Source organism: Clarias gariepinus, chromosome 2, assembly GCF_024256425.1.
Source record: "Clarias gariepinus isolate MV-2021 ecotype Netherlands chromosome 2, CGAR_prim_01v2, whole genome shotgun sequence".
In the NCBI taxonomy this organism is placed as follows: Eukaryota; Metazoa; Chordata; class Actinopteri; order Siluriformes; family Clariidae; genus Clarias; species Clarias gariepinus.
This window is the reverse complement of record NC_071101.1, coordinates 51018765-51090853: the sequence shown is the minus strand read 5'-3', so window position 1 is coordinate 51090853 and position 72089 is coordinate 51018765. Positions and strand designations below refer to the sequence as shown.

Here is a 72089-nt window from a genome sequence, read left to right as displayed (position 1 = left end):
TTCTCCAGGACGCCCGTGTCTTCACTAAGTTGGATCTGAGAAACGCCTACCACCTTGTCAGGATACGGGAGGGTGATGAGTGGAAGACTGCCTTCAACACACCCACCGGCCATTATGAGTATCTAGTGGTTCCTTTTGGCTTAACCAATGCGCCGGCAGTGTTTCAGACTCTCATAAATGATGTTCTCAGGGATTTTCTCAATGTCTTTGTCTTTGCCTACCTGGACGATATTTTAATTTTCTCACGCTCAGTCAAGGAACACAGATCCCACGTTCGCCAGGTCCTGCAACGGCTACTTGAAAATAAACTTTACGTCAAGGCAGAGAAATGCGAGTTTCATTGCTCGTCCACATCCTTTTTGGGATATTGCATCTCCCCTGAGGGCATCCAGATGGACCCCACCAAGGTGAGGGCAGTCACCGACTGGCCAGTACCGTCATCAAGACGCGAACTCCAACGCTTCTTAGGGTTCGCCAATTTTTATCGCCGTTTCATCCGGAGCTACAGCATGGTCGCGGCCCCACTTACGACCCTCACGTCGTCCAAGATCTCATTTAAATGGAACCACCAGGCAGACTTAGCTTTCAGGGATCTTAAACAGCGCTTCACCACTGCACCTATCCTCATCTTTCCCGACCCCTCTCTCCAGTTTGTCGTGGAAGTAGACGCGTCCGAAACTGGGGTGGGGGCCATCCTGTCCCAGAGGTCCACAGAGGACAACAAACTTCACCCATGCTCCTTCTTCTCCCGCAGACTCACACCCCCTGAACGCAACTACAACATTGGGGACCGTGAACTGTTGGCGGTCAAATTGGCCCTAGAAGAATGGAGGCATTGGCTGGAAGGGGCCGACCACCCCTTTCTTGTGTGGACTGACCATAAAAACCTAGAATACCTAAGAACGGCAAAAAGACTCAACTCACGCCAGGCACGGTGGTCGTTATTCTTTTCTCGTTTCCGCTTCACGCTGTCTTATCGCCCTGGTTCCAAGAACGCTAAACCTGACGCCCTCTCTCGCCAATTCTCCACTTCTCAGGACGCTTCCACAACGGAGACTATCCTTCCTCCCCAATGTCTTGTGGCAATAACCCGGCTTACTGTGGAGCAGCTTGTCCAGCAGACCCTCGAACGGGAACCAGGCCCAAGCACCGTCCCACCTGACAAGCTCTTTGTTCCAGTCTCTGTACGACCACAGGTGTTGGACTGGGCTCACAGTTCCAGACTGGCATGCCATCCTGGGGCAGCACGCACTCTCTTCCTCCTTCAACAGCGCTTCTGGTGGTCCACGATGAAGGAGGATGTCAAGAACTTTGTGGCGTCCTGTGACACCTGTGTCAGGAACAAGGTAACCAACCGCCCTCCAGAGGGCTTCCTTAGACCGCTCCCCATTCCCCACCGCCCTTGGTCCCACATCTCCATCGACTTCGTCACCGGCCTACCACCATCCCAAAACAATACCTGCATCCTGACCATTGTGGATCGCTTCTCTAAGTCTGCCCATTTCATACCACTACCGAAACTCCCGTCTGCGAAGGAAACGGCTGAACTGCTAATCAACCATGTCTTCCGACTTCACGGACTCCCAGTCGACATCGTCTCGGACAGAGGCCCCCAGTTTTCTGCCCAATTCTGGAAAGCCTTTTGCAACCTCGTCGGTGCTAACCCCAGCCTTTCTTCCGGTTTCCATCCCCAAACTAACGGCCAAACGGAACGAGTCAACCAGGAGCTGGAGAAATCTTTAAGATGCATGGCCACCCGGGATCCATCCTCCTGGAGCTGCTTTTTACCCTGGGTCGAGTACGCCCACAACTCGCTTCCTACCTCCTCCACAGGCATGTCCCCCTTCCACTGTTGCCTGGGCTATCAACCACCCCTCTTTCCGACCCAGGAAGAGGAGGTAGCCGTCCCCTCAGCCCAAACCTTTATCCGGCGCTGCAAGAGAACATGGCAGCGTGCCCGCAACCAACTACGGCGCACCGTAAGTGCCTTCCAAAGCCAGGCTAATCGTCATCGGTCACCAGCCCCTAGATATCTTGTCGGCCAAAGGGTCATGCTGTCTGCACGTGACCTCCCTCTCAAGACCACATCCAAGAAAATTTCACCAAGGTTCATCGGACCTTTCACCATCACCCGGATCATAAATCCATGCTCCGTCCGACTAGCTCTACCACTCTCTATGCGCAGAATCAATCCTACATTTCACGTTTCCCAGATCCGCCGACTGGTCCCCTGTCCACTATCTCCACCCATCCAACCCCCTCCCCCCCCTCGTCTCATAGACGGAGGTGAAGCCTTCACAGTCCGTAGACTCCTCAGGTCTCGCCGCCGCGGTCGTGGTCTCCAGTACCTGGTGGACTGGGAGGGCTATGGCCCTGAGGAGCGGAGTTGGGTACCAGCCAAATTCATCCTGGACCGCTCCCTAATCGCTGACTTTCATAGACTTCACCCTGAGGCGCCTACTAGAACGCCAGGTGGCGTTCTTAGGGGGGGGGGTACTGTCACAACCCGTCAAGCTACAGCTCTGCCATGATCATATAAGCACTCCTGCTCCACGTTCCCAACCACTCCTTGCTTCTTGCCACCTCACCTTCCGCTCTCAACACACCTGTGCATTATCTGCAATCATCCTCCTTACCTATTTAAACCACGCTCTGCCACAGTCACGTTGCCAGATTATTGTGTGCCTTTCTTAGCCCAATTTTCCAGCGTTAGTTTCATGTCTCGATTGCCTGTTACCGACCACGCTTCGTTTCTTCTCGACCACGCCACTGTCTCACGTTTGGATTTCACGCTCACGGAGTTTTGTTATCGACCCTTGGATTTGCCTCAACGACCACGAATTCGGATCACGGACCTTCTCTTGTCTCTCTGGCTCTGAACCTTGCTCACCTTCGACCACGATAAAGCTTTGCAAAACCAGCCACCAACCTGTGCGGCGTCTCCATTCGCCCGCCGGTTCTCCACGTCTCTGCTACACTGCGCGAAGCGCGCTGCACACCAAGTTCCTCACCGGCTCTTTGCACTTCCGCATTCCTGCACAGGACACACAAGGCGCTCTCGCCGACTCGCGGCGCTTTAGCATTCCTCACAGGTCCACGCTGCACACAGAGCGCTCACACGCGCTTCCGCATTCCAGCGAGACTCTGCTCACGCCACAGCACAGAGCTAAACCGGCACTTTCTCTTTCATCCACTCGGCCGGCTCAGTCTGCTACACAAGCACTCCCACAAATCAGGTCTAACTCTGCGCTTGGATCCATCACGCCCTCTAGCGCCCCGTGACACTTTGAATAAAAACGCTGCCTTTTGAAAAGTGAAAGTACTTTACAAAAGACGAATAGCTTTATTTCAGTCATGAATTCACAATCACATCACATTTAGAGTCACCAGCCTCAGAAATCACCAATTAACAAACAGCACCTCAGATTAGAGCCATTATAAAGCTTTACAGAGCAGAAGTAGCAGATATACATCTCAATATCAACTGTTCAGAGGAGAGTGTATTTTGGATAAACACCTTCAGTATTGTTTTTACAGTGAAGAAAGAAATAACAATCAGGACAGACAATGGAGTTAGAGAGGGGTGTACAAACATTTGACTTGTAGTGTGTAGGCCTACATGATTTGGATGATGTTCACCTATTTTCCTGTATCACCTGTCACCCAACGTTCTTGGCACAGTTTGAGTTACTGTCCACTTCCACATTTATCAAAGAACTCAAAGTATATACTTTATATTTAAATAATTTAAAAAATATTTAATAAAAAGTGTAAATTTATTAAAGGAAATGTTTGATTATTGAATGGATTCTGAATATATTGAAGTAAAAACTTAAAATATATGGAATGATGTCATCAAAGGGCACACTGCACAAAACATATCCATAAGCATTAAATTACAGTATTTATGAATATATAGGCTAATCTGTTTATAATAATTTAAATGCATACTCCTTAACATTCAAAGTTATAACTCATAATTGAACTGTAACACTTTTAAAATTATTATTATTATTATTATTATTATATACACAGTATGTCAAAAGTTTAGACACCTACTAATTTAATGGTTTCTCCTGATTTTTATTACTTTCTACATTGTAAAACATTGAAGGCATCTAAGCTACGCAACTGTGAACAGTTGTTATTGCGATTTGTCTGCTACTTATGTTTCTGTAAAGCATTCATAACAACAGGAGCTAATTTCTGAGACTCTAAATGAACGTCTCCTCTGCAGCAAATGTCAGTTTTGGTCTTGCTTTCCTGGGAAGGTCTTCATGAGAGACAGTTTCATCATGGAGCTTGATGGGGTTTAAAAATACACTTGACACAATACTGTTCTTACACGAAGATAAAATCATAAAATGACCACTGACTGTTAATTACCTAATGCCATATGGTTTTTTTTTACATAAAAAAATCTAGTATTTCTGAAAACCTCTGTAAAACCTGTTACTAAAAAATGGGACCTTTACCTATATTTTCAAAACAAACACAATTATTAAGAGACTACGCTTCATTGACTATTGTTGTTTAAAATACATTACCTTGTTTCAAGTCGTTGTTATAAGAGTACTGTATATAGTGTATAATAGCACATTCCAAAGACTGTATTATAGTACGAGGTTTGTTCTTCTTTGCATTTGAACATTATGTTATTAACTGTAAAGTTTCTACTAAAAATTGAATCTTGTAACTATAGTTAATATCTATTACTATCTTATATCTTGTAAAAATGGGAAGTTCATGAACATCAGAATTTCCCCCTTTTGCTTTAATGAGATTCTGTACTAATGGTGCCAGAGACTCCATGTTCTCCGTGAGTTTCTCTAAAACCTGATTATACATCTTAGATCAAATTGATTAAATTTTTTTTTTCTGAACAAAGGCTTAAATAAAATGGATCAGATTTAAGATGTAATGAAAACTGAACCTTGCATATTTAACATAATTAAGATCACAAATGTGTTTTAATTTAAATAGGTAACTGAAACTAGTGCAGAATCGTGACTACTGAACATTTAAAACATTACACTTGTCTTATTTTTGTTCAAAAATTTTCATTATTTCATTAATTCCAGATCTTTAGATCACACACTGAATGTCAATGTTACATAATGTACATAGACCACAAAAGCTCATTTATGACAGAATATTTATTAATGCAGAGTCTGCTTGGAATATTTGGAAAGTTATAATTAATTTAATGCTCTTTCTAAACCACGGATAAAACAGAGCATAAATAACTGGATTAATGGTGGAATTAAAATAAGCCACAATGAAGACTTTAAGAAATGTTTCTGTCTGTAGCTTAATAACATCACCTAATAAACTGTAAATAAAATATGGAAGTAAACACACCAGAAACACAGACACTAAAATGCCGAGGACTTTAGCTGCTTTTCTCTCAGATTTCATTGAGTGTGAGGTGATTTTCTGTGTTTTAAGCCGTGTGTGATTATTAAGCTCTCTGATAGCAGTGGCATGTTTCTTAGCAATCACAAAAACCAGAGTATAGAATATGATTATAACAGAAAGTGGAAATATAAATGTTATTACAAGATCAACTACAGACGAAACTTCATTAAGAAAAAGATGACACTCTCCAGGACACATTACAGAACTTGTGAGGCTTCCATTAAAATAAAAAAGTGCTGCATTATAAACCAGACAAGCACACCAGTCAGAAGAAACCACAATGCTCATAGTCCTGGTAGAGATTGTGTTTGTGTAGAGAAACGGGTTTGAGAGAGCCAAATACCGATCCACAGCGATCAGAGCAATATGATATATAGACAGGCTTGTGAGAATATAATTAATTACAAAAAAACTGATGCAGTAACAATTATCAAAAATCCAGCATGACTCAGTGGTCCAGATCAACACCGGTGGCATCACCAACGCCCCAATGAGGAAATCTGACACAGCCAGAGAGAGCACGAGCATGTTAGTCGGTGTGTGAAGCTGCTTGAAGTGAAAAACAGAAATGATGACCAGCAGATTTCCACACACTGTTAGCAGAACCACAGCAGCTGAACACACGTACAGTAAGATATAAACTGCAGGAGATACAGATCTCTCTGGACAGGAGAAATGCTCACAGCGATCAGACTGGTTAAACTCTGACAGGTTCATCAATATATGCATTTAAAACATAAAAAGTCTCTGTTACATCATGAACAAATAAATTAGAGATCAGTCTGGTCAGATGTTTTTATAGTTTAAAAAGTAAGCACATCCCCCAAGTTTGATTGACAGCTAAATTAACATGACGTCATGCACTGGGGAAACTAAAGACCACAGAAGGCATTAAGCGCACAAAATACCTAGTGTTTGTACGTGCAAGTTCTTTAATTTACAATTTCAAAAAAACATTAAGAGAAAGTAAATATTTTTTTAAAATTAAATTCACAAAACTACATGTTCTTAATTATGTTACAGTGTGAATAAAGAGAAAATGTGATACATTTTATAAACGAAACATTTATTAGGAATAGGTAATCTCAAATAGCATAAAAAGAATCAAATTCAAATTCAAATTTTTATTTGTCACATACACAAACATACACAGTACGAAATGTAGTGAAATGCATTATACGACTGCCATTGACCCTAGAAGAGAATTAAAGTTTACAAATAAGAAATAAATATGAATAAAAGAAATACGATAGAAATTAAATAAAAAATTAAATTAAACTAGGAAAAATAGAACTAAAAATAAAAATAGAAATATGATGTGCAAAAATAGAAATGTACTGTACAAATTGAAATATACTGTGCTGTGTGTGCAAATATGCATAGAACAAAGTGACTTTGTGCAGAGGTTATTAAAGTGTCTTTGTGCACTGGTCCAGGATGTAAACGTAAAACTGTAAAATGTAGTGTAGTTGTGAAGGTAGGTGTGCAAAGTTATTAAAGTGTCTTTGTGCAATGGTCCAGGATGTAAACGTACGACATGTAGTGTATATATGAAGGAAGGTGAGCGTGTAATTGTCCATAGTGTGAATCAGTATTTAATACCCTGGTTTTGTTCTTATGACAATCATGATAAACGAACTTTATATATAATTATGCCTTGACATATGGAGTCACAGCAAGGCTGGACTACTGTTTGTTGGCTTAAAAATGTTTGAAACACTTCATTACTCATCCCATTAGCTTCTTTAGTTGCTGCCACCTTGTGGACAGAAGTGTCTCCAAATAGTCTTAAAACCTCTTTTAGCATCTGTTGGTCGAGTTTAAATACTTGATTAAAGCACTGATCAAAGTGCTGAAATTTACAAATGTTGTGTGTGTGTGTGTGTGTGCATATGTTTCTGTCAGAGCTGTTATAATGTTTTGACATAAACATTACAGTCTGTTAGCAAATAATTCAATTGAGTGTTTTGTACTTTGTATAAACTCTTGTTTAGTTCTGTGTATTAGATGTAATAATAAACATGGCAATATGTGATTAAAGAACAACCGTTTCTCATGAAGACCTTCCCGGGAAAGCAAGACTAAAACTGAGCTCTGCTGCAGAGGAGAAGTTTATTTAGAGTCACCAATTAACAACCAGCACCTCAGATTAGAGCCGTTATGAAGCTTTACAGAGCAGAAGTAGCAGATAAACATCTCAATATCAACTGTTCAAAGGAGATTATTGTGTATTTTGGATAATAAACGCCTTCAGTATTGTTTTACAGTGTGGAGGGAAATAACAATCAGGACAGACAATAGAGTTAGAAGGGGTGTACAAACTTTTGACTTGTAGCGCTTATGCTTACATGTTTTGGTATGATGTTCACCTATTTTCCTGTATCACCTGTCACCCAACGTTCTTGGCACAGTTTGAGTTACTGTCCACTTCCACATTTATCAAAGAACTTAAAGTATATAGTATGTTTACTAAATGTGTAAATTCTGTTTGCATGGTCGTATTGACATCAAAGTTGACTTTGACTTTACAACTTGCCTGGACGGCAAGTCCGCTACCACATTCATATGCTCTGGAATGTAAATCGCCCTGAGTGCGCTAGCTTGTTCAAGTGGCGCAAGCACAGTCCACCCTTGCGATTTATGTACGAGACTACCGTAGTGTTGTCCACCTGCACTGGGACATGGTAGCCTCTCAACTGCTGGAGGAAGTTCTTCAGGGCCAGAAATAGAGCCATCATTTTGAGGCAATTGATGGGCTGGACGGCCAACTAAGACCGCACCCTGGCCCGTGAGGGAAGCATCTGTTGTTAACATCTTGTGATGACAAGATGGACCTAAAGTGGGACCCAAAGTCAGAAACCTGGGTCTGAACCACATAGAAAGGGTATAAAGCCCCTGGCGCGTAACCCTTATTTGCCTCTGGGGATTGGCCCTTAAGTGAAATCCCCTGGCTCTTAGCCACAACTGAAACGCTCCCATGTGCAGAAGGCTCAAAGGTATTACCGTGGATGCAGCTGCCATGAGACCTAAAGATCTCTGAAAGTAATGAACAGTCACTTTCTGGCCTAGCTTGCGTTCCTTTAGGGTGTTGAGAAGCTGTGCCCGCATAGTGATCAAATCCCATGTGACACCCAAATATGTTGCCCTCAGAACAGGAAAGAGAACGCTTTCTGTGGCGTTGAGTCTTAGTCCTAAAGAATGGAGATGAGCTAAGACGACATCCTAATGTTGAAGTGCTAGCTTCTGAGACTGAGCCAAAATCAGCCAATCGTCTATGTAACTCAAAATACGGATGCCCTGGAGTCGTAAAGGAGCCAGGACTGCATCCATGCATTTGGTATATGTGTGAGGTGACAAAGCTAGGCCATATGAAAGGACCCAATACTGGTAAGCTTCACCCCCCAAAAGCAAACCTCAGGAACTTCCTGTGTTGTGGCAATATTCCTATATGAAAATATGCATCCTTCAGATTGATTGTCACAAACCAATCCCCTGGTTGGATTTAAGAAATAAACATGTTGACAGTCAAAATTTTAAACCTGTACTTTTTGAGATAGCGATTCAACCCGCAAAGATCTAAAATTGGATCGGTTGTAGCTTTTGAAAGGAAACCTGTTACTCAAAAATAGGACCTATACCTACATTTTCAAAACAATTCAATTCAATTCAATTTTATTTGTATAGCGCTTTTAACAATTGCCACTTTCCCAAAGCAGCTTTACACAATCAAAAGAATTATTTAGGTTTGTATGGAATTTGAATTGTTATGAATAAAAAATGGTCAGATAGTCCCTGGTGAGCAAGCCGAGGGCGACAGTGGCAAGTAAAAACTTCCTGAGATGGTAGTAGGAAGAAACCTTGGGAGGAACCAGACTCAACAGGGAACCCATCCTCAATTGGGTGAAACAGAGAGCAGGAATCGATCTGCATTCATACTGTGTGTTAGTTGGCAGGCAGTTCAGCATAACAGTTGATGTTAATTGATGTTAATATGGAGTCCAGTTAGTTATTGAAAACTGAGGTGGACTGTATGAAGTTCCAGTCCTGAACTATCGAGCTGCCAACACCAGTCGAGGCCGGAACCATCATCTAGGTAGAGAGAACCATGCCCAGACATGAGACGCATCCCAAAGAGACACACGGGGCATCCATGTGAAGAGATCTCCAACCAGAAGCGGAGCACCAGGATGGGTCAGACAGGTCCGGAGGGCAGAGGGAGTCTAGATCACTGGCAGCTCAGGAACGACATGTTTAGTTAGACAAAGAGAGGGAAGGAGAGAGAGGGGAAGAGAGGGAAGAGAAAGAGCAGGAAAGAGAGAGCAGAAGTGGAGAGATAACAGTTAGGTCTGGTCACAGTCATATAACGTATAATGTAAATGTATATTTACTGTAGAGTGCAAGCAGAGACTCCGGCAGGACTAACTATGACAGCATAACTAAAAGGGAGAGCCAGAAGAAAACATAGACATGAGGGCTCCCTCAGATGTAAAGCAACCAATCACCTCACCGTCAACAAACCTGAGTGATCAATGAGAGTGGGGAGGACAGCATCTAAACATACCAGTTCCATATAATACTCTACGTCCATGAGTTCCCCAGATCTGCTCCTTACCTAAGACAAATTTATTTATAAAAATGCTTGATTAAATAAATAGGTTTTTAGCCTGGACTTAAACACTGAGACTGTGTCTGAGTCCCGAACACTATTTGAAAGACTATTCCATAATTTTGGGGCTTTGTAGTTTTCATAATACGCGGTACTGATAAGCTGACTGACTGCATCCTTTGATCTAAGTAAGCATGGCGGATCGTAAGACACTAGCAATTTGCTTAGATACTGCGGTGCGAGACCATTTAATGCTTTATATGTCAAGAGTAGTATTTTAAAATCAATGCGAAATTTCACAGGAAGCCAATGAAGTGAAGATAAGATAGGTGTGATGTCCTTGTATCTTCTGGTTCTAGTGAGGACTCTTGCTGCGGCATTCTGGACTAGCTGAAGCTTGTTTATGCACCTAGTTGAACAACGAGACTGTAGGGCATTACAATAGTCCAACCTAGAGGTGATAAAAGCATGAACTAGTTTTTCTGCATCATTTAGGGACAATACATTTCTTATCTTGGCAATATATTTCTAAGGTGAAATAATGCTATCCTGGTAATATTATCTACATAAGCTTCAAATGCAAGGCTAGAATCTATAATTACACCGAGGTCTTTTACTGTTGCACTTGATGGAACAGAAAGGCCATCTAAAGTTACAGAGTGATCTAGAATCTTACTTCTAGCTGTATGCGGTCCTATGACTAGATCCAGTCTTATCTGGATTAAACAGAGGGATGTTAATTAGCATCCAATTTCTTATGTCCTACACACATTGCTCAACTTTAGAAAGCTGGTTTTTCTCATCAGGTTTTGCTGAGACATATAACTGTGTGTCGTCAGCATAACAGTGAAAACTAATACCATGCTTACGGATTATGTTGCCCAGAGAAAGCATGTAAAGGGTAAAAAACAGTGGGCCTAAAACTGATCCCTGTGGAACACCAAACTCCACCACAGAACATGCAGAATAATCACCATTTAAGTCTATATACTGATAACGATCGGTTAAATAGGGTCTAAACCAGGAGAGGGCTGTACCCTTAGTTCCTACTACATTTTCTAATCTGTGAAGAAGAATAGCATGATCAATGGTGTCAAAAGCTGCACTGAGGTCGAGTAATACAAGCATGGTTACACAACCCTGATCAGAGGCTAATAGGATGTCATTTACACCTTTAACGAGTGCTGTCTCTGTGTTGTGATGAGGCCTAAATTCTGACTGATACAGTTCATGTATGCCATTTCTATGTAGATATGAGCATAGCTGCTCCGCTACTATCTTTTCCAGAATCTAAGAGATAAAGGGGATTGGGGTTTGATATTGGCCTGTAATTGGACAGCTGACAGGGGTCAGGGTCAGGTTGCTTAATAATCGGTTTAATAACTGCTAATTTAAAAGATTTTGGAACATACCCAATACTGAGTGAAGAATTAATTATTCTCAACAGGGGTTCTGTTATTGCTGGTACTATCTGTTTAACAAAATGTGTCGGTACAGGATCTAATATACAGGTTGATGGTCTTCAAGGGGAGTAAAGTATTCTAGGTTCCAATCTGACATGGCTAGTTTAACATCTGCATAACTTACATTGTTTGGTTTCAAAGCCTCAATTTTACGCCTAATATTTACAATTTTATTATTTAAAAAGTTCATGAAGTCCTCACTATTACACAATGTTGTTGTGGAAATTTCTGCAATGGTCTTATTTCTAGTTAATTTGGCTATGGTATTAAATAAAAATCTAGGATTATTTTTGTTATTTTCTATAAGAGTGGAGAGATACGTTGATCTAACTACACTAAGAGCTTTTCTATAGTTCAGGATGCTCTCCTTCCATGCTATTTGAAATACTAACAAGTTAGTTTGACGCTATTTACGTTCTAATTTCCGAGTGGTCTGTTTTAAAGAGCGTGTATGACCGTTGTACCAGGAAGCGAGTTTCTTATCTCTAAACATTATATAAGGTGTAACGAAATGTCGACTCCAAATATTCAGTCGCCTGATCGAGTTCTGTGAGATCAGATGGTGATCTAATCAAAGTTGGTACTGTACCTCTGGGAGATAAAACTCTGGGAGATAAAACTTATAAAACTCTGTGTGGTAGTTGATGTGAATTAACGTTTAATATGGTAGCGCAGGGCTTTGCGTACGTTATTACTATGACACACTTGAATTGAGACAAGATAGTGATCTGATATAACTTCAGACAATGAAATTGTAAACAAATTTCTTATACTTAATCCGAATAATATTATTAAATCTAAAGTGTGACCTGCTTTATGAGTGGGTCCTACTACACACTGATTTACTCCTACTGAGTCCAGTATGGACATAAATGCTTTACGCACAGGGTTTTCTGGATTCTCAAAATGAATATTTAAATCTCCAGCAATTAATGTCTTGTCTACAGAAATGACTAGGTTTGAGAGGAAATCTGCAAATTCACTAAGAAATTCAGAGTACGGCCCTGGAGGTCTGTAAATGACAATTAGTGGAATCGACTGGGCTGACTTAATATTTGTAGCTACACTTGTTATGTTACTATAGGATTTTAAATGAATTAAACTTGTGTCCGTGTTTTTGTATAATAGTCAAATTATCATTGTGAATAACTGTGAATCTCCTCCTCTACCAGTTAACCGAGGCTGGTGTATGTAGCTGTATCCAGGAGGACTAGCTTCATTTAGAGCTTCATACTCGTCCTGTTTAATCCAGGTTTCTGTTAAACAGAGTACATAAAATTCCTAATCCTCGAATATTTCATTAAATATAACTGCTTTAGATGCGAGAGATCGACTTTTTAACACTCCTAGTTTCAGATAAGAGCTGCCGGCTGCGCATTTAGTGTGATCCGAGTTTGTGGTATCTATATTAATTAAATTACTAAAACAGACTTTATGGGTCTTTCTACATTTTTGCTTAACTCAGGGAACAGACACAGTCTCAATACAGTGAACCCTGAGTGACGACTCTATGCAGCTAGCAGACGGTTGGTTTAGCCTGTCTGTCTGCTTCCTGGCCTGGCCTCTGGATTGTCACCGATTAACTGGGCCTCTTCTGAGAGTATGAGCTATACTACAAGAAATGAGAGCAGCACCTTCCCGAGTGGGATGGACACCGTCCCGCCCTAACAGGCCAACTTTGCCCTCAAAGGTCCAATTATCTATGAAGCTCACATTATTTTTGGAGCACCACCTGGACATCCAGCGGTTCAGTGACCATAACCTGCTGTAAGCTATGTTGCCACGTCTCATTGGAATGGGACCAGAGCATATTACGTCATCGGACATCGCCTTTGCTAATTTGAACACCTCTGAAAAGTTATTCTTGCTAACCTCTGAGGTGTATATCATTAGCTCCAGCATGTACTACTATCTTTGAGAACGGCTCCTGGGATATAGCTAACCACTGCTGCTGGCCGCCCCTAAAGGACTAGCTAATTTCACATGTCTCAGTATAGAGTCTCCTATAAACAGAGCTCTTTCAGGTTTCTCAGCGGATGCATCACTGAGGAGAGCAAACCTGTTGGACACGTGAAGCGCAGAACAGTTGTGCTGCAGTGGGCTAGCCTTAGCGTTAGCTTTGGCTGAACGAGTATGCTGGAGTCGGGGGCTGGTTATCTCCACCTGTGGCACCCAGAATTTCCGCTAAGAGAATAACGCTGCTCTCACACTCTCTAACCCTCTCTTAAGTCTGAATGCGCTCCTCTATTGCTGATATCTTCTCCGTCAGAGTGCTAACTAACACACACCTATCACAAGTGAAATTATCACTAACGACGGAGGAAGAATGTCTAAACATCCTGCACTTTACACACTGAACAAGCTGAATATTAGCTTTTGAATATTAAATTATTTTTCACAGTCCACCTGAGCCTCCAGGAACAAACAGGACTTTAATCTTACACATCTCCTCTTATACTGAACTTCCAGTCTCGCATATTATTATGTACATCAATCCCTGCTATCTGTTTTCACCCAGATGAGGATGGGTTTCCTGTTGAGTCTGGTTTCTCTCAAAGGGGTTTTCCTATTACCATCTCAGGGAGTTTTTCCTTGCCACTGTCGCCGTCGTCCTAGGCTTGCTCATCAGGGACAATCATATAATTTTGATTCATACACATTCACATTTTATACAAACTTAATTCTTTTGATTGTGTAAAGCTGCTTTGTGATGATGTAAATCGTTAAAAGCGCTATACAAATAAAATTGAATTGAATATTATCTATTATATTGTACCTGAGTCAGAGTTTAGTTGTTTTTAGCTAAATTCCGATTGTTGTTCTTAGAAGAAGAAACTCGCGTGTTTTTCAAAAAGAGCAAAAAAAAATGGAAAAAAGGCGAAGCCAAATAGTATGAAGATGTAAAAACTAGTTGCTATTAATAATATTACATATTATATAATAATATTACATAATATTGTACGCTGATACAAACGCAAAACGTAACAATACGAAAACAGTAAGTTACATCACCAACAGGAAGCAGCCGTGCTTGGACACAGGGAGACGATTCAAACACGACCATGGAGAGACTATGCTTCACTGACTAATGTCGCTTAAAATACATTACCTTGTTTCAAGTTTTTGTTATAAAAGTACTGTATATAGTGTATATTAGCACATTCTAAAGACTATTATAGTAGGAGGTTTGTTTTATACAGGCTCTGTGAATTTCACACTTCAGTCTACAAATGATCCAACAGGGGGCAGTAAAGCATTTCCGTTTCCCAGTGGTTAAATATAAATCTCTATCTGAAATATAAAATGTAAAATAAGTCAAAACAGTGATCGAAAAAAGCCGGGAAAACAGAATGCTATGGCTAAGGGTGTTAAAAGAAGCACTGAGATCTGATAGAATAAGCATGCATTAGTATCAATGGAATGACCAAGGAGCACTGGTGGCTCAGTGGTAGGTGTTTTGCCTGCCATGCGGAAGGCCTGGTTTCGATTCCCAGCCAGGGCCAAAACCCCCCAGCCACTGGACACAGTGCTGGTCCCAAGCCCGGATAGAAATGGGAGGGTTGCGTCAGGAAGGGCATCCAGCATAAAACCTGTGCCAAGTTGTTGTGCGAACTGGATATTCCGCTGTGGCGACCCCTTGCCGGGAGCAGCCAAAAGACTAACAACAAGTATCAATGGAATGACCAAGATTATTAACAACGGTTTCACTATTAGTTTTCATCGTAGGGTCCAGAAGTCTGAAAACACTATAGAACATGCTTCTTCTTTGCATTTAAACATAATGTTTTTAACTGTAAAGTTTCAACTAAAAATGTTATCTTGTAATTATAGTTAATACCTACTATCTTATATCTTGTAAAAATGGAAAGTTAATGAACATCAGAATTTCCCCCTTTTGCTTTAATGAGATTCTGTACAAATGGTGCCAGAGACTCCACATTCTCCGTGACCTTCACTAAATTCTGACTATAGATCTTAGATCAAATTCATTAAATGCTTTGTCTGAACAAATGCTTAAATAAAATGGATGTTCAGATTCAAGACTCAATGAAAACTAAACCTTGATCTTTTGCATAAAGTTAACATAATCAATATCACAAATGTGTTTAAATTTAAATGGTTAACTGAAACTAGTGCAGAATCGTGACCGAACATTCAAAACATTACACTTCTCTTATTTTTGTTCAAAAATTTTCATTATTTCATTAATTCCAGATGTTTGGATCACACTCACTCTCAATGTTACATAATGTACATACACCCAAAAGCACATTCATGAAAGAATATTTATTAATGCAGAGTCTGCTTGAAATATTTGCAGAGTTATAATTAATTTAATGCTCTTTCTAAACCACGGATAAAACAGAGCATAAATAACTGGATTAATGGTGGAATTAAGATAAACCACAATGAAGACTTTAAGAAATGTTTCTGTCTGTAGCTCAATAACATCACCTAATAAACTGCAAATAAAATATGGAAGTAAACACACAAGAAACACAGACACTAAAATGCCGAGGACTTTAGCTGCTTTTCTCTCAGATTTCATCGAGTGTGAGGTGATTTTCTGCGTTTTAGGCTGTTTGTGATTATTAAGCTCTCTGATAGCAGTGGCATGTTTCTTAGCAATCACAAAAACCAGAGTATAGAATATGATTATAACAGAAAGTGGAAATATAAATGTTATTACAAGATCAACTACAGACGAAACTTCATTCAGAAAAAGATGACACTCTCCAGGACACATTACAGAACTTGTGAAGATTTCATTAAAATAACTGACGGTTGTAGTATAAACCAGACAAGCACACCAGTCAGAAGAAACCACAATGCTCATAGTCCTGGTAGAGATTGAGTTTGTGTAGAGAAATGGGTTTGAGAGAGCCAAATACCGATCCACAGCGATCAGAGCAATATGATATATAGACAGGGTTGTGAGAATATAATCAGTTACAAAAAAACTAATGCAGTAACAATTATCAAAAATCCAACATGACTCAGTGGTCCAGATCAACACTGGTGGCATCACCAACGCCCCAATGAGGAAATCTGACACAGCAAGAGAGAGCACGAGCATGTTAGTCGGTGTGTGAAGCTGCTTGAAGTGAAAAACAGAAATGATGACCAGCAGATTTCCACAAACTGTTAGCAGAACCATAGCAGCTGAACACACATATAATAAGATATAAACTGCAGGTGATACAGATCTCTCTGGACAGGAGAAATGCTCACAGAAATCAGACTGGTTAAACTCCGACAGGTTTATCAATAGATGCATTTTAAACATAAATAGTCTCTGTTACATCATGAACAAATAAATTGTAGGTCAGGCAGCTCAGATATTTTTATAGTTTAAAAAGTAAGCACATCCCCTAAGTTTGATTGAAAGCTTAATTAACATGATGTCATGCACTGGTAAAGTCCACTGAAGCCATTAAGCGCACAAAATACCTAGTGTTTGTATGTGAAAGTTTTTTAATTTACAATTTAAAAAAACATTAAAAGAAAATAAATATTAAAAAAAAATTTAATCCACAAAACTACATGTTCTTAATCATGTTACAGTGTAAATAAAGAAAAAATGTGATACATTTTATAAATAAAAAATTTATTAGGAATAGGTGATCTCAAATAGCATAAAAAGAGTCAGTATTTAATACCCTGGTTTTGTTCTTATGACAATCATAATAAACAAGCTTCATATATAATTATGCCTTGACATATGGAGTCACAGCAAGGCTGGACTACTGTTTGTGGGCTTGAAAATGTTCCAAAGAGTCTTAAAGTCTCTTTTAGTTCCCTTTCAAAGGCTATACTCGATGCTGCGTGAAAACGCTTTGACAACATCTTTTCATGTTGCCGATTGTGAAGCATGTTTGTATCAAACACAAATTTTGGCCTATATAACCTCGGTAGTGTGACATCATCTGATTAGACGCCCCAGAAGGTTCTAAAAACAGGTGAATCAAAAACATTCCTTAGATCTTTTGTTCTCACCACTTTGTGCGCGTGTGTGTGTCAACAAGCATACTAAAAATCTAACAGCAGATTATAAAACTCACTTATAAACAGAACCAAAGACAAACCAGACAATAATGGCGGAGTTTAGAGCTAGATGTCCCCCTCCGTGCGATAATTTCCTTTCGGAGGGCGATATGCACACTTTCTGCTTTGAATGTTTGGGTGAGAAGCACGCTCTCGAAGGGCTTAATGGAGAGTGTGAGCACTGTGATCTTCTCCAAAAGAAGCTGCTACGGGCGCGCCTTGCGTTCTTTAGGGAGCCACGAGCCGCGCTGCACTCATGGGGATCACAGGCTGACTTAGCTGAGGCACGAGAGACGGAGCCCCTTCTTTCTCTCGCCCTCTCCCCCGATCCCGAACTCTCTCCTTCCACTTCACGAGTGCACTCTGGTGCCTCTTGTGGGTGCATTGAAGAGACTCACTCCCCTGCTTCTGTGGAAATGGAAGTAGCTTCCTCAGAACGCTCCTCTAAAGATGAGAGAGAATATGAGGAGCTGCTTAAGGTTATAACACGTACAGTCAAATGACTGCATATTGATTGGCCACAGGAGCAAGCTCACCCAAAACACTCAAAATTACACAACAGATTCCTGTTGGGTGGCCAGGAGATATAGCCAAAACGCAGCTCTCTCCCATTCTTTGATGACCTCCACAACGAAATATCTCGTTCTTGGAGGAATCCTTTTTTCCCGTATTTTTGTTCCTTCGACTTCGTTTTATTTGAATATCGTGGATGCAAAAGCAGGAGGCTACACCATGATGCCCCAGATAGAAGAGACGCTTGCAGGCTATCTTTCTCCTGCGGCATCATCTTCATTAAAGAAACCAACACTTTCCTCCAAGCTGTGTAGAACTTCTTCTACCCTTGTAGGGAAAGCATTTCAAGCAGCAGGTCAGGCCGGCGCTTCCTTGCACACCATGGCGGTTTTGCAGGCGTACCAGGCTGATCTGCTAAATGATCTGAGCATGAGCAGCACGGTAAATCAGGAAGCATTCACTGAATTATGCCGGGCTACTGATTTATCCCTGCGTGCGACTAAACAGACAGCCCGTGATATTGGCCGTTCTATGGCCTCTTTGGTGACTGCTGAAAGACATCTATGGCACATATCGCCGTCGGCGACCCAGCCTCGACCAGATCTGATTCTGGCCAGGCAAGAGCCTCAGCAGCTGGGCACCCCCCCGTGAGGACTGGGGTACGGCTCGTCGCCCCTCACAGACAGCCTCCAAACGATCAGATTGCCGCACTGTCTTCTACACTAAAAAGAAGTCCCCCCACCTTGTGCAGTCCAAGTACTAAAACTTTTACCCCTTTCCGAGAAGCTGGCAGCGTGCAAGCTACTGCCAGGCTTATCTCCCTGAGTACTAAAGACTGTAGACAAGGGCTACAGGATTCAGTTTGCACATCGACCTCCAGGTTTCAACGGCGTGGTCCACATTTCCGTGATACTGGAAAGTGCGCATCTGCTGACAGAAGTTGCTGGGGAATGGGGCCATGGAACATGTTCCCCTACCAGACAGTGAGTCAGACTACTACAGTCAGTATTTCTTGGTTCCTAGAGGAACGGGGGGCTGCATTAAATTTTTAGATTTCGCGGGCTGTCCCGCTATCTGAAAAAATGAATAATACAGCTGCAAAATGTTGACTGTCAAAGTGATTGCTCTCAAATCCTACCAAGCGATTGATTTTTGACAATCGATTTAAGGACGGTTACTTTCATATAGAAATATTGCCACAAAACAGGAGGTTCTTGAGGTTCATGTTTGGGGCGAAGCTTACCAGTATCGGGTCCTTCCATTTGGTCTAGCTCTTACCCGCACATATACAAAATGCATGGATGTAGTTCTGGCTCTTATGACTCCAGGGCATCCATATTGAATTACATATACGACTGGCTGGCCCAGTCTCAGTAGCTAGCACTCCTAGCTCATCTTTGTTTCTTAGGATTGAGACCCAACGCCACGAAAAGCATGCTCTTTCCTGTTCAAAGAACAACATATTGGGTGCCACATGGGATTCGAGCGTAAGCGGGCACAGCTGTCTCCCACTCATGTCGAATCCATTCTTAACACCCTTAAGGAATTCAAGCTAGACCAGAAAGTGACCATTATTTTTAGAGATCTTAGCTCTAATGGCAGCTGTATCCACAGTGACACCTTTTGGCCTTCTGCACATGAGAGCATCTCAGTTGTGGCTAAGAACCAAGGGATTTCACTCCAGGGCCAATCCTCAATAAAGTTTACACGCCAGGTGCTTCGTGCCCTTCCTATGTAGTCAGACCCCGGTTTTTACTCTGGGTCCAACTCTAACTTCATCTTGTTGTCGCAGATGCTAAAGACAGATGCTTCTCTCACAGGCTGGGGTGCAGTCTTAGATAACCGTCCAGCCCAAGAGAGCTGGAGAGGCCATCTTCTTGCACGGCACACCAATGCCTCGAAATCATAGCTCTATTTCTGGCCCTAAAGCACTTCCTCCAGCAGTTGAGTGGCTGCCATGTCCTAGTGCGGGTGGACAACACTATGGCAGTCTTATATATTAATCGCCAGGGCAGACTGTGCTCGCTTCGCTAATAGCTAGCGCATCAGGTTCCTGTCCCTCAGGGCAATTTACATTTCAGGGCATATGAATGTGGGAGCAGTTGTACTGTCTAGTCAATCTCTGACACACAGGGAATGGAAACCCCACCCCGAAGTAGTCATTCAATCTGGGAGAAATTTTATGTAGCAGAGTTGGAAGACTTGCCTCGCAAGATCAGCAAATGTCCCCTTTACTACTTCCAGCTCACCTGGGTCTGGATGCCTTGGCCTGTACATGGCCCAGGTTACGCCTTTATGCGTTTTGCCTAATAGCCTCTTTGCGAAGGGTCCATCAACAGCGTTTGCGCCTCTTATTGATAGCGCCCTGTTGGCCAACCAGAGTGTGGTTCTCGGATCTACAGTAGTATCTCATTTCAACGGCTCACCATGGGTGATCCCAATAAGGTGGGATCTTCTGTCTCAGGCGCAGGGGACGATATTTCACCCCCGGCCTGAGTTTGGAACCTGAACGGGACCAACTAAGTCAAGCTGGTCTTCCAGCCAGCGCAATTAAGACTATTCTAAGTGCTAGGGCTCCCTCCCTTAGAAAAGCTTATGCCCTCAAATGAAATGTATTTGAAAGTTGGTGCATGACGAAGCAGGTAGACCCAGTCCACTGCCGAATTGTTTTAGTGCTGGAGTTTCTGCAGTAAAAGTTGTCCTCGGGCTTGTGCCCTAGTACTCTCAGGACGTACGTAACCGCTATTTCAGCCTGTCACGTCCTGATTGATGAAGTTATTGTGGGAAACACCCCCCTTTTTGTTTAACCACTAGAGTCAGCTCTCTAAGAGGATTGGATATCTTTTAGTCTCCCCATCCTGCCTAGACTTGCCCCTGGGCTAGTCAGGGCCATTTTGCATCCTCACTGAACTATCTTCCGAAAGTTCCATTAACAACATGCACCCTATTATTTTTAAAGCCTTCTGTCCTCCGCCTTTACAGCTTCGGAGCAGAAGAGACTTCACTTACTGTCTAGTACGTGCTCTTTAGATTTACATCCACTGCATCAGCCAGTGGCGTAAGTCAGAGCAGCTTTTACATGTTTTGGGGCCACAACTGGGGGGCGGCCGCCACTACACTCTGTCCGTTCAGACAGATCAATCTGAGGAATGTTTCCGGTTCACCTGTATTTATAACCTGCAGGTGTGTCTAATCAGATGACGTCACCTTACCGAGGTTATATAGGCCAAAATTTGGCGTGTTTGATACACACATGCTTCACAACCGGCAACATAAAAAGATGTTTCCATAGCGTTTTCACGCAGCATCTCATTCCTGCCTTTTCAGGAAACAGGGTTACAGCAAAATAACCCGAGATCTCTTGGTCGAGTTTAAATACTTGATTAAAGCACTGATCAAAGTGCTGAAATTTACAAATGATGTGTGTGTGTGTTTATGTTTCTTTCAGAGATTTCATAATGTCCTCATTTAAACTCGTTTAGTTCTGTGTATTAGATGTAATAATAAACATGGCAATATGTGATTAAAGAACAACTGTTTCTCATAAAGACCTTTCCCGGAAAGCAAGACCAAAACTGACCTCTGCTGTAGAGGAGAAGTTCATTTAAAGTCACCAGCCTTAGAAATTACCAATTAACAACCAGCACCTCAGATTAGAGCGGTTATGAAGCTTTACAGAGCAAAAGTAGCAGATACATTTTAATATCAACTGTTTAAAGGAGATTATTGTGTCTTTTGGAGAAACGCATTCAGTATTGTTTTACAGTGTAGAAAGAAATAACAGTCAGGACAGACAATAGAGTTAGAAGAGGTGTACAAACTTTTGACTTGTAGTGTGTATGCCTACATGTTTTTGTATGATGTTTACCTATTTTTCTATATCACCTGTGAGCCAATGTTTTTGGCACAGTTTGAGTTACTGTCCACTTTTACATATCACAAAAAAACTATGTATATACTTCATATTTAAATGATTCAGAATATATTAAACAAAAAGTCTGAATTTATTGAAGGAAATGTTTGATTATTGAATGGATTTTGACTATACTGAAGTAAAAACTCAAAATATATGGAATGATGTCATCAAAGGGCACACTGCACAAAACATATCCATAAGCCTCCAATTACATTATCTATGCATATACAGGCTAATCTGTTTGTAATAATTGAAATGCATATTCCTTAACATTTAAAGCTATAACACATAATTAAACTGTAACACTTTTTAAATTAACATTATTATTATTATTGTTGTTGTTGTTGTTGTTGTTATTATTATTATTATTATTATTATTATATACACAGTATTAGTTAAAAGTTTAAACACCTACTAAATTTAAACTCCATGGTTTCTCCTGATTTTTATTCAATTCAATTCAATTCAATTTAGTGTTATTTGTATAGCGCTTTTAACAACTATCAATTATTTAAGTCTGTATGGAATGTAGGTGTGCATAAATCAAGAAGAGCAGATTGTCCCTGGTGAGCAAGCCGCAGGCGACAGTGGCAAGGAAAAACTCCCTGAGATGGTAATAGGAAGAAACCAGGAAATGATCTGCATTTATACAGTGTGTTAGGTGGCAGGCAGTTCAGCTATAACAGTTGTTGTTAATTGATGTAAATATGGAGTCCAGGTAGTTATTGGGTCAATTGCAATCTTGAAGTATCGAGGTACTGCAGCCAAGTCAAGTCCTCAGAGAAACAGCTGTCAACACCAATCGGGGCCAAAATCGTCTTTATGGTAAAGTGAAACCATCCCCAGACACCAAACGCATTCAAAGAGACACACAGAGCATCCATGCGACGAGATCTCCAACCAGAAGCGGGGCACCAGGTAGGGTCAGACAGGTCCGGAGGGCAAAGGGAGTCTGGATCACTGGCAGCTCAGGAACAACATGTGTAGCTCGACAGAGAAAGGGAAGAGAGAGAGGGGGAGACAGGGAAGAGAGAGGAGGAGAGAGAACAGAAGAGGGGAAAGCAGAAGAGGAGACATAACATTTGGCTATGGTCGCAGTCACATAATGTATATGTATATGTATATGTAATGTATATGTGGAGTCCAAGATGGCGCCGGTGAGGTTGGCTGCCGTCACGACTGCTCTGACCACCTTTTCTTTGTTTTTGTTCTTTAAGTTAGTTTACAGCGTTTTAAAACCGGCAAAATTACCACCATGGGGTACATTAGTTATGATAGAGACACTCTTGTTTCTATTGGTGTACAATGTACTCACAATTCGACGTTTTTAACTCCGGATCCGAGCTGGCCGAGTGAAATCCTGAGGGACAACAAAGGACGCGACGCGAAGCGGCGGCCTCGAGGGAAACGAGCCGGCGTCAGGAACAGGCTGAGAGCCCGTGCACACCGCACACCTCTGCCTAGCATCCTGCTCGCCAACGTCCAGTCACTGGAGAACAAGCTCGATGACCTCAGGGCCAGGATAAAGTTCCAGAGAGACATTCGGGACTGCAATCTCCTCTGCTTCACCGAGACATGGCTGAACCCAGCGGTGCCGGACCACGCCATCCAGCCGGCCGAGTTCTTCTCGGTTCACCGCATGGACAGGACGCGGGACTCGGGGAAGTCAAGGGGAGGCGGCGTGTGTTTAATGGTGAACAGCAGCTGGTGCAACAGCGCGAGCGTTGTTCCTCTCACACGCTCCTGCACACCAAACCTGGAACTACTGTCCATCATGTGTCGTCCTTTTTACCTTCCTCGGGAGTTTACATCGGTCATAATCAGCGCCGTTTATATTCCACCACAAGCGGACACGGACACTGCCTTATGCGAGCTGCATGAGGCACTCACACAGCACCAGACACAACACCGGGACGCTGCGCTTATTGTGGCGGGGGACTTTAATAGTGCCAACCTCAAACGTGCAGCGCCAAACTTTTATCAGCACATCACCTGCCCCACCAGGGGAGAAAGGACACTGGATCATTGCTACACCACAGTCAAGGACGGTTACAAGGCACAATCTTGTCCACCGTTTGGTAAATCCGACCATGCCGCCATCTTCCTCATGCCAAAATACAAACAAAGGCTGAAACAGGAAGTTCCGGTTCAGAGGGAGGTCGCGCGCTGGACGGACCAATCGGTGGCCGCGTTACAGGACGCACTCGATGACGCAGACTGGGACATGTTCAGAAACAGCTCCGATGGTGACGTCAGCGTGTTTACGGAAGCGGTTGTGGGATTCATCGGGAAATTAGCGGACGATACCGTAGAAAAAAAGACTATTAAAACGTTTCCCAACCAGAAGCCGTGGGTGGATAAAACCATCCGCGACGCTCTGAGATCTCGCACCGCTGCCTACAACACGGGACTCGCGTCGGGGGACATGGAACCGTACAAGGCTGCGTCATACAGCGTCCGGAAGGCGGTGAAAGAGGCGAAGCAGCGCTACGGGAGGAAACTAGAGTCACAGCTCCAACAGAGTGACTCTAGGAGCCTGTGGCAGGGATTAAGAACAATAACGGATTATAAAGCACCAACATCCGGTATGATAAACGCAGACGTGTCTCTGGCAGACGAGCTGAACACTTTCTATGCTCGCTTCGAGGCTGCAGCTAAGGACGCTAGCGATGCTAATGCTAGCGGCGCTAACGGCTGCAGACAGGAAGTCACTGCCAGCACCGGAAGCGCGTTCATCATCACCGAGCATGACGTGAGGAGAGCCTTCAAGAGAGTAAACACCAGGAAAGCAGCAGGACCAGACGGCATCTCAGGCCGTATTCTCAGAGCCTGCGCAGACCAGCTAGCACCTGTGTTCACTGAGATATTCAACATCTCTTTATCTCAGTCGGTGATCCCCACATGCTTCAAAGAGTCCATTATTGTTCCTGTCCCAAAGAAACCTCATCCTGCTTCCCTCAATGATTATCGCCCTGTAGCCCTCACTTCAGTAGTGATGAAGTGCTTTGAACGCCTGGTCAGAGACTTCATCATCTCTTCACTACCAGACACACTCGACCCACTACAGTTTGCTTATCGTCCAAACCGTTCCATGGACGATGCAATCTCTCATCTCCTCCATACATCTCTCACTCACCTGGACACTCGGAGGGGGAATTATGTGAAAATGCTCTTCATCGACTACAGTTCTGCATTTAATACCATAATTCCCTCCACACTTACCACCAAGCTGGAGCACCTGGGACTCAGCTCATCTATGTGTCAGTGGATCTCCAACTTCCTAACTGGCAGACCACAGGCAGTAAGGATGGGCGGACATGTCTCAGCCTCCCTCACTCTCAGCACTGGAGCCCCCCAGGGTTGTGTTCTGAGCCCCCTGCTGTACTCTCTGTACACCCACGACTGCGTGGCCACTACCAGCTCCACCACCATCATCAAGTTTGCTGACGACACTGTTGTGGTGGGCCTGATCACGAACAACGATGAGACGGCCTACCTGGAGGAGGTTGGAAATCTGGAGAACTGGTGCCAGAGAAACAATCTCCTCCTGAACGTCAGTAAGACAAAGGAGCTGATAGTGGACTTTAGTACAAAGCAGGTGAGGAACTACCAGACCCCCGTCATCAACAGGAGCCCAGTGGAGAGAGTGGACAGCTTCAGATACCTCGGTGTTCACATCACGCAGGACCTGGCATGGTCCTGTCACATCAACACCGTGGTAAAAAAGGCCCGACAGCGTCTCTACCACCTCAGACGCTTGAGAGACTTTAGCCTGCCCTTCAAGGTGCTCAGGAATTTCTACTCCTGCACCATCGAGAGCATCCTGACGGGAAATATCACGACCTGGTTCGGGAACAGCACCATGCAGGACAGACGAGCTCTACAGAGGGTGGTGCGATCAGCTGAGCGCATCATCCGCATCGAGCTCCCTGACCTGCAATCGATTTACAGCAAGCGGTGCTTGACCAAGGCCAGGAAGATCGTGAAGGACCTCAGCCACCCCAATAACGGACTGTTTACTCTGTTGCGGTCTGGGAAGCGATTCCGCTCCCTGAAGGCCAACACAGAGAGACTGAGGAGGAGCTTCTTTCCGCAGGCGATAAGGTCTCTCAACCACAACCACACCACTATGCAGAACTACACAATATTTTCATAATTGGTCAAACCTATCAATCTTCTTACATCCATGAACACTATGGACAATTACACGCTCACCTTCCTTCATATATACACTACATGTCGTACGTTACATCCTGGACCATTGCACAAAGACACTTTAATAACCTTGCACACCTACCTTCACAACTACACTACATTTTACAGTTTTACGTTTACATCCTGGACCAGTGCACAAAGACACTTTAATAACCTCTGCACTAAGACACTTTGCTCTATGCATATTTGCACACACCGTACAGTATATTTCAATTTGCACAATATATTTCTATTTTGTACATCATATTTCTATTTTTATTTTTAGTTCTATTTTTTTTTTTTTTTTTTTTCCTAGCACATTTCTATTTTTATTTTTAGTTCTATTTTTCCTAGTTTAATTTAATTTTTTAATTTGATTTCTATCGTATTTCTTTTATTCATATTTATTTCTTATTTGTAAAATTTAACTCTCTTTTAGGGTCAATGGCAGGCGCATAATGCATTTCACTACATTTCGTACTGTGTATGTTTGTGTATGTGACAAATAAAATTTGAATATGAATTTATAATGTGAATGTATATTTAGTGTAGAGTGCAAGCAGAGACTCCGGCAGGACTAACTATAACAGCATAACTAAAAGGAAGGAGCCAGAAGGAAACACAAACATGAGGGCTCCATGAGATGTAAAGCAAACAATCACCTCACCGTCAACAAACCTGAGTGATCAATAAGTGTGAGGAGGACAGCATCTAAACATACCAGTTCACCATCATACTCTACGACCATGAGTCCCCCAGATCTGCTCCTTTACCCAAGACAAATCTATTTATAAAAATGCTTAATTAAATAAATAGATTTTTAGCCTGGACTTAAACTGAGTCCTGAACACTATTTGAAAGACTATTCCATAATTTTGGGGCTTTGTAAGAAAAAGCTTTGCCCCTAGCTGTAGTTTTCATAATACGCGGTACGCGGGACAAGCAGCCTGCATCCTTTAATCGGAGTAGGCTTGGTGGATCGTAAGACACTAGCAGTTTGCTCAGATACTGCGGCGCGAGACCATTTTATGCTTTATATGTCAAGAGAAGTATTTTAAAATCAATGTGAAATTTCACAGGGAGCCAAAAAGTGAAGATGAGGTAGGTGTGATGTGCTCGTATCTTCTGGTTCTAGTGAGAACTCTCGCTGCTGCATTCTGGACTAACTGAAGCTTGTTTATGCATCTAGTTGAACAACCAGACAGTAAGGCGTTACAATAGTCCAACATAGAGGTGATAAAAGCATGAACTAGTTTTTTACTGCATCGTTTAGCTACAGTATATTTCTTATCTTGGCAATATTTCTGAGGTAAAAGAATGCTATCCTGGTAACAGTATCTACATGTGCTTTAAATAAAAGGCTGAAATCTATAATCACACCGAGGTCTTTTACTGTTGTACCGATGGAACAAAAAGGCCATCTAAAGTTACAGTGTGATCTAAGATTTTACTTCTAGCTGAATGTGGTCCTATGACTAGAACTTCTGTCTTATCTGGATTAAGTTAATTAGCATCCAATCTCTTATGTCCTGCACACATTGATCAACTTTAGTAAGCTTGTTTTTCTCATTTGGTTTTGCTGAGACATATAACTGTGTGTCATCAGCATAGCAATGAAAACTAATACCATGTTTATGGATTATGTTGCCTAGAGGAAGCATGTAAAGGGAAGAAAGCAGTGGTCCTAAAACTGAACCTTGTGGAACACCAAACTCCACCAGAGAGCATGCAGAATAATCACCATTTAGGTCTACATACTGATAAAGATCGGTCAAATAGGATCTGAGCCAGGAGAGGGCTGTACCCTTAATTCCTACTACATTTTCTTATCTGTGAAGAAAAATAGCGTGATCAATGGTGTCAAAAGCTGCACTGAGGTCGAGTAACACAAGCATAGTTACACAACCCTGATCAGAGGCCAATAGGAGTTCATTTACTACTTTAACGAGTGCTGTTTCTGTGCTGTGATGAGGCCTAAATCCTGACTGATACAGTTCATATATGCTATTTCTATGTAGATATGAGCAAAACTGCTCCGCTCTTATATTTCATAGATGAACGAGAGGTTTGATATTGGCCTGTAATTGGACAGCTGACAGGGGTCAAGGTCAGGTTTTTTAAAAATCGGTTTAATAAGTGCTAATTTAAAAGATTTTGTAACATACCCAATGCTGAGTGAAGAATTAATAATTCTCAACAGGGGTTCTGTTATTGCTGATACTATCTGTTTAGGAAAATGTGTCCGTATAGAATCTAATATAAAAGTTGATGAATTTGCAGAAGAGATGAGTAAAATTAGTTCATTCTCTTCATGGGGAGTAAAGTATTCTATGTTCCAATCTGACATGGCTAGATTAACATCTGCCTCAATTGCATTGTCCGGTTTCAAAGCCCCAATTTTATGCCTGATATTTACAATTTTATTATTAAAAAAGTTCATGAAGTTCTCACTATTGCACGATGTTGTTGTGGAGATTTCTGCAGTGGTCTTATTTCTGGTTAATTTGGCTACAGTATTAAATAAAAATTTAGAATTATTTTTGTTATTTTCTATAAGAGTGGAGAGATACGTTGATCTAGCTACACTAAGAGCTTTTCTATAGTTCAGGATGCTCTCCCTCCATGCTATTTGAAATACTAACAATTTATTTTGACGCTATTTACGTTCTAATTTCCGAGTGGTCTGTTTTAAAGTACGTGTGTGGACGTTATACCAGGGAGAGAGTTTTTTATCTATAATAATTTTTCTTTTAACTGGAGCTACATTATGTAAGGTATAACGGAACGTTCACTCTAAATATTCAGTCGCCTGATCGAGTTCTGTGGGGTCAGACGGTAATCCAATCAAAGTTGTTAATTTTGGGAGATTACTGATAAAACTCTGTGTGGTAGTTGATGTGAATGTACGTTTAGTACGGTAGCATGGTGCTGCGCATACATTATCACTATAACACACTTGAAACAAGATAGTGATCTGATGTAACTTCAGACAGTGGAGTTGTAAATAAATTTCTTATGCTTAATCCGAAAGATATTATTAAATCTAAAGTGTGACCTGCTTTATGAGTGGGTCCTACTTTACACTGATTTTGCTCCTACTGAGTCTAGTATGGACATAATTGCTCTACGCAGAGGGTCTTCTGGATTCTCAAAATGAATATTAAAATCTCCAGCAATTAACGCCTTGTCTACAGAAACGACTAGGTTTGAGAGGAAATCTGCAAATTCACAAAGAAATTCAGAATACGGCCCTGGAGGTCTGTAAATGATGATTATTGGGATCGACAAAGCTGGCTTCATATTTGTAGCTACACTTGTTATGTTACCATAAAGAACATACTGTATTACTTTTTACATTGTAAAACACTGAATGTATCTAAACGTTGCAAATGTGAGCAGTTGTTAGTGAGATGTGTCTGCTACTTATGTTACTTTAAAGCATTCATAACAACAGGTGCTGCTTTCTGAGGCTGGTGACTCTAAATGAACTTCTCCTCTGCAGCAAAGGTCAGTTTTGGTCTTGCTTTCCTGGGAAGGTCTTCATGAGAGACAGTTTCATCATGGAGCTTAATGGGTTTTACAAATGCACTCGATACAATTCTGTTCATACACGTACTGTTCCAGAACAGCGGACCATAAAATGACAACTGACTGGTAATTATCTAATGCCATATGGGTTATTTTAAATAAATAAAAAAACTGTGTTTCCAAAAGCCTGAAATACTGTTATACTGAGAAAACCTGTTACTCAAAAATGGGACCTTTACCTTCAAAACAAACACGATCATTGAGAGACTACGCTTCATTGACTTTTGTCCTTTAAAATACATAACCTTGTTTCAAGTTTTTGATATATAAGAGTACTGTATATAGTGTATAATTGCACATTCCAAAGACTGTATTATAGTACGAGGTTTGTTTTATACAGGCTCACAGGCTCTGTAAATTTCACACTTTAGTCCACAAGCACTACTTTAGGCCTTGGAAAGTAAATGTACTGTATAGGTTAAGGTAATTAGAGGTCATCCATTTTAGGTTGTGATTACACTAGGCTTGGGAAAATACAAAATTAATGAAAAAAAAATATAGACATTTTTTTAAATATAAATAAAGCAACAACAGTGGATCATTTCCACTTGTCTGGTCGATAGAAATCAGACCTAAGAAGAAAACAAAGGGCAAAGGATTCAACAGGGGGCAGTAAAGCATTTATGTTTACCAGTGGTTAAATATAAATCTTCATCTGAAATATAAAACGTGAATTAAATCAAAACAGTGATCGAGAAAAGCCAAAGGAACAGAATGCTATGGCTAAGGGCGTTAAAAGGAGCACTGAGATCTGATAGAATAAGCATGCATTAGTAACAATCGTAGGGTCCAGAAGTCTGAGAACACTAGAGAACATGCTTACATTTACATTTAGGCATTTGGCAGTGGTTCTTCTTCTTTGCATTTGAACATAATGTTATTAACTGTAAAGTTTCTACTTAAAATTGAATCTTGTAACTATAGTTATAATCTACTATCTTATATCTTGTAAAAATGGGAAGTTCATGAACATCAGAATTTCCCTCTTTTGCCTCATTGAGATTCTGTATTAATGGTGCCCGAGACTCCACGTTCTCTGTGAGTTTTTCTAAAACCTGACTATACATCTTAGATCAAATCCAATCGTGAATACTGAACTTTTAAAACATTACATTTCTCTTATTTTTGTTCTAAAACTTCCATTATTTCATTAATTCCAGATCTTTAGACCAAATTAAATGTCAATGTTACATAATGTACATAGACCCCAAAAGCACATTTATGAAAGAATATTTATTAATGCAGAGTCTGCTTGGAATATTTGGAGAGTTATAATTAATTTAATGGTCTTTCTAAACCACGGATAAAACAGAGCATAAATAACTGGATTAATGGTGGAATTAAAATAAGCCACAATAAAGACTTTAAGAAATGTTTCTGTCTGTAGCTCAATAACATCACCTAATAAACTGTAAATAACATATGGCAGTAAACACACCAGAAACACAGACACTAAAATGCCGAGGACTTTAGCTGCTTTTCTCTCAGATTTCATTGAGTGTGAGGTGATTTTCTGTGTTTTAAGCCATGTGTGATTATTAAGCTCTCTGATAGCAGTGGCATGTTTCTTAGCAATCACAAAAACCAGAGTATAGAATATGATTATAACAGAAAGTGGAAATATAAATGTTATTACAAGATCAACTACAGACGAAACTTCATTAAGAAAAAGATGACACTCTCCAGGACACATTACAGAACTTGTGAGGCTTCCATTAAAATAAAAAAGTGCTGCATTATAAACCAGACAAGCACACCAGTCAGAAGAAACCACAATGCTCATAGTCCTGGTAGAGATTGTGTTTGTGTAGAGAAACGGGTTTGAGAGAGCCAAATACCGATCCACAGCGATCAGAGCAATATGATATATAGACAGGCTTGTAAGAATATAATTAATTACAAAAAAACTGATGCAGTAACAATTATCAAAAATCCAGCATGACTCAGTGGTCCAGATCAACACCGGTGGCATCACCAACGCCCCAATGAGGAAATCTGACACAGCCAGAGAGAGCACGAGCATGTTAGTCGGTGTGTGAAGCTGCTTGAAGTGAAAAACAGAGATGATGACGAGCAGATTTCCACAAACTCTTAGCAGAACCACAGCAGCTGAACACACATATAATAAGATATAAACTGCAGGAGATACAGATCTCTCTGGACAGGAGAAATGCTCACAGAGATCAGACTGGTTAAACTCTGACAGGTTCATCAATACATGCATTAAAAAAATAGTCTCTGTTACATCATGAACAAATGAATTATAGGTCAGGCAGCTCAGATATTTTTATAGTTTAAAAAGTAAGCACATCCCCCAAGTTTGATTGACAGCTTAATTAACATGATGTCATGCACTGGGGATAACTATAGACCAGATAAGGCATTGAGTGCACAAAATACTTAAACATTAAGAGAAAGTAAATAATAAAAACAAATGAAATCCCCAAAACTACATGCTTTAAATCATGTTACAGTGTGGATAAAGAGAAAATGTGATACATTTTATAAATGAAATATTGCAACAAATAATGAGGTATTAGGAACAGGTGATCTCTAACGAGTCAGTATTTAATACCCTGTTTTTTTTTTAATGATAATCATGATAAACAAGTCTTATATATAATTATGCCTTGACATATAGAATCACAGCAAGGCTGGACCACTGTTTGTTGGTTTAAAAATGTTCAAACCTTCCCTTTATATAAAAAATATTAGAAAAAGTAGTATCAGTTCAAATATGCACATTCTTGCAGGAAAACATCCTTGAAGAATTTCAGTCAGGTTTCAGGCCCTATTATAGTACAGAAACTGCACTAGTTAATATTGCAAACGACTTGTTTTTAGCTTCAGACCAAGGCTGCATATCAATACTAGTCTTACTTGATCTTAGTGCTGCATTCGACACTATAGATCATAATATTCTCATAGATCGCTTACAAAATCATATAGGTATTCAGGGACAGGCATTAAAATGGTTTAGATCATACCTGTCTGATCGATACCATTTTGTAGATCTAAATGGAGAACTGTCTGGTGTAATGCCAGTGAAATATGGGGTCCCACAAGGGTCAGTTTTAGGACCTCTGCTGTTCTCAATATACATGCTTTCCTTGGGTAACATCATTAGAAGATATGGGATTAGTTTCCATTGTTATGCTGATGATACCCAATTATATATCTCAACAAAACCAGACGAAATTAAGTTGTCTAGATTAACCGAGTGTGTCCAGGACATAAAAGATTGGATGACCAATAACTTTCTTTTACTAAACTCAGACAAGACAGAGATATTACTCATCGGCCCAAAAACCAGCACACAACAGCTTTCACAATTAAGCCTGCGTTTAGAAGGATGTACTGTTACTACCAGCTCAACAGTAAAACCCCTGGGCGTAATATTAGACAGTAACTTGTCCTTTGAAAATCATATTTCCAATATCACAAAAAAACAGCCTTTTTCCATCTTAGAAATATTGCCAAGCTTAGGAGCATCTTATCCGTATCTGATGCAGAAAAGCTAGTTCATGCATTCATGACCTCCAGACTGGACTATTGTAATGAATTACTAGGTGGTTGTCCTGCATCCTCAATAAACAAGCCTTAATTAGTCCAAAATGCAGCTGCCTGGGTTCTCACTAGATCCAAAAAATATGATCACATAACCCCAGTATTATCATTCCTGGACTGGCTACCTGTTCAGTTTAGAATTAATTACAAAATAGTATTACTTACATACAAGGCCTTAAATGGTTAAGCTCCCATATACCTAACCAGTCTTCTGATAAGCTACAATCCACCACGCTCCTTAAGATCACAAAACTCTGGACTTCTGGTAGTTCCCAGAATTTCAAAATCTACAAAAGGGGCTAAGACTTTTTCATATTTAGCTCCAAAGCTTAGGAATAGCCTTCCAGACAGTGTTCGGGGCTCAGACACAGTTTCCAAGTTTAAAAGTAGACTAAAGATGCATCTCTTTAATCTGGCATATGCGTAACTCATCCCATAACCTCATACTCTAGTACATCTATCCTAATTGGCAACTACGATAATTCTCTCTATCTGTTTTGTATTTTTTTACCCATCTTGAGGCATCTGGAGATTGTGCAAGCTTCAGTAGTTAAAGGCCAACCCTGCGACGTTCCTGAGGCATCCAGAAAAGGTCCAGCTTCAGATGGATTCGCTTTATGATGGTTGGTCCTGTGCTTCCAGTGATCCAGACCCCATCTGCCCTTTGCACCCACTGACTTATCCCTATGGTGAACTCTACTTCAAGTTAACACTAGAAGTGCGCGCCAGTGTCACCTATTTATAACCCGGTTCAGTGGTCATTTGACCGCCTATTGTTTTGAATGGGAAGCTGTTGCTGACACACAATGATCGCTAGATGGCGATTATAGCAAATAGTTCAGCTCCAAGATCAACTTGCACTTGGACAATGCGCGATTCATTCCCGCATTGATAATCAGCTGTATTTTTTTTTTCTATTATTATATTTTTTTTCATATTCAACTGAGAAAACCTAACTCCAGAGTCTCTAAGGTGACAAAGGAAGAAAAAAAAATAGCAGAAGAAAAAAATACAAGTCATGTTTTGCATTATAACCAAAAGTTTTTGGCATGACTTTTTTCTGCCGTTTTTTCTCCTCCTTTGTCCATCTAGGGGCTTCTTACTATAACAAAAAGGAAAGCTTTACTTAATTTCATGTCGTATGGAGAAAATTTATTAGTTTGTTCATTCTATTTGAAGCTTCTGAATGTCTCGGATGGAGCAGGTGCAGGGGTTTAGTTCTGAACTCGATTCCGTGAAATTATCGCTAAAACAATATTGAATTTAAATAAATCAGATCTACCACAGCAGATAATAAACTATTCTATGTCATAAACGAAGGAAACACCACGATTATGCCTTGATTCGTTCCGTGTTGCTAGGCAATGGACCACGTGCCTAATTGGCAGGAAGGTGGTTCACTTGGCCGCGGTGTATTATAAACCTGCGGAATGTTTTACTGTTTATGCCTACATAAGAATCATGTAATAAAAGCGAGGGAAATGTGGAAGTGATGTGTGTACACTCAATGAGAACTAAATCAAAGATTTCGGTAACTACACTGAGTGTAACATCTGCATAGTGACACTAAACAGCTGAACAACTTCACTTTTCCGTTTACCTCTGAGAAAAAAAAGCTGTATTGTAGCGAATAACAGGGCTCCCATAGAGAGAACAGTCAATGGATCACATTCCTGAACACCCTCTTCCAGCATGCATGGCACCATCCTGATAACCTTATCTGGTTTGCTATCTTAAGGGGGACGTCTGTAAAACTAAGAAACTCCACAAGGCCAGATGCTTTGAAGTAGACCCCAAAACTGAGGGTGTAAATCGGCGATCCGGTAAACAAAGAAGACAGCTTTACAGCTCCACCCCAAGCTGGGGAGGAAGAGGCCTCATCACACCTGGACAGTCTCTTGACCTCTGGAAGACATGCCTTTCCATGAACAAAGGCATACGGCATGGACACTATTTTAAACATCTTTAAAGTGTGCCAGTAGGGCAAAACGTATTTACATATATTTACTCAGTTCCTTTTATTCCTGTGTATATGTTTGATTAATCTGCATAACTTTAAAGGTGTAATCAGCATTTACAAACCTTTTTATTAGATAAAGGAAGGAATGAGTGGGTAAGATATGTAATGTTTGGTGTCAATCTCAAGCTGGCTTTATTTCAAGAATGTTGATAAACATGGGTAATTGGTAGCTTGAACAGAGCTCATGCAAAATTACTTCTTATAAAGTATTAAAAACTCCAACCGGATGGGTCACACGTGACAGCCGAAACACCTGGCTAATTTATGCACAGAAGGAGGAACCACGTGAGGCGTGGCTAAGCCCTGCAATCACATCCGATTGGAGGAATCACCTGTGGGACGGACTGACCCCCAAGGGACAAAAACCCTCAGGAAGTCCACAGTAAGGTGAAGAAGAAGAGAAGATATCATCACAACTGCGACCTACAACATCTTCCAAGCAGCTCGGGCTTCGCCCTTGCGGGCGCTGAGCCGCCGCTGCTGGCGTCATCCGCTCTTCAAGAACTCTCAACGAGACTTCGTGCCAGAACTCCAAAGTCCCGCAACGAAGGAAACCTCAGGAGAAGTTCCAGAGCGCAGCCATCGGTAACCAGGCAACCAACGCCTCACCGAAGGGCTTTCCTGACTGACGTCATCTCTACAACAACACACCAACCAATCAGCAACGCCGTGATTCCCTTCGTTGGAGGTGAACCAAAGGATGAGAACGAAACGTAACGCAAGTAAACAAACAATGCTGCATACCTTGCTGAAGTTGGTGCTCGTTTCATAACTAAACCGTAAGATTGAACCCAAGACTCTGCTCTTGTGACTTTCGTTGATCTAGTAACCAGTACTAGAATAACTTCATTCATTTTCACTTGCCAAATTGTTTGTGTGTGTGTGTGCGCGTGCGTTCAAGTAGTGTAGTTTCATGTATCGTAGATTAGTCAAATAAATTCTCGTTTCTTTATAAAGTACTGTTGTCTTGGTCATGTATTTTAAAGTCTAAACATTTGCCCAGATCGTGTTACCTTGCTCATAAATTGCTAAATACTAGATTTTGTGTTATAACCGTTGGCCATGTGATAACCAGAACTGGTAAGATACACTAAATTGTGCTAAACGCTGGACGGGTAGTCAATATAGTGTACGTTATAAATTTTGATTCAATTAATCAAATTAAACCAAATCGTTAAAGATTCGATACAACTCTGACCCAGAGCTAAAAATTACTTGTTAATGATGACGGATGCGTTGGCATTGTGTTCACATTAAAATGTCTATATTTATTGGTGGACAATGCAACCGTCATTCGTTGTCTTGATTATGTAAACCCTACGTATTAATGATGAAGAATGCCGTAAACTATTCATGGTCATTATTATGTTAAAACTCTACCTATACACAGTATTATGGTGGAGAATGCCGGCAGCTTTTCATTGTCATTATAACGTTAAAACGCTACATATATAATGGTGGAGAATAAAAGCGGGCATTGTTTGGCTTAAAAATTCATAAAACCAAGACTGTTCACTGTATCTCTTCTATTGTCCAGAAATAGATTAGAGGCGGAGAAACAGATTGTTGCGATACTGTATACGTCCTTGTCTCGCGGCACACCACTGAGTGAATGAATGAAATGCAACACGAACTTACTTTCGTGATTGGATGGTTCAAAACCACCTTTAGTATTGTACTTTAACAGCCACTATTTGTCCGACATTTAGTCATGGTTAATGGTTAAAGTAAACTTGTAAAGACGAAGAAATCTCTTTACATTTTAATACTATAAAGATCGCCTGTTGGAACGAAGAAATCTTCCTTCACCGCGATAAAGATTGATTGGAGCGATGTTCCTCCTATCATCTTTTAAAAGGCCTTCATAGCGAGCGCGAGATGCTTGTTCCATTTTCAAGCTTAGCTATATGTTAAATTAAACTGCAGTTTATAATATTAAACTTGTACTGTAAAGACGAAGAAATCTCTTTACATTTTAATATTATCAAAATCGCCTGTTGGAACGAAGAAATCTTCCTTCACCGCGATAAAGATTGATTTGAGCGATGCTCCTCTTATCATCTTTTAAAGGCCTTATATTATCATAAAAACAGCGAAGAAACCCTGTTTTTATTTGTAAGTGTGTAGGCAGCGAAGAAACCCTGCCACGCATCTTTGTGCAGCTAATTTGCGCAAACCCTAAAGTCAAATTAGTGTGTAACAAACAGCGAAGAAACCCTGTTTGTAATTCTTAGTGTGTATGCAGCGAAGAAACCCTGCCACACACACCTTTGTGCAGCTAATTTGTCTCAATGGTGAATCTGCCTGTGCGATGTTCCACTTGCAAATTCACTCAAGTAAAATGTGCGGTTAAAAGCCACGTTTGTTTTTGTGTTTAATGTCGGTATGTTTGTCTGACAAAGGGCTGAGATACGCCGAGATTTCAGCAACATTGTTGTCTTAAATGTAGTAACAACTAAGTTGTGTGCCCCACTCTAACGAGTGGAGTCGAGGTCGTGCAGCTATAAAGAGCTAACTAGTGTTGTTCGGGTTGTTCATTGTTAAATGCGCTGCCATTGTCACTGATCACCCATAACTGTTGAACTAGCACGCTCGTTTAAGTGTACGTAACCATAGCGACGTAACGCATTCCGCCCGCGCTATCTAATACCAGTTGTAAACAAAGTCTAGCATGAGCTACATCAGTTAGCAAACCTAGCGCGTTTACCAGGTAGCCTGTGTGCATGTAGCATCTGTGCTAGTAGCATTTAAGGCTAGCGGTTAGCACATAGCATCTTTCAGTTGTGAATGCACTGTTCGAAAGTTGTTAGTGACCTAACCTCGTTACACCCAACTTTAATTCACACCAGTGGGTCTTTTTCCTTTTTCTCTTCTGACCCCCTCTTTATTACTTTACCTATACGTAATGGATTAAGCAAAATTACTTTCATTGATTTTGATGACATCATGAAATGTTGATCATTGTCTAATTGTTTTAATCTAAAACTTAAATTCAATTTCATAAATTATTACAGATTCGGTGTTCATCGTACACTGTAACTAACTACTTATATGATTTTGATGATAAACATCTTTTAAAATTCATCATCGACTATCATTATTAGTTTGAAATTTTTTAAAATTAAGTAATAAATTAGAAGTCGTGTCTCTAATTTAATGATAGATGATCAATGGAGTTAATAACAAATTGCTCCTACCAATTCTAGTGCTAATTAATGCTCAATAATTAGCTATAATTCATAATTTGAAATTCAAATTTGAAAGTTCTCGCATTATCCACCAGGGCTTTTGTCACCCAGTTTTAACTAACTTGGTCAACCCTGTTAAGTGTCCTCACATTAGTAGGAAACCCCACACTTTCTTTTTCTCTTTAACTCAGTTTTTCTCCTGGTTTGACTACTACTGCTATTCTAGGATTGTACCTGTGAAAGTCACAAAAGCAGAGAATGGTAGAAACGTTACATATTGTTGAAGCGTGAATTCTTAAGTTTAAAAGCTCCCGACTCTCACCGTACCTTCCCTTTTCGTGCTGGGATCCTACCTCGCCAAGGTTAAAGCAGGTCAACTAGGAAACCGTCCATAAAATTTTGAAGACGTGTTTAAAAGTGTTTCAATCTGTGTATGGTTGTCAACCCTAATGCTGAGTTAACCAATACTGTCATTGTTATTGTTTCTTTCGCCTAGAGAAAATCTTAAATAACAATCACATACTGAGAAATCCCCACCTTGAAACCCCTTTTACTTAGGAGCACCCTTCCAAATCAAACTTAATAAAAACAAAAGGGGGAGGGAAAAACAAAATTTGGCATTAAACCTATTCTGCCACAGAAAGGCGCTTTGTTTTTCCTCAGCTTAACATTAGCTCTAACCTTTCCATACAAAAAAAAGGAACCTCCTCTTATAGCAAAGTAGAAAATTACCATTACTACTCTATCCCTTGCTCTGTGTTGTTGTTCTTTTCTGCATCGGTTCTCTAGCCATGCTAACTGTGTGTTCACTAGCTCTTCCCACAGAAACTCCCAGTTAGTAGCACGCCCACCAGAGGACCACAGTCACAGAGAACCACACTCGGCAGTAGCCCAAACTTACACATCTGTTTGCTGTGTTTGTTGTTTTTTCTATTTTGTTTCTTTCTCTCACATCTGTGTCAGTCGTGGTTCTAGAACCCCAGCAAAACATGTCTCGCACCACAGACCTGTCAGTCGCTGAAAAGATCTGAAGACATGGCCAAGTGTTGCAACCGACAGCTTCCTAACTAAGGCTGCCGAAACACTGAAGTACCAGACGCCAGACCAGCTAGACGACAACTTAACGAGCCGTATGAGACAAGACCCGAGTCAGTGCTACAGTCCGAATGAACTGTCCAACATCACCGGCTCCTTACGTCACACACTCATCGTCGCCCTCAAGCTGAGCAACAGGCACGCCGCCTATCTACAGCAGGAGCTGGCGTGTGCAACAACGCATCAAGCAACTGGAACTGGAAGCTCAGGAGCGACGGAAAGGGGGTGACGAGGTAGAGCAGGACAAAGTGGAAATCACCGTGCTGCAAGAAATTCTGGCAACTACAACACATGAAAGTGAACAAGGCAAGGCAAACCACGCTGATCTCCCCGACAGGCTGCAGTATGCAGAAAAGCTACTAGGAAAGGCCACGTCTGACCCCAGGGAGAAAAATGGCAGAATTAAAGCCCTCAAAACTCACCTGGACAAGCAAGGAACGAGATCAGCTACCTCATGCGACAGCTGGACCATAGCAAAGAAGAGTCCTACAGCGCCACTGAGGAACTCAAGCCCGCCTGTGAATGGTGCCACGATCCGTCAAGGTAACGACGTGCACGCATCTTACCCCTGTTGAGCAGGACCAGGTCCCCTGTTCTTGGACCGATACGTAGTGGAAGAAGTGACGGGCGGGGCGATGCATCCCCCAGCTCCCTCCAAAGAACCCTACCTCATGGCAGAACACCGGGAACCTGCTCCCTCCAGCCACAGAGTATCGCACGGCGCAGACCTTGACCACTCGCCAGGCACCTTGATAAATTTATGCCACATCGGCCAGGCAGCCAGGATTTCCATATTTATGTATGAAAAGTGATCTCCATCTAGGAAAGAGACTCCACATCACTGACCAAGGTAAACTCTGGCTTCAAACAACATCCAGCCCTAAAGGGTGCAGCTACCAAAGTGTGCAGCTACCTAAAGTTTGCAGCTCACCCAAAGACTGACTACCATCTGCTCCGGGAAGCTCTCATCAAAGAATTTGCTGACCTTAAATCAGAACAATGATTCGACAAAGAAACTAGTCAAAAGTCTAAGCTAATCCAGCTCAAGCCCAAGCCACAAATGAGCTGAAGACATCACCAATGTCAAGACTTTTAAGAACTGATGAAAAGGATGATTAAAGAGTTGTTCCACACTGAAAAGGGGGGAAGAACAGACCACTGACACAGATCAACTGTCGTATACCTTTCACCACAGTAACATACTTTGGTCCTTCTAGGAAGGTACATACAGATATTTTATTCACTTTTGTAAACAAACACCTAATCACCCTCCTCTGTCTGCACTGCTAGGCCCAACCTCTGGTAGAGAGGAGTTGCTCCACACATGCGACACTAGTTTAGTTTCCTCAATCTATTTGTGTCCTTGTGGCCCTTTCTCTTTGTGTTTGTCTATTTTTTTTCCCCCTGCGTTTTCTCTTTCTTTGATCAGGGAATTATCTTAACCAAGCTTGAGTACAGCTCCCAAAAAGTAGGTTGACTCTTTCCACCCAAAGTGAAAGTAAATTGTTGTCAGCCAATCGAAACAACCCGATTTGGGATAAAGCCTAGCCAAAAGCACCCCATGTCGTTTTAAGTGTTCGTAACCAGACCATACGAGGTAACTAGGTTATGCACCATGATTCAGTTGGTTATGGAGGTGTTGTTTGTGTCTTGTGTGTGCCTGTTCTCTCTCTCTATTTTTCTACTTCCAGTGCCCGCTGATGTTCACGAATGGAACTTCACCGAGCAAAAAGGGGGATATGTAGCGAATAACAGGGCTCCCATAGAGAGAACAGTCAATGGATCACATTCCTGAACACCCTCTTCCAGCATGCATGGCACCATCCTGATAACCTTATCTGGTTTGCTATCTTAAGGGGGACGTCTGTAAAACTAAGAAACTCCACAAGGCCAGATGCTTTGAAGTAGACCCCAAAACTGAGGGTGTAAATCGGCGATCCGGTAAACAAAGAAGACAGCTTTACAGCTCCACCCCAAGCTGGGGAGGAAGAGGCCTCATCACACCTGGACAGTCTCTTGACCTCTGGAAGACATGCCTTTCCATGAACAAAGGCATACGGCATGGACACTATTTTAAACATCTTTAAAGTGTGCCAGTAGGGCAAAACGTATTTACATATATTTACTCAGTTCCTTTTATTCCTGTGTATATGTTTGATTAATCTGCATAACTTTAAAGGTGTAATCAGCATTTACAAACCTTTTTATTAGATAAAGGAAGGAATGAGTGGGTAAGATATGTAATGTTTGGTGTCAATCTCAAGCTGGCTTTATTTCAAGAATGTTGATAAACATGGGTAATTGGTAGCTTGAACAGAGCTCATGCAAAATTACTTCTTATAAAGTATTAAAAACTCCAACCGGATGGGTCACACGTGACAGCCGAAACACCTGGCTAATTTATGCACAGAAGGAGGAACCACGTGAGGCGTGGCTAAGCCCTGCAATCACATCCGATTGGAGGAATCACCTGTGGGACGGACTGACCCCCAAGGGACAAAAACCCTCAGGAAGTCCACAGTAAGGTGAAGAAGAAGAGAAGATATCATCACAACTGCGACCTACAACATCTTCCAAGCAGCTCGGGCTTCGCCCTTGCGGGCGCTGAGCCGCCGCTGCTGGCGTCATCCGCTCTTCAAGAACTCTCAACGAGACTTCGTGCCAGAACTCCAAAGTCCCGCAACGAAGGAAACCTCAGGAGAAGTTCCAGAGCGCAGCCATCGGTAACCAGGCAACCAACGCCTCACCGAAGGGCTTTCCTGACTGACGTCATCTCTACAACAACACACCAACCAATCAGCAACGCCGTGATTCCCTTCGTTGGAGGTGAACCAAAGGATGAGAACGAAACGTAACGCAAGTAAACAAACAATGCTGCATACCTTGCTGAAGTTGGTGCTCGTTTCATAACTAAACCGTAAGATTGAACCCAAGACTCTGCTCTTGTGACTTTCGTTGATCTAGTAACCAGTACTAGAATAACTTCATTCATTTTCACTTGCCAAATTGTTTGTGTGTGTGTGTGCGCGTGCGTTCAAGTAGTGTAGTTTCATGTATCGTAGATTAGTCAAATAAATTCTCGTTTCTTTATAAAGTACTGTTGTCTTGGTCATGTATTTTAAAGTCTAAACATTTGCCCAGATCGTGTTACCTTGCTCATAAATTGCTAAATACTAGATTTTGTGTTATAACCGTTGGCCATGTGATAACCAGAACTGGTAAGATACACTAAATTGTGCTAAACGCTGGACGGGTAGTCAATATAGTGTACGTTATAAATTTTGATTCAATTAATCAAATTAAACCAAATCGTTAAAGATTCGATACAACTCTGACCCAGAGCTAAAAATTACTTGTTAATGATGACGGATGCGTTGGCATTGTGTTCACATTAAAATGTCTATATTTATTGGTGGACAATGCAACCGTCATTCGTTGTCTTGATTATGTAAACCCTACGTATTAATGATGAAGAATGCCGTAAACTATTCATGGTCATTATTATGTTAAAACTCTACCTATACACAGTATTATGGTGGAGAATGCCGGCAGCTTTTCATTGTCATTATAACGTTAAAACGCTACAGTATTTTGTTTGTTTATATTTAGAATTTTTGTAACATTACAAGAAGCTAACAGTTTGGTCTGTGTAGTTAGTGCCCTTGTAGAAAATAAATAAATAAATAACACCTTGAAACCACCTCTCATAGTCCATTGTTAGCTTTAGTAATTTGGCAGAAACTAATTATCACTACATAAGTACCCCAACACCATTGATCACAAGTTTTAGCTGAAACTAATTCTATGTGTAATTCAAATGTGTAAAGCATATATATGCATAAAGATGCATGGTATTATATATATATATATATATATATATATATATATATATATATATATATATATAAATTGAGACCCTGTTGAGTCTGGTTCCTCTCAAGGTTTCTTCCTATTACCATCTCAGGGAGTTTTTCCTTGCCACTGTCGCCCTCGGCTTGCTCACCAGGGACAAACTGACCATTTTGATTCATACAAATTCACATTTCATACAAACTTAAATAATTCTTTTGACTGTGTAAAGCTGCTTTGCGGCAATGAAAAATTGCTAAAAGCGCTATACAAATAAAATTGAATTGAATTGAATATTTATATATATATATATATATATATATATATATATATATATATATATATATATACAGTATATATACAGTATATATATATAATGCAACCACGGGGGGGCGCAATCCAGTGTCTTCTTGTGCCAGTCCCAAGTCTGGATAAATGCAGAGGGTTGTGACAGGAAGGGCATCCGACGTAAAACATTTGCCAAATCAATGATGCGAATCAAGAATATAATTCCCATACCGGATCGGTCGACCGCCACTGGTTAACAACGACTGCCACTGGTGCTGTTGACCTACAGGGTGCTGGTGGAAATTGGGCTACTGTTGGTCGAAAAAGGAGAGGAGGAAGGCGTGTTCTTAAGCAGAGAGAGAAGAGGAAAGGCAAGAGTTCAGGAGTGATAGTAGGGACTTTGAATGTTGGGACCATGACAGGGAAGGGAAGAGAGTTAGTTGATATGATGCAGAGAAGAAAGGTGGATATACTGTGTGTACAGGAGACCAGGTGGAAAGGTAGCAAGGCTAGAAGCTTAGGATCAGGGTTCAAATTGTTTTACCATGGTGTGGATAGGAAAAGAAATGGAGTAGGAGTTATCCTAAAAGAGGAGTTTGTAAGGAATGTTCTAGAGGTAAAGAGAGTATCAGATAGGGTGATGAGTCTAAAGCTGGAAATTGAAGGGATAATGTTCAATGTTGTTAGTGGATATGCCCCACAGGTAGGATGTGAGTTAAAAGAGAAGGAGAAATTCTGGAGTGAGTTAGATGAAGTGATGCAGAGCATCCCCAGAGGTGAAAGAGTGGTGATTGGTGCAGACTTCAATGGACATGTTGGGGAAGGGAACAGAGGTGATGAAAATGTGATGGGCAGGTTTGGTCTTCAAGACAGGAATGTAGAAGGACAGATGGTGGTGGACTTTGCAAAGAGGATGGAAATGGCAGTGGTAAATACTTTCTTCCAGAAGAGGCAGGAACATAGGGTGACATATAAGAGTGGAGGCAGAAGCACTCAGGTCGACTACATCTTATGTCAACATGGTAACCTGAAAGAGTTCAGTGACTGCAAAGTGTTGGTAGGGGAGAGTGTAGCCAGACAACACAGAATGGTCGTGTGTAAAATAACCCCGGTGGTGAGGAAGGCGAAGAGGACAAAGGCAGAGCAGAGGACAAAGTGGTGGAAGCTGAGAAAGGAAGAATGTTGTGAAGTCTTTAGGGAGGAGTTGAGACAGGCTATGGGTGGTCAGGAGGTGCTTTCAGTTGACTGGACAACTACTGCCAATGTGATCAGGGAGACAGGTAGGAGGGTACTTGGTGTATCATCAGGTAAGGGGAAAGTGGACAAGGAGACTTGGTGGTGGAATGAGAAAGTCCAGGAGTGTATACAGGGTAAGAGGCTAGCTAAGAAGAAGTGGGACACTGAGAGGACTGAAGAGAGTAGACAGGAGTACAGGGAGATGCAGAGTAAGGTGAAGGTAGAGGTGACAAAGGCCAAACAAAGAGCATATGAGGACTTGTATGCTAGGCTAGACAGTAAGGAGGGAGAGGGGGATCTGTACAGGTTGGCAAGGCAGAGAGATAGAGATGGGAAGGATGTGCAGCAGGTTAGAGTGATTAAAGATAGAGATGGAAATGTACTGACAGATGACAGGAGGGTGATGAGAAGATGGAAGTAGTATTTTAAGGAGTTGATGAATGAGGAAAACGAAAGAGAACAAAGAGTAGAAGAGGTGACTGTTGTGGAACAGGAAGTAGCAAATATTGGTAGAAGTGAGGTGAGAAGGGCGTTGAAGAGGATGAAGAGTGGAAAGGCTGTTGGTCCTGATGACATACCTGTGGAGGTATGGAAGTGCTTAGGAGAGGTGGCAGTAGAGTTTTTGACAAGTTTGTTTAACAAGATCTTCGAGAGTGAGAGGATTCCAGAGGAATGGAGGAGAAGTGTATTGGTGCCAATTTTTAAGAACAAGGGAGATGTGCAAAGCTGTGGCAATTATAGAGGTATAAAGCTAATGAGCCAGACAATGAAGCTGTGGGAAAGAGTAGTGGAAGCTAGGTTAAGGGCAGAGGTAAGCATTTGTGAGCAGCAATATGGTTTTATGCCTAGAAAGAGTACATCAGATGCAGTATTTGCTTTGAGGATGCTGGCGGAGAAGTACAGAGAAGGTAACAGGGAGTTGCATTGTGTCTTTTTAGATTTAGAGAAAGCGTATGACAGGGTGCCAAGAGAAGAGCTGTGGTATTGTATGAGGAAGTCTGGAGTGGCTGAGAAGTATGTTAGAGTGGTGCAGGACATGTATGAGAGCTGTAAGACAGTGGTAAGATGTGCTGTAGGTGTGACAGAAGAGTTTAAGGTGGAGGTGGGTCTGCATCAAGGATCGGCTCTAAGCCCCTTTTCGTTTGCTCTGGTGATGGACAGGATGACAGATGAGGTAAGACAGGAGTCCCCATGGACTATGATGTTTGCAGATGACATTGTGCTCTGTAGCGAGAGCAGGAAACAGGTGGAGGAAAATTTGGAGAGGTGGAGGTATGCTCTGGAAAGCAGAGGAATGAAGGTTAGCCGCAGCAAGATGGAATACATGTGTGTAAATGAGAGGGACCCAGGAGGATCGGTGAGGCTACAGGGAGCAGAGGTAAAGAAGGTGCAGGATTTTAAGTACTTGGGGTCAACGGTCCAGAGCAACGGAGAGTGTGGAAAGGAGGTGAAGAGGCGGGTACAGGCAGGTTGGAATGGGTGGAGAAAAGTGTCAGGTGTGTTGTGCGATAAAAGAGTATCTTTTGAGATGTTGAGGTTCTCTTTGGGAGTGACAAGGATGGATAGGATTAAGAATGAGTTTATCAGAGGGACAACCCACGTTAGATGTTTTGGAGATAAAGTCAGAGAGGCCAGATTGAGGTGGTTTGGACATGTTCAGAGGAGAGATGGTGAATATATCTGTAGAAGGATGCTGAGGTTGGAACTGCCAGGCAGGAGGTCTAGAGGAAGACCAAAGAAGAGATTTATGGATGCAGTGAGAGAGAACATGAAGTTAGTTGGTGTGAGAGAAGAGGATGCAGAGGATAGGGTTAGATGGAGGCAGATGATTCGCTGTGGCGACCCCTGAAAGGGAACAGCCGAAAGACAAAGAAGAAGATATATATATATATATATATATATATATATATATATATATATATATATATATATATATATATAATACGTGTTTGATTGACACAAAAAGGTGGGAAAAGTTTAAGAAACACACTGAAGCGGAATCTGAACGAAACAATGTTGATAAGTTCAAGCTTAGATTAATATATAAACTGCTTCAAAGTCTTTTTACTCCGTGACCGCTGACTGTGGATACAGACCACACTGTTACCTTCATTTGTTACTGCGCTGCCCCCTCTTGCCCCTGAATAGAGCCGGCCTCCATTATAAACACACACACACACACACACACATATATGTTACTGCGCTGCCCCCTCTTGCCCCTGAATAGAGCCGGCCTCCATTATAAACACACACACACACACACATGAGAGAGAGAGAGAGAGAGAGCATGCATCTGTGTCTACATTTTCTGTTACATGTATAGAATTAGTTTCAGCTGAAACTCATGATCAATGGTGTTAGGGTACTTATGTAGTGATAATTAGTTTCTGCCAAATCACTAAAACTAACAATAGACTATGAGAGGTGGTTGGAAGGTGTTACTCTGAATATAAACAAAATACAGCTCTTTTTCTTAGAGGTAAACGGAAAAGTGAAGTTATTCAGCTGTTTAGTGTCACTATGTCATAAACAGTGAAACAACGTGGACTCATCGCTGTGCTTGTTGTAACTGAAAAAACGCTGCAACTGCTGCAAAGTCTTTCCACTCCTTGACCGCTGAAATCTGACACGACACCACGTTAGGCTACGTCTTGACTCATTTGCATACCGACGGTGATTGGATGTTTACCGCGTGCTCAGAGGAGGTGTGTGTGTGTGCGCGCGCGCACGTACTTCTTGTACTTTTATAAAAATTCTAAATATAAACAAATAAAATACAGCTTATTTTTCAGAGGTAAATGGAAAAGTGAAGTTGTTCAGCTGTTTAGTGTACACTCAGTGTGGTTACCGAAATCTTTGATTTAGTTCTAATTGAGTGTCCACACATCACTTCCACATTTCCCTCGCTTTAATTACATGATTCTTATGTGAGCATAAACAGTGAAACATTCCGCAGGTTTATAATACACCGCGGCCAAGTGAACCACGTTCCCGCCGATTAGGCGCGTGGTACGTTGCCTAGCAACACTGAACGAAATGAGGCATAATCGTGGTCTTTGCTTCGGTTATGACATAGCATAGTTTATTATCTGCTGTAGTAGATCTGATTTATTCAAACACAATAATAAAGCTTTATATCCTCAGGAGGGGTCTGCACTTTGAGACGCCTAAGACAGCGCTACAGGGAGACAGGAAGGACAGCTGATCATTCTCGCAGTGAAGGACCACGTGTAACAACACCTGCGCAGGATCGGTACATTCGAAACGTCCTCTGACTTTCAACTGTTTTTACTTTCAAGTAAACTTAATGTGTAAATATTTGTATGAACACTAAAAGTGTCAACACCATAAGACATAAACTAAAAATGTTTCCCAATGTGTCCCTAAATGAAGGGAGGCTCAAAATCAAAAGTACCAGTCAGTATCTGGTGTGGCTACCAGCTGCTTGAAGTACTGCAGTGCATCTCCTCCTCATGGACTGCCTATTGCAGACAGTCTGATGGAGGGATTGTGTGTTCCTGGTGTGACTCGGGCAGTTGTCGTGGCCATCCTGTACCTGTCACGCGGGTGTGATATTCGGATGTACCCATCCTGTGCAGGTGTTGTTACACGTGGTCTTTCACCGCGAAGATGATCAGCCGTCCTTCCCGTCTCCCCGTAGCACCGTTTTAGGCGTCTCACAGTGCGGACGTGGCGATTTATCACTAGCCACATCAGCGGTCCTTATGCCTCCCTGCGGCATGCCTAATGCACGTTCACGCAGATGAGCAGGGACACTGGGCATCTTTCTTCGGGTGTTTTTCACAGTCAGTAGACAAGTCTCTTTAGTGTCCTGCGTTTTTAGAACTGTGATGAAAAATGCAGAAAATACAGAAAATGCCTACTTTCTGTAAGCTGTTAAGGTCTTAACGACCATTCCACAGGTGCATGTTAATTGATTGATTATGGTTAATTGAACATGCATGGAAAACATTGTTTAAACCCTTTACAATAAAGATCTGTAAAGTTATTTGGATTTTTACAACATTATTGTTGAAATACACAGTCCTGAAAAAGGAAAGTTTCTTTTTTTGCTGAGTGTATATATATATATATATATATATATATATATAATATATATACTCAGCAAAAAAAGAAACGTCTATACAGTATAATACTTTTCAAATAAAATCGCTATTACTTGACCCTAAAGTTTAGTTTAGCAGACAAAAAACTGAAAAGTCCTTTCTGGTAAATCAACGGCATATGTGGTTTGTGGTTTATTTACAGTAATTCATAAAAAAATAAATATACATTGTACACTACAAGGTAAACATGAAAAAGATTTCAAAATTAAAAAACAAACAGTGTCTACTTTATTAACAGCTTAGTATACTGTGCGTCGAGATGCTAAAATCCCTTGCATGATGCCCCTCCATTTTGTGCTTCCATTTCAAATGGAGAGATATTTGACCGATAGCATAGAACAAAAGGTGTGATCACAACCTCCTCCAAACGACCGTGCCATCAATCACTGACTTTTGAAGTTCCCTTCCAATGTATGCTATTGTTTTGCAAGTATTTTTATCACCATTTAAAGGCTTACAATTCACTTAGTTTAGATTTCTAGAAGATGCCATAAGTTTTGTTCCCTGAACATCTGCCGACTTGATTTTCATGATGCTTGCATTGCTTTATTAAAATTCTAAGGATAGCTTTGGTGCATTTGCCACAGGCAAGCCGCTTACAGGTCTGGCAGATATAAGAGATTTTGTTCCTTGCACAACTGCCAATTTGACACTGCCTCCTTTTCGCAGGTGGAGAAGGAGTTTCAGGTAAAGGTCGCTTGCATGCCATTGCCATTGCCCCTGCTGCCTTTGCTGTTTTTTAGTGCGCACATAGCTCCTTTACCAACTCCAGAATAAATCTACTCCTGCTTATGGTCATATTCATGCACTGTTTATATAGAATATGTGCATTAATTGCCACCAGTTCTAGGATATTGTAAAACACAGCCACAGGGCAGTGCCAGGTGCCTCCCTTTACTGAATACAGCCGTGCCATTTTATCCATAACATCAACGGCAACTTTAGTGCTTTTGTAGTAGGAAATTGTTTTAGGCAGTTTCTTTTCGCCATTCTCAATTGACACTGCCTAATGCATTGTGCTCAGAACGCATACATTTTTCTTTCGTTTTGCCTGGTAAATCCTGAGCGTGGCCTTTCCAGCCTTCAACAACCTGGTCGAATATCGTTCAGATGCCTGTGTACAAGAGGGCATTTCTCGTCTGATTTTATTTATTGTGCCAACAATGGTGGTTTTATTCGCCAAAAGATTGTTTTTAAGTGCCAACGAGGTGAAGAAATTGTCTGTTGTTATATTTCTTCCTTTCCCCAGGAAGGGCTCCACAATACGCATTACAACGGTGTCTGATAGCCGCTGACCAGCTGCCCTACTGTCGTCTTTCCCTAGATAGGGAATTGTGTTCAACATGTATTTTGTTTCAACATCAGCGGCCACCCAGAATTTTATACCAAACTTGTAAGGTTTATTGCACTGTAAAAAAAAATCGTAATTTTAACAGTAAAATACCGTATAAATGCTACAGAATAAAACCGTATTTCACAAAACTTGGGATAACCGTAGAATTTACAGTGAAAACCTGTAATTAGTTTTACAGGTTAAGACCTTAAATTTAACAGTTAAAAACATATGAAAATATGGTTTATTGCAGTAAAATTTATGATATACTCTATTTATTTACATTTATTCATTTGGCAGACGCTCTTATCCAGAGCGACTTACATTTTTATCTCATTACACATCTGAGCAGTTAAGGGCAACTTGGTGGTTGTGGGGTTTGAAACTGGGATCTTCCGAACCGTAGTCCAATGCCTTAACCACTGAGCTACCCCTGACCCCAAAGGTTATAAATTATAAAATATAATTTATAAAAAGGAAACTCTCAGAGAAGGTATTTGTTACTAATATCATGAAGCATCAGTTTATATTTTACTAAACCTTTGTTGATAGAGTTTAAAAATCAGAAAAATATCTGCTCTGTAAAAAAATTAACGGTAAATTTTACGGTGAAAAAATGGCAGCTGTGTTTGCCAGAAATTTACCATAAAAAATACGGTAGCAATGTTATTGGTTGTACGGGATTACACTCATTATACTGTATATTTTACACATTTTAATAGATTTTCTACGGTTTATAAATAAACCGTTCAAAATAATAGGCGGTCAAATGACCGCTGAACAGCGTTAAAAGTAAGTGACACTGGCGTGGCGCTTTTAGTGTTAATTTGATGATGTTTGACTGAACAAACGTGTTGCAAGTTAGTAATCAGGGTATCCTGAACAGAGAAAAGAATGAAAAGAATGTTGTTGGGAGCTGTAGTCCATACCCTGCATGTTTGTGAGCTGCATGAAGTTTCTTGTTGATGGAAGCAGTGAAAGAGCTACCTCTGGGAGCTAAGTTCTCTCTAGAGCATCCTCTGGCGTGGGAAGCTGGGCGTTCTTGATATTGTGCATGATATTCTTGACAATGACCTGGATCCGATGCGCAGGAATCCATTAATTTTTCTCAAGTCCATATCCCTCCTATTTAATTAAGTACTAAATCTTAACTTCATTTCTTCTTAAATTCAAAATTATTTGATCAGGTGTACTGGTTGACCTATCAATGAGCATTGGTTTATGTGATGAATTGGGTGGATTGTCCATGGCCAAGGAATCAGCAACTACAGGTTTCAGATGGGACACATGCATTTCTGCAGTGAAGCTCTAGGTTATATGGTGTGGGAGTTGGTGTGGTCAAATATTTTATTTTGTTGGTTGGGGGACGATGACGACACTATAACTAATTATACAAAATTATTGAGAAATATTAAATTAAGGAACAGTTTTATTAACAAAATATAAGCCTAACTAAATCAACTTGGAGCAAACAAAACAAAACAAAGCCCTTTGGTGAGGCGTTGGTTGCCTGGTTACCGATAGCTGCGCTCTGGAACTTCTCCTGAGGGTTTTTTTGTTGCAGGATTTCTGGCACGAAGTCTCGTTGAAAGTTCTTGAAGAGCGGATGACGCCAGCAGTGGTGGCGGCGTAGCGCCTGCAGGGGCGGAAGCCCGAGCTGCATGAAAGATGTTGTAGGTTGCAGTAGTAGATGTTAACTTAGCCCGGTGTTTCGGCTGTCATGTGAGGCCCATCCAGTTAGATTTTTAAAAATCTTTTATAAAGTAATTTTGCATGAGCTTTGTTCATGCTACCAATTTCCCGTGTTCACCAATGTTCCCGTGTTCACCAACGTTCCCATGTTCACCATCGTTACCCAAACTTGGGTAAAGCTGTAAAACTGTCTGCCTTGTTTACCGATTCGTTGATTTACACCCTTGGTTTTGGGGTTTACTTCAAAGCATCTGGTCTTATGCCTTGTGAAGTTTCCTGCAGCTTCGTTTTGCAGACGCTCCTTTATGATTGCGGATCAGATCAGATTATTGAGATAGCGACATGCCTGCTGGGAGAGGAGCTCTGGAATGTGATCAATTGATTGCTCTCTCTCTTTGGGAGCCCTGTTCATGCTGAAGTTGAGCAATGTGTAAAAGGACTGAATGCTACATAACTTCTTTCTGCTTAATCCTGATAGGACAGTAGTCATGGGACCACATGCAGCTAGAAGCAAGATTTTAGATCACACTGTAACTTTAGATGACCTTTCTGTTCTATCTAGTGCAACATTAAGAGACCTCGGTGTGATTATAGATTACAGCCCTTCATTTAAAGCACATGTAGATAATCTTACCAGGATAGCATTCTTTCACATCAGAAATATTGCCAAGATAAGAAATATACTGTCGCTAAACGATGCAGTAAAAAACTAGTTCATGCTTTTATCACCTCTAGGTTGGACTATTGTAACGCCTTACTGTCTGGTTGTTCAACTAGATGCATAAACAAGCTTCAGTTAGTCCAGAATGCAGCAGCGAGAGTTCTCACTAGAATCAGAAGATACGAGCCCATCACACCTACCTTATCTTCACTTCATTTGCTCCCCGTGAAATACCAATACTAATAAAAATTAAAAATAAATACCAAAACAATCAAAAACATTCAATAACAGTGAAAACTAATACCATGCTTACAGATTATGTTGCCCAGAAGATGCATTTACAGATGTCGCCATTAGGAGTGCGCTTGTTTTCCCGCAAAATGCCGCAATTTGGCGCGCGGCATGCCGCGACTTGCAGCGAGCAACATTTGGGAATTTAAATAAATGTTTTGTGCTTCGCTGAATATCCGCCAAATGGCGCATGGAAGGACTTTATCTAAAAGCCTGACCAAGTACAACAATTAATTGTGTATACTGTAATTAGTTAGCCTAAAACAATATTGTTTCCAATGCTGAAGCCAACATGACTTTTTTTTGTTTTACAGTAGATCTTTCATGATGAATGTGTGTATATGTGTTTCATATTATTTTCATAAGGATGAAATGAGATGCCCAAATTCGTGCTTTGAAATTCATACTAAGTTTCTTAGACTGTATAGTTTTTGTAATGTCTTAAAAGGGACAAAACAATAAAAGACATGGCAATGCCTCGGTTTAAATGAAAAAATAAAATTTTCTAATAGTAGGCTATCTGATACTGTTGACTATACGAATGTTCTGATTCGTGAATATGCCAACATATCTTATTTAAAACGTAAAGATGTGTTGCCATCATCAGAAGACATGAATGAACAAATATATCATTTATAAAAAGTATTTGTGGATTTGTATGTAACGACGTGGGTGAACACTGCTAAAGCAAACATGATTTTTATTTTGTTTTACAATAGATCTTTCATGATGAGTGAGTGTATATGTGCTTCATATTATTTTCATTATGATGCCCAAATTCGTGCTTTGAAATTCATAATAGGTTTTTAGTCTTCTTTGTCTTTCGGCTGTTCCCTTTCAGGGGTCGCCACAGCGAATCATTTGCCTCAATCTAACCCTATCCTCTGCATCCTCTTCTCTCACACCAACTAACTTCATATCCTCTCTGACTGCATCCATAAATCTCCTCTTTGGTCTTTTCTCTAGACCTCCTGCCTGGCAGTTCCAACCTCAGCATCCTTCTACCGATATATTCACCATCTCTCCTCTGAACATGTCCAAACCACCTCAATCTGGTCTCTCTGACTTTATCTCCAAAACATTCAATGTGGGTTGTCCCTCTGATGAACTCATTCTTGATCCTATCCATTCTTGTCACTCCCAAAGAGAACTTCAACATCTTCAGCTCTGCTACCTCCAACTCTGCCTCCTGTCTTTTCTTCAGCGCCACTGTCTCTAAGCCATAGAGCATTGCTGGTCTCACCACTGTCCTGTACACCTTTCCTTTCATTCTCGCTGATACTCTTTTATTGCACAACACACCTGACACTTTTCTCCACCCATTCCAACCTGCTTGTACCCGCCTCTTCACCTCCTTTGAACACTCTCCATTGCTCTGGACCGTTGACCCTAAGTACTTAAAATCCTGCACCTTCTTTACCTCTGCTCCCTGTAGTCTCACCGATCCTCTTGGGTCCCTCTCATTTACACACATGTATTCTGTCTTGCTGCGTCTAACCTTTATTCCTCTGCTTTCCAGAGCATACCTCCACCTGTCCAAATTTTCATTTACCTGTTCCCTGCTCTCGCTACAAAGCAGAATGTCATCTGCAAACATCATAGTCCATGGAGACTCCTGTGTTACCTCATCTGTCATCCTGTCCATCACCAGAGCAAACAAAAAGGGGCTTAGAGCCGATCCTTGATGCAGACCCACCTTCACCTTGAACTCTTCTGTCACACCTACAGCACATCTCACCACTGTCTTACAGCTTTCATACATGTCCTGCACCACTCTTACATACTTCTCTGCCACTCCAGACCATCTCATACAATACCACAGCTCCTCTCTTGGCACCCTGTCATACGCTTTCTCTAAATCTACAAAAACACAATTTTAGTGGTTTTTGTAATGTCTTAACAGGGACAAAACAATTTAAGAGATGGCATTGCCTCGGTTTAAATGGTCTTAAATTAAATTAATTTAATTATCTGATAGTAGGCTAACTTATAATCTGATAGTGTTAACTATGCGAATGTCCTGATTCGTGAATATGCCAACATATTTTATAAATAAAGCTGTTCATCGCTGTGCGGAAACCCGCGGCGGGTACTTCCACTTTACAAAAGGCAGCGTTTTGATCAAAAGGCTGCTAATCATGCGCGATTTATCAATAAAAATGCAGACATTCTTTGCCAGAAATGCACCAAAGACAAATACATGTACAGTACTGTATATAGGCTACTCGCATTGTTTTTGCGCGGAGAGATTGTGTGTGCATGCACAGAGAGTTTGTGTTGATAAGTGTCAGTAAGTTGTCAAAGTATTTGTGGACATATAATTAGGAGAAAAATGTCAATTAAGGATGTCTTGAAACATAATGCAGTAACTCTATAAGCCCGCAATCTTATTAATGTTAATTATCGCCAGCCGGCGTGGATAGGCGGCTCCGTCCCTTTGTGAGCGAGTAGCGATAGTAGATTTGGGCGCACACCCATCACAGGCGCACGCCGTCACAGAAAGTAAAGTTAAGGATCACGATGCTCAACATCCCGGAGCCCAAACCCCATTTAAATTAAATTACCAAATATTGTAAGTACATAACAATAGCCCATGTTTAGAAAAGCATTTTTATTTAAATTATAAAAAATCCTGCATGTGTTTTAGGTGTTCCAGCTGCCACTGTTCTGGTGGCTCTGTCAGAGTCAATCATTCTGTAACAAACCTGTAAATTTCATGTAAAACAGGAACATCTGTATGAATAAATTGATATAATGAGCTATTGATCAGTGACTTATGTAAACGACTCAGTTCAGATGTAAGTAAATAGAAAGAAAGTAAATGGCTGCGCTGTTTGGGGGAGGGACATGCTAATGACGATTTGGTCTGCTGTGTGTGTGTGTGTGTGTGTGTGTGTGAGAGAGAGAGAGGTGTCAAGAGGTCTTACATACTCATGAAAAGTCAAGGATTATTTAGTGAAACAGAGGCTCTGCTAAAAAATGTTAGGCACATCAGTCACTTAACCCCAAATAAAATAATACTAAACTGAATACTAAACCTAAGCCAGGCACGAGGATTAATAAACCAAGATAGCCCCATACCCGTTTTTATTTTTAAAATAAAAATACCAAAGAATATTATTGTGTATAGAGTGATTAAAAACAATGCAATTTATGCTATCATACGGAAAATCTCGATTTCTTCCATTCCAAGGATTAAAAACGGTAACAATGTCAACTTTAGAATCTAGAATCCAAAAGATTAAAATTACACAAATTTAAATCACTCCAGAAGAGCCTCAGATTCAAGAGGTTTTCAAAATGGGGAGAAGTGCATTTCAGTTTCTCTGAATGTATAGGTGAGAACAGCTGATTCACACCTGGGGAGGGTGAATAATTTGTATTTAAATGTTGTCTGGCATTGTAAAGCACACACAGTGACACTAACAGAACAACAACCCAGGATTAATAGAAATAAGAGGCCCTGATTATACTGCATAAATATTATTTAGTACAACAAAATTCCTCCGCGCTCGGGAAAACGTTTTGGTGCGGTTGAACGCTGATTAGACTGTAGGAAATTTAAGAGGAGAATTTTAATTTAGACTATTAAATTAACCTGCATCTATTTAGGCGTGCCAGCTGCCATTTTTTAGTTAGAAGTTTTCAATACAAATCTTATAATGCCTACATTACATCAAACATTCCCCTTGTTAATATTTTAACTATTAATTTTATTATTTTAGCTATTACTATTTTGTTCACTTCCAAATAACATGACAACAAAAATAAAACTTAAAAAATATATATTGTTGACTACATTTGGGCCGTGTAACGGGTTCGACCCTAATCGCACAGGCGGCACCATGTAGCACGGACTTGAGGCGAGGTCTTACGAAAAAAAAATAGGAAGGAAAGGGTTATAGAAGTAAGGATGGAAAGGAAGGAATGTGCATGTGCAGGTTTGGTTGGCATGCAGGCACGGCCTGGTGAGTGGTGGGCAGCGGACAGACCCTGAATATTTTATAGCGCTGAGTGCAAGCCCGGGATTATTAGCAAGGATAGCTCACTAGCCGTGCCTAACTAGTAAGCGAGGAGTGATATTAATTTGGGCGCACGCCTTGACAGGCTAAAAAACATATTGTCCTCAAAAATGTAACAGATGAGGACTCTGATTAATGTGCAAAAACTATATAATAAAACTAAGTTAAGCCTTTATTCGTCACACATACATTACTGCACAGTGAAATTCTTTATTCTTCACATATCCCAGCTTCTTGTTAGTAGGCAGGGGTCAGAGCGCAGGGTCAGCCATTTTTACGGCGCCCCTGGAGCAGACAGGGTTAAGGGCCTTGCTCAAGGGCCCAACAGCGGCAACCTGGCAGAGCTGGGGCTCGAACCGCAGATCTTCCGATCCGTAACTCAGAGCTTTAACACACTGAGCCACCACTCCCCCTATATAAGACTACATAGCCTTTATAAGACTCAACTTTTATTTAAGCGCACTAACAATAACAAAAAAACTTTATGATTTTGTAAATGTTTAAAAGCAAATAAGGTGCACTGTTCTGTATTGTTTTTGGTGAACTTGAGCGCGTCAGAAAATTAACGCAAACATTTTTTAAAATGGTCAGAGTCAGTCTGCTTGCTGTTTTCCCGACGCATTTATAATCATTAGTCTACTTCTGCCGGTGCACTCTGGAAAACTTTTTGCGTGCTGCTGAGCGCTGATTTAGACTACGTAGTAAATTAAAGAGGAGGACACATGACATGACGGAATTAGGCACGGCTGGTGAGCCGTTTTTTAATCACTGGAATAGAAGAGATAGAACGTTTCTTTATCAGAATATGTCTTGTATTGTTTTTAATCGCTCGATACACAACCCATAATTTTTTTATGCTATTTTACAAGGGTAAATACAAATGGAATATTTTAATTTGGTTTATTTATTAATTTTTTTAATAAAATTTAAAATTAAAACATTGTAGAGCAATTAAAAACATGCATGTTATGATAAGAAAAATCGCATTCCAGGGATTAAAAACGGTAACAATGTCAATTTTAGAAACCATGCACATGTTGCTTGCTATCAATCGCCGCATAAGAGAGAGAACACATTTTCGGCTTCAGTAGACACACAATACTTCAGACTGAAACACGACTGCCCCCTACAGGTAATGAAGGGCATTTTCACAGTCGCGGGATCCATTTTCTGGGGTAAATCCTGACTGATACAGTTCATGTATGATATTTCTATGTAGATATGAGCATAGCTGCTCCGCTATTAACTTTGACTGACATAACCACTCGTTACAACCGAAGTATGAAGCAAAGCATTTGTGAAGCCACAACACGCACAACCTTGAGGCGGTTGGGCTACAACAGCAGAAGACCCCAATGGGTACCACTCATCTCCACTACAAACAGGAAAAAGAGGATACAATTTGCACAAGCATACCAAAATTGGACAGTTGAGGACTGGAAAAATGTTACCTGGTCTGATGAATCTTGATTTCTGTTGAGACATTCAAATGGGAGAGTAAAAATTTGGGGTAAACAGAAAAACATGGATCCATCATGCCTTGTTACCACTTTGCAGGCTGGCGGTGGTGGTGTAATGGTGTGGGGGATGTTTTCTTGGCACACTTTAGGCCCCTTAGTGCCAATTGGGCATCGTTTAAATGCCACGGGCTACCTGAGCATTGTTTCTGACCATGTCCATCCCTTTATGACCACCATGTTCCCATCCTCTGATGGCTGATGGCTACTTTCAATGCACCATGTCACAAAGCTCAAATCATTTCAAATTGGTTTCTTGAACATGACAATGAGTTCACTGTCCTAAAATGGCCCTCATAGTCACCAGATCTCAACCCAATAGAGCATCTTTGGGATGTGGTGGAACGGGAGCTTCGTGCCCTGGATGTGCATCCCACAAATCGTCATCAACTGCAAGATGCTATCCTATCAATATGGGCCAACATTTCTAAAGAATTCTTTCAGCACCTTTTGGAATCAATGCCACTTAGAATTAAGGCAGTTCTAAAAGCGAAAGGGGGTCACACACCGTATTAGTATGGTGTTCCTAATAATCCTTTAGATGAGTGTATGTTTCAAAGAATAACTACAATGTCTAAAAAATAACTTATTTATTTATTTATTTATTTTCTCATTTTTAATCAACCATTATTTTTATATAAAAAAAATTGTAAAATAAAGGATTGTAAAAAGTCAAAAAGTCTCTCTCTCTCTTGCGCACACACAAACAGCACATAAAATCACGTAAAACGAAATGAAACTACAGCAAAAATATAAGCAGTGACGTATACTATAGGTGATTCCTGTCCCGCGATAACAGGCGCTAACCCTCTGAAACTGTTCAGTTCTTTTAGTCTTGGTTTCAAGTGTGAGTGTTTATGGGGAATGTGGCCATATCTGATTAAAAACCTTAATGTCACAAAAACTCAAGTATTAACATTTAATTAGGAACCGCCCAGGCAAATAAAAGAGAAATTTAATCTAAAATGGGATACAAAGTCAATTAACTAATTAGAAGTAAATATGACTGGAGATCAACCTAATATATTTTATTTAAACTACAGTTCCCACTTTTAATTTGACCAATCATGTAATTTAAATGAGATGTCGATGGTCATGTTGATGCTTTTCCTTAAATACTTCTGAGATCCAGCAATCCTCAATGTAACATAAAAAGATTTTTACCCCACCCTTCCCGGTCTTTTATTTCCACTTTAAGGAGTTACCAACTCTAGCTAATAGAGAAGTTATAGAAGGTCAGCTCATAATACTCAGTGTGACTACCACTGGAAGCAAAATAAATACATTTTGTGGATGGTAATGGGAATTTTTCATTAGTGGTCAATAAGAATCAGATAGAAAATGATGGGGAAACTGAACTAAAGCATTTGTTTAAATGCCTTACTCTACTCTATGATGGTGGTTATAAATGAATGGCTATCTGAAATACAAGATGCAACTCAAACCAGAGGCAAGTAGTGAAAAGGAAAGGCAGAAGAGAAAAATGCCATGAATAAGGATTTAAAAAGAAGCACTGAGAGCTAAAAGAATAGGAATACTGATGCCAACAACATCAGTAGAAGAGATTGGCATTTTATACCAAAGATCCTAAAGTGTTATGCGCTGTGACCTTTGGTTCACAATAATGTTTAGCAAACTCCTGATTTACGATTTATTGTGTTGCAGTATGCTTACTTTCCTTTAGGCTTATACAATCAAGACAATTGCAGAACAAATCAAAACAGAATGCCTGCGGTTACATTACTATTAAAAGTTGCATTAGTAAAAAAGTGCATCACACATGCCTTTATCCAAAAACTCCAAGAGAGCATGTGTGTCTCTTAACTTGTGGTGAAAAAGGTGTACGTGTCAGAGTAATTTTAAGGAGAGTAATTTTTCTCTGCAGCATTGAGTTTTGGAGTTCTCCTCACTGCCAAATACCACTTCATTATTTATTTTATTTTAAATTTTTATCGTAGGATTGTCCAAAAGTCTGAAATCATTATGGACAATGGTTCTATTTAGCATTTGCGTATTATATTATCAGCAATACATCTATGCTGATCTTTTAAATAAAGTTAACATGTGCTTAACAAAAAATGTGTTTAATTTCAAATACTGAATTTGAAATTGTGCAGAATCATGAATACTAAAGAGTAAAGACATTACACTTTTCATATCTTTGTTGTGAAACTTTCATTGTTTCATTAATTTCAGGGTTAAATAAACTGCACAATTTTTTTGTGTAATTTCAGAATGTCAGTGTAATATATATATATATTTATATATATATATATATATATATATAATCAAAGAAACACATTCATAAAAGTACACTGATTAATGCAGAGTCCATTTGGAATATTTGCAGAGTTATAATTAATTTAATGCACTTTCTAAACCATGGATAAAACAGAGCATAAATAACTGGATTAATGGTGGAATTAAGATATAGCACAAGAAAGACTTTAAGAAATGTTTCTGTCTGTAGCTCAATAAGATCACCTAATAAACTATAAATAAAATATGGAAGTAAACACACCAGAAACACAGACACCAAAATGCCGAGGACTTTAGCTGCTTTTCTCTCAGACTTCATTGAGTGTGAGCTGATTTTCTGTGTTTTAGGCCGTGTGTGATTATTAAGCTCTCTGATCGCAGTGGCATGTTTCTTAGCAATTACAAAAACCAGAGTGTATAATATGATTATGACAGAACATGGGAAAATAAAGGTTATTACAAGATCAACTACAGACCAAACCTCATTCAGAAAAAGATAACACTCTCCAGGACACATTACAGAACTTGTGAAGCTTCCATTGAAATAACAGAGGGCTGTGTTATAAACCAGAGAAGCACACCAGTTGGAGGAAACCACAATGCTCATAGTCCTGGTAGAGATAGTGTTGGTGTAGAGAAATGGGTTTGAGAGAGCCAAATACCGATCCACAGCGATCAGAGCAATATGATATATAGACAGGCTTGTAAGAATATTAACAGTTACAAAAAAAATGATGCAGTAACACTTGTCAAAAATCCAGCATGACTCAGTGGTCCAGATTAACACTGGTGGCATCACCAACGCCCCAATGAGGAAATCCGAAACCCCCAGAGAGAGCACAAGCATGTTAGTTGGTGTGTGAAGCTGCTTGAAGTGAAAAACAGAGATAATGACAAGCAGATTTCCACACACTGTTAGCAGAACCACAGCAGCTGAACACACATATAATAAGATATAAACTGCAGGAGATACAGATCTCTCTGGACAGGAGAAATGCTCGCAAATATCAGACTGGTTAAACTCTGACAGGTTCATCAATAGATGCATTTTAAAACAAATAGTCTCTGTTACATCATGAACAAATGAATTATAGGTCAGGTAGCTCAGATATTTTTATAGTTTAGAAAGTAAGCACATCCCCCAAGTTTGATTGACAGCTTAATGAACATGATGTCAATCACTGGGAATAACTAAAGACCAGAGGAGGCTTTAAGTGCACAGAATACCTAATGCTTGTACAAGCAAGTTCACAATTCCATTTCACAAAAATTACTTAAAATAAGAAACCCAACAGAAAGAAAATAATTAAAAGCAAACGAAATCCACAAACCTGCTTGTAATTAAACAAGTTACAGTGTGAATAAATTTAGTATGAATTAAGGATTGCAATAAATAATGAGTTTTATAAATGGGTGATCTCAAACTGCAGGAAAAAAGACTTAGGATTAAATACTCTGATACTGTTCTTATGATAATAATAATAAACAAGATTCACATTTAATTATGCCTTGAGTCACAGCAAGGCTGGACCACTTTTTGTTCGTTTGAAAATCTTTGAAGCACTTCAAACCTTGAAGTAGTCAGTCAAATCTGGGAGAGATTTTATGTAGCAGATGTGGACCTCTTTGCCTTGCAAGAAACAGCACAATGTCCCCTTTACTCCTTTCTGACTCCCCCAGGAGTGGACGCGTGGCCCATACGTGGCCCAGATTACACCTTTATGCATTTCCTCCGATAGCTCTGCACCCGAGAGTCCTGGCGAGGGTCCCTCAAAAGGGTTTGCGCCTCTTATTGATAGCGCCCCGTTGACCGACCAGTGTGTGGTTCTCGGATCTAATATATCTCCTCGACGGCTTACCGTGGGTGATTCCAATGAGGAGAGATCTTCTGTCTCAGGCGCAGGGGACAATATTTCATCCCCAGCCTGAGCTTTGAAACCTTCACGTCTGGCCCCTGAGGGGGACCAACTAACAGATGCTGGTCTTCCAGCCAGCGTAATTAAAAACTTTTTTAAGTGCTAGGGCTCCTTCCAGTAGAAGAACTTGAAATGGAGTGTATTTGAAAATTGGTGCATGGCAAAACATGTAGACCCAGTCCATTGCCGAATTGTTTCAGTGCTGGAGTTTCTGCAAGAAAAGTTGCCCTCTGGCTTATGCCCTAGTACTCTCAGAATGTACGTAGCCGCTAATTCGGCTTGTCATGTCATGCACCCTTTAGTTGCCTGTTTTATTTGTGGAGCTAAATGGTTGAGGCCGCCCACTAGAGCGATGGTCCCTTTGTAGGACTTAGCTATTGTGCTCCAAGGTCTGATTGACACCCCTTTCGAACCACTAGAGTCAGCGCCTGTCAGGCTTCTGACTCTATAGATGTTTTTTTTTTATGGCCATTATTTCTTTGAAGAGAACTGGAGATCTGCAGGCTTTGTCAGTCTCCCCATCCTGCCTAGACTTTGCCCCTGGGCTAGTCAAAGCTATTGTGCATCCTCACCCAAACTATCTTCCGAAAGTTCCATTCTCAACCATGCATCCAGTTGTTCTCGAAGCATTCTGTCCTCTGCCTTTTACAGCCCCGGAGCAGGAGAGACTTCACTTACTGTCTCTAGTACAGGCCCTTCAGATTTACGTCCACTGCACTAGCCAGCGGTGTAAGTCAGAGCAGCATTTCAAATGCTATGGGGGCCGCAACCGGGGGACGGCCGCCACTAGACGAACGCTGTCAAATTGGGTGAGAGATGCTATTGGCCTAGCCTACGAGGCGCGTGGTCACACTTCGCCTCTAGGAATCAGGGCTCATTCAACCAGGGGGATTGCCTCATCTATTGCGCTGGCAAGAGGTGTCCCCTTGCAGCATGTGTGTGATGCGGCAGGTTGGTCTCGAGGTTATATAAGCCAAAATTTGGCGTGGTTGACGGGTAGAACAAGTAGATATTCCCGTAGCATTTTCATGCAGCGTCTCTTTCCCGCTTTTTCCGGGAACAGGGTTACAGCAAAGTAACCCGAGATGTTAACATTACAGCTTACTGTCAGTGTCACAAACTCACAATGTCAATCCTCTTTCCTCAAAAAGATGCTAAAGTTTTAAAAATACCATTAATGTTGCTATTACAAAAGCTGCACTACTCGAAAAACTTATAAGAAGAGTGTTTGTGTTCTCTGAAAATGCGAATAAGTGTTGTCTGGATTTAGATAAATTCAGCATTTATTTATTCTTTGGGTAAGAGTTAATCTGCAGGTTATTTCTGTGACTGGAATTAATGTGACGCAGTCAATGAGAGACACAAGCTGAGGCTAGCTGTATAGGAGCTAGCGAGCTAAACATTCATAACCAGGTTTATATTTTTCCCATTTTGGCCGTGACTTTGCATGGTAGCACGAGCACTTAGTTAAAAAAAGCTATATAAAAACCCTGAAGTGTTAATTAGTTAAGGGGTGGGGGGAGGGACATGGGGGGCACCAGTACTTAGTAAGTTATAGTTTGGCTCCAGAGATGAACTAATGCTCATATACGAGTGTTATATCGCTTAACTTATTTCTATGAAAAGTAAATGTAAATTCTCGGTTAATTTAATGCAGATGTTAATACAGAAACACAGTGGCTAACGCTAACAAAGTTCAATGGTTAACATTAGCACAGGCTGTTTATTTACATTGCAGAATTTCAAAAACAGTATTTTACACATCTGTGGTTAATAGGTTTATTAATAACTTTAATTTTTTATTACAACTAGATATCCTGTGAAGTTTATTTATCTTTGTGTAGCAGGATGAGCTGTGGTCTCATCATGTTGGTTATATTTATGTGGGTGCGTTATTTTACGACAGGCTGTACTGTTATGTACTGCCACACTCTTGGTTGGAGGACTTCCGGGTCACCTGTTTTGTGTCTGAGATTACTCCAGACGCTAGCCAATCCGCTTGCCAGTGGGCTGTTATAAGGGCATCGGGAAAGCCTTTCATGTAGAGCGCCCGCCTCCTTTTAGTTGTATACCTGACTTCCGGTCTTGCCACAGGTTTCCTTTGGACTGGTTAACAGTGAGATATTTTCCTAGCAACCCTCTTTGTAGAATGTGCGCGCTGTTTTATGGTGCGTCCGACTTTCGCTTTCATATCAGGTATGAATGCTTCCTGCAATCTCTTTTCTATGCTTATGGACAGAGGCACTCATTTAAATCGACTTGTAGACTTATTTTGGCTTCTTCTACAGTGATGTCTTTTTTTGTGGACTCTCCTGTGCATAGCATGCACGTCGTTTTGTTGCGCATCTGACTTCCGCTTCCGTCTCAGGTATGAGTACTCTTTACCATTTATTATTTATATTTTTAGGAATGGTTTTCATTAATTGGAATTATAGGTTTCTCCTGATTCTTCAGTAGTGAAATATCTTCCTGTCGACTTTCCCTTGTGTAGAGCGCATGGCTTTTGCTGCACGCCCAACTTTCCAGTTTTTGTTTGTTTTCACCTAGACGATTGTGTTCCCTTGTTAACAACATTGCCTTACTGTTGTCGGTAAGTGGCTCGTCCCTGTACTTCCTGGTTGTACAGGGATTGCTAGGGGTTGTTCATTCAGCATCTGGGAACAGGTATGTATGTTTTATTATTACATTTTATTGTCCTTTGTGGTATGTACATGTTCAATTTGTTTCATTTTGATCATTAGGAACTATAGGTCGAAGTGGGTGCTCTGGACAAATGCATGAACGCTGCTACTTTGCCTGAATGCTGCTTTGCCTAAATGCTAATTTCAATTTTGCTTTATTTTTGTTTTGCTTGACTGTCATTGGACAAATATATGCCTCACTGCTGTGTTGCATGACTGCTGCTTTTGTTGGCAGGGTGCTTTGCCATTTTGCTGCTGTGCATGCATTTTCTGTTTGAATTTATTTTTATTACCAGTTGTTTGTGTGTCTCTCTCTCTCTCTTCATTCTATTTTGTTGGTTGTGTGTTTTATTTTAATAAATATGTCTTGTAGAGCTGTGAGCTACCAGTGGTGGCAGTGTGACGTGTTGGGGTTGGTTGATGTGATTCACGTGTGTTTGGGGTGACTCTTGCTTGGATATTCATCCCCTACCTGTCTTTCATAGTCTGCTATCCACTGGTAAACTCCAGCTCTAATCTGATGGTGCATTTTAATGTTTCTAATTCTTAGCATAGCATATTCTTGATATCAAATTAAAACTACTTTTAGTATTGTTATACCTAACTGTTGAATTGCGACATTGTGTATAATTGTTGTAAGAAAATAAACGTTTAGGTATGAAATTCACGCCTCTTGCATCTTCAGTGAACGTACCTGGGTGCCTTAGTTAATTTAATAATTAGGGTTGTTTATTTCCTTGGGTGCAATTCCCAAGGTGGCGTAATTGGCTACAGTTGTTAAAATCAGGGGATCAGTGGAGTTCGAGCCAGCCCCCCTACCGCTCGCCACATTTGTCTTCACTAAATTCTTCCGTTAAGTGTGTGAAGTGCAGGATGTTTAGACATTCTTCCTCCGTCCTCAGTGATAATTTTATTTGTGATAGGTGTGTGTTAATGAGCACTCTGACGGAGAAGATGTCAGCATTAAAGGAGCCCATCCAGACTTTAGAGAGGGTTAGAGAGCGCGAGAGCAGCGTTATTCCTGTAGCAGACAGTCTAGGTGCCGCAGGCAGAGATAACCAGCCCCCGACTCCGGCATTAGAGCCCTCACAGCGGGGCGAGTGGGTGATGACTCAGCCAAAGCTAACGCTAAGGCTAGCCTACCAGAGCACACCTCCTCTGCGCATCATGTGTCCAACAGGTTTGCTCTCCTCAGTAATGCGCCCGCTGAGAAACCTGAAAGAGCTCTGGTTATAGGAGACTCTATACTGAGACATGTGAAATTAGCTAGACCTTTAGGGGCGCCAGCGGCAGTGGTTAGGTGTATCCCAGGAGCCAGAGCACCGGACATAGCAGGTAATCTTAAGGCTCTAGGACAGCATAGGTTCTCTAAGATAGTGGTACATGCTGGAGCTAATGATATACGCCTTTGTCAGTCAGAGGTTAGTAAGGGTAATTACACAAAGGTGTTTAAATTAGCGAAGGCGATGTCCGATGAAGTAATACGCTCTGGTCCCATCCCAATTAGAAGTGGCAACATAGCTTACAGCTGGGTTATGGTCGCTGAACCGCTGGATGTCCAGGTGGTGCTTTGAAAATAATGTGGGCTTCATAGATAATTGGAAGATCTTTGAGCGCAAAGCTGGCCTGTTAGGGCGGGATGGTGTCCATCCAACTTGGGAAGGTGCTGCTTTTATTTTCTGTAGTATAGCTCATAGTCTCAGAAGAGGCCTAGTTAATCGGTGACAATCCAGAGCCCAGGCCAGGAAGCAGACAGACAGGCCAGAAAACCAACCGTCTGCTAGCTACATAGAGTCGTCACTCAGGGTTCACTGTATTGAGACTGTGTCTGTTCCCCGAGCTACGCAAAAATGTAAAAAGACTCAAAGTCTGTTTTAATAATTTAATTAACATAAAGACCACAAACTCGGATCATACTGAATGCACAGCCGGCACCTCTGATCTGAAGCTAGGACTGGTAAATATTAGATCTCTTGCATCAAAAGCAGTTATTGTTAATAAATTTATCACAGATCAGGAGTTTGATATACTCTGTTTAACAGAAACCTGGATTAAACAGGACGAGTATGCAGCTCTAAATGAAGCTAGTCCTCCTGGATATAGCTACAGACACCAGCCTCGGCTAACAGGTAGAGGAGGAGGCGTCGCAGTTATTTACAATGATAATTTGACTACTGTACAAAAACAAGGACACAAATTTAATTTATTTGAAGTTCTCCATAGTAACATAACAAGTGCAGCCACAAATATTGTTAGCTCAGTACTCTGAATTTCTTAGTGAATTTGCAGATTTTAATATTCATTTTGAGAATCCAGAAGACTCTCTGAGAACAGCATTTATGTCCATACTGGACTCAGTAAAAGTGTAGTAGGACCCACTCATAAAGCAGGTCACACTTTAGATTTATTAATATTCTTCGGATTAAGTATAAGAAATTTACTCACAATTTCACTGTCTGAAGTTATCTCAGATCACTCAGTTTCATCAGTAATCTCCCAGAGTTCCCAACTTTAATTAGATCACTGTCTGACCCCACAGAACTCGATCAGGCGACTGAATAATTAGAGTCGACATTTTGTTATACCTTAGATAATGTAGCTCCAGTTAAAAGAAAATTATTAGAGATAAGAAACTTGCTCCTTGGTATAATTATCACACACGTACTTTAAAACAGACCGCTCGGAAATTAGAACGTAAATGGCGTCAAACTAAATTGTTAGTATTTCAAATAGCATGGAAGGAGATCATCCTGAACTATAGAAAAGCTCTTAGTGTAGCTAGATCTCTCCACTCTTATAGAAAATAACAAAAATATTTCTAGATTTTTATTTAATACTGTAGTCAAATTTACCAGATATAACACCACAACAGAAATCTTCACAACATCATGCAATAGTGAGGACTTTATGAACTTTTTTATTAATAAAATTGTAAATATTAGGCATAAAATTGAGGCTTTGAAACCGAAAAATGTAATTATTGCAGATGTTAAAATAGCCATGTCAGATCGGAACCTAGAATACTTTACTCCCCTTGAAGAGAATGAACTAATTTCACTCATCTCTTCTGCAAATTCATCAACCTGTATATTAGATCCTCTAGCGACACATTTCTTAAACAGATAATACCAGCAATGACAGAACCCCTGTTGAGAATAATTAATTCCTTATTCAGCATTGGTTATGTTCCCAAATCTTTTAAATTAGCAGTTATTAAACCGATATTTAAGAAACCTGACCTCGACCCCTGTCAGCTGGCCAATTACAGGCCAATATCAAACCTCCCCTTTATCTCTAAGATTTTGGAAAACATAGTAGCGGAGCAGCTATGCTTATATCTACATAGAAATGGCATACATGAACTGTATCAGTCAGGATTTAGGCCTCATCACAGCACAGAGACAGCACTCGTTAAAGTAGTAAATGACCTGCTATTGGCCTCTGATCAGGGTTGTGTAACTATGCTTGTATTACTCGACCTCAGTGCAGCTTTTGACACCGTTGATCATGGGATTCTTCTTCACAGATTAGAAAATTAAGTAGGAATTACTGTTACAGCCCTCTCCTGGCTCAGATCCTATTTGACCGATTGTTATCAGTATGTAGACTTAAATGGTGATTTTTCCCTTTACATGCTTCCTCTGGGCAACATAATCCCTAAGCATGGTATTAGTTTTCATTGTTATGCTGATGACACACAGTTATATGTCTCAGCAAAACCTGATGAGAAAAAACAGCTTACTAAAGTTGAGGAATGTGTGCAGGACATAAGAAATTGGATGCTAATTAACTTCCTTCTGCTTAATCCTGATAAGACAGAAGTTCTAGTCATAGGATCGCATACAGCTAGAGGTAAGATTCTAGATCACTCTGTAACCTTAAATGGCCTTTCTGTTCCATCAAGTGCAACAGTAAAAGACTCAGTGTAATTATAGATTCCAGCCTTTCATTTGAAGCTCATGTAGATAATATCACCAGGATAGCATTTTTTCACCTCCGAAATATTGCCAAGATGAGAAATATATTGTCGCTAAACGATACAGAGAAACTAGTTCATGCTTTTTTACCTCTAGGTTGGACTATTGTAATGACTTACTTTCTGGTTGTTCAACTAGGTACATAAAAAGCTTCGCCTAGTCCAGAATGCAGCAGCGAGAGTCCTCACTAGAACCAGAAGATAAGAGCACATCACACCTATCTTATTTTCACTTCATTGGCTCACCGTAAAATTTCGGATTGATTTTAAAATACAGTGGAACCTCGGATTGCGAGTAACACGGTTTACGAGTGTTCCGCAAGACGAGCAAAGATTTTTAATAAATTTTGATTAAAAAAACTAGCGTTGTCGTGGTTTACGAGCACCGAGTATTATGTATAATGCATGCGCTTCTTGTTTTGACACCAAGCGTCGCTCGCACACAACACACACACAAATACATGCTTTTACAGCCCCCCCTTCAGGTTCCCAAACAAACACACACACTCTCTGCCTTACGCACACACACGCACACTTAAAGACCCAGCAAGGAAGACGATAAATCTCGGCTTTACAGCCCCATTCCTCTCTAATGTGTTTTTTGTTGTTGTTGTTGTTTTACTTTACAGCAGTGATTCTGTTAGTATGCGCTCACGCGAGTGTGACTAGCGATGTTCCTTGCTAATTTTTAAACGTTTTTTAAAACGGTCTCTCTATTAATGTGTGTGTGTGTGTGTGTGTGTCACACACACACACACACACACACACAAAGTGCCTGCGTGCACAAACGGAAACACTTATTTGTCGGGATTTATTTTTACATTTTTAAAGGTAAAGTGCAGGTTAATTTGTTAGATTTTTACTGTATATTTTGTGTTAATTATTTTTATGTATTTTTTTTTTGGGCTGTAGAGCGAATAATTTGAGTTTCCATTATTTCCTATGGGAAAATTAAATTTGGTTTACGAGTGTTTTGGAATACGAGCCCACTTCCGGAACGAATTATGCTTGTAACCCGAGGTTCGACTGTACTACTCTTGACATATAGAGCATTAAATGGCCTCGCGCCACAGTATCTGAGCAAACTGCTAGTGTCTTACGATCTGCCACGCCTACTTCAATCAAAGGATACAGGCTGCTTGTCAGTACTGCATATTATGAAAACTACAGCTGGGGGCAGATCTTTTTTCTTACAAAGCCCTAAAGTTATGGAATAGTCTTCCAAAGTGTTCGGGACTCAGACACAGTCTCAGTGTTTAAGTCCAGGCTATTCAATTAAATTCAATTTTATTTTTAACAATATATTCAATTTTATTTTTAACAATTGTCATTGTCGCAAAGCAGCTTTACACAATCAAAATAATTATTTAAGTCTGTATGGAATGTAAGTGTGCATGAATCAAGATGAGCAGATTGTCCCTGGTGAGCAAGCCGCGGGCAACAGTGGCATCTGTTGTCCCGAGATCTCCCTGAGATGGTAATAGGAAGAAACCTTGAGAGGAACCAGACTCAACAGGGAACCCATCCTCATTTGGGTGAAACAGAAAACAGGAATTGATCTGCATTTATACAGTGTGTTAGGTGGCAGGCAGTTCAGCTATAACAGTTGATGTTAATTGATGTAAATATGGAGTCCAGGTAGTTATTGAAAACTCAGGTAGACTTGTAGGAAGTTCCAATTCTGATCTATCGAACTGTCAAGTCTGCAGAGAAACAGCTGCCAACACCTAACACACAGTGTTAGTGTAGGGGCTTTGACGAAGGCGTATATCATTAGCTCCAGCATGTACTACTATCTTAGAGAACCAGTGCTGTCATAGAGCCCTAAGATTACCTGCTATGTCCGATGCTCTGGCTCCCGGGATACACCTAACCACTGCCGCTTGCCCCCCCAAAGGCCTGGCTAATTTCACATGTCTCAGTATAGAGTCTCCTATAACCAGAGCTCTTTCAGATTTTTTAGCGGGTGCATCACTGAGGAGAGCAAACCTGTTAGACACGTGAAGCGCAGAAGAGGTGTGCTCCGGTGGGCTAGCCTTAGCATTAGCTTTGGCTGAACGAGTATGCCGCCGAGTCGTCACCCACTCGCCCCGCTGTGAAGGCTCTAATGCCGGAGTCGGGGGCTGGTTATCTCTGCCTGCGGGACCCAGACTGTCCGCTATGGGAATAACGTTGCTCTCGCGCTCTCTAACCCTCTCTAAAGTTTGGATGCGCTCCTCTAATGCTGATATCTTCTCCGTCAGAGTGCTCACTAACACACACCTATCACAAATTAAATTATCACTAAGGACGGAGGAAGAATGTCTAAACATCCTGCACTCTACACACTGAACGAGCTGAATGTTAGACATGATAACGTACCTGAGTCAGAGTTTAGTTGTTTTGAGCTGAATTCCGTTTGTTGTTCTTAGAAGAAGAAACTTGCGCGTTTTCCAAAAAGCGCAAAAAACGGGAAAAACGGCGAAGCCAAATAGTATGAAGATGTCAAAACTAGTTGCTATTAACATTATTATTGTATAAACGAAAAAGCAATATAATTAAAACGCTGATAGAAACGCGAATCATTCGCGGCAACGATATGAAAACAGGAAGTTACGTCATAGGGTCATAAGTACTACTATAGTTACA

At 40.8% G+C, this 72089-nt stretch overlaps 4 protein-coding genes across 4 annotated transcripts; all 4 read right to left on the bottom strand.

Moving 5' to 3' along the window:
- Positions 1–5142: 5142 nt before the first annotated feature.
- Positions 5143–6147, bottom strand: LOC128518003 (trace amine-associated receptor 13c-like). Its single transcript, XM_053491120.1, has one exon. It carries the CDS (start codon positions 6145–6147, stop codon positions 5143–5145), a length of 1005 nt encoding a protein of 334 aa, XP_053347095.1.
- Positions 6148–15760: 9613 nt separating this feature from the next.
- LOC128518006 (trace amine-associated receptor 13c-like) lies at positions 15761–16765 on the bottom strand. Its single transcript, XM_053491124.1, has one exon. It carries the CDS (start codon positions 16763–16765, stop codon positions 15761–15763), a length of 1005 nt encoding a protein of 334 aa, XP_053347099.1.
- A 14197-nt stretch (positions 16766–30962) lies between these two features.
- On the bottom strand, positions 30963–31967 carry LOC128518004 (trace amine-associated receptor 13c-like). The gene has a single exon (XM_053491121.1). It carries the CDS (start codon positions 31965–31967, stop codon positions 30963–30965), a length of 1005 nt encoding a protein of 334 aa, XP_053347096.1.
- A 28964-nt stretch (positions 31968–60931) lies between these two features.
- On the bottom strand, positions 60932–61936 carry LOC128541623 (trace amine-associated receptor 13c-like). The gene has a single exon (XM_053512132.1). It carries the CDS (start codon positions 61934–61936, stop codon positions 60932–60934), a length of 1005 nt encoding a protein of 334 aa, XP_053368107.1.
- Positions 61937–72089: the final 10153 nt, after the last annotated feature.

What these genes read in the sequence shown, in the direction of transcription:
- LOC128518003 (XM_053491120.1), bottom strand. Translation starts at nt 6,147, where the DNA reads ATGCATATATTGATGAACCTGTCAGAGTTTAACCAGTCTGATCGCTGT.
- LOC128518006 (XM_053491124.1), bottom strand. Translation starts at nt 16,765, where the DNA reads ATGCATCTATTGATAAACCTGTCGGAGTTTAACCAGTCTGATTTCTGT.
- LOC128518004 (XM_053491121.1), bottom strand. Translation starts at nt 31,967, where the DNA reads ATGCATGTATTGATGAACCTGTCAGAGTTTAACCAGTCTGATCTCTGT.
- LOC128541623 (XM_053512132.1), bottom strand. Translation starts at nt 61,936, where the DNA reads ATGCATCTATTGATGAACCTGTCAGAGTTTAACCAGTCTGATATTTGC.